The sequence below is a fragment of the Oncorhynchus nerka genome, linkage group LG15 (assembly GCF_034236695.1).
Source record: "Oncorhynchus nerka isolate Pitt River linkage group LG15, Oner_Uvic_2.0, whole genome shotgun sequence".
Lineage (NCBI taxonomy): Eukaryota > Metazoa > Chordata > Actinopteri > Salmoniformes > Salmonidae > Oncorhynchus > Oncorhynchus nerka.
In genome coordinates this window covers 22,076,048-22,148,136 of record NC_088410.1, presented here as the reverse complement: position 1 = coordinate 22,148,136, position 72,089 = coordinate 22,076,048, and the positions used below count along the sequence as shown (strand labels likewise).

General features: G+C 42.3%; 2 protein-coding genes and 3 pseudogenes across 4 annotated transcripts; 3 read left to right on the top strand and 2 right to left on the bottom strand.

Moving 5' to 3' along the window:
- Positions 1-10,866: 10,866 nt before the first annotated feature.
- On the bottom strand, positions 10,867-12,332 carry LOC135559806 (zinc finger protein 239-like; annotated as a pseudogene).
- A 12,616-nt stretch (positions 12,333-24,948) lies between these two features.
- On the bottom strand, positions 24,949-29,432 carry LOC115114954 (zinc finger protein 3-like). Of its 3 annotated transcripts, none has more exons than XR_010458713.1 (3): positions 29,342-29,432; positions 27,410-27,566; positions 24,949-26,114 (listed from the first exon to the last, which is right to left on the bottom strand). XR_010458713.1 is itself a non-coding variant. In XM_029643410.2 (3 exons), exons 1-3 carry the CDS (start codon positions 29,019-29,021, stop codon positions 25,381-25,383), a joined length of 912 nt encoding a protein of 303 aa, XP_029499270.2. In that variant the 5' UTR covers positions 29,022-29,335; the 3' UTR covers positions 24,949-25,380. The 3 variants fall into 3 exon arrangements, 1 of the variants encoding a protein (XP_029499270.2); XR_010458712.1 differs by lacking the exon at positions 29,342-29,432 and adding an exon at positions 29,013-29,332; XM_029643410.2 differs by lacking the exon at positions 29,342-29,432 and adding an exon at positions 29,013-29,335 and having other exon boundaries at positions 27,398-27,566.
- A 12,508-nt stretch (positions 29,433-41,940) lies between these two features.
- LOC135560134 (gastrula zinc finger protein XlCGF7.1-like) lies at positions 41,941-48,403 on the top strand (annotated as a pseudogene).
- Positions 48,404-63,401: 14,998 nt separating this feature from the next.
- LOC135560128 (zinc finger protein 883-like) lies at positions 63,402-70,616 on the top strand. Its single transcript, XM_065001278.1, is given in 4 exon segments — positions 63,402-63,470; positions 65,086-65,239; positions 67,448-67,786; positions 67,789-70,616. Coding segments are annotated over 4 exon segments (1,662 nt in total). The 5' UTR covers positions 63,402-63,461; the 3' UTR covers positions 68,949-70,616.
- Positions 70,617-71,428: 812 nt separating this feature from the next.
- Positions 71,429-72,089, top strand: part of LOC135559805 (zinc finger protein 271-like) — a 6,467-nt pseudogene continuing 5,806 nt past the window's right edge.

Below are 72,089 nucleotides of genomic sequence, written 5' to 3'. Positions count from 1 at the left end.
TTCCTGTTCCTGGATCTCATACAGGTGTCTTCCCTTTCCCTCCCTGTTCCTGGATCTCATACAGGTGTCTTCCCTTTCTCTCCCTGTTCCTGGATCTCATCCAGGTGTCTTCCCTTTCTCTCACTGTTCCTGGATCTCATACAGGTGTCTTCCCTTTCTCTCCCTGTTCCTGGATCTCATCCAGGTGTCTTCCCTTTCTCTCCCTGTTCCTGGATCTCATCCAGGTGTCTTCCCTTTCTCTCCCTGTTCCTGGATCTCATACAGGTGTCTTCCCTTTCTCTCCCTGTTCCTGGATCTCATCCAGGTGTCTTCCCTTTCTCTCCCTGTTCCTGGATCTCATCCAGGTGTCTTCCCTTTCTCTCCCTGTTCCTGGATCTCATACAGGTGTCTTCCCTTTCCCTCCTTGTTCCACAACTCTTGCCATTTGTTTTTAACCAAATCAAATCAAATCAAATCCAATTTTATTTGTCACATACACATGGTTAGCAGATGTTCATGCGAGTGTAGCGAAATGCTTGTGCTTCTAGTTCCGACAATGCAGTGATAACCAACAAGTAATCTAACTAACAATTCCAAAACTACTGTCTTATACACAGTGTAAGGGGATAAGGAATATGTACATAAGGATATATGAATGAGTGATGGTACAGAGCAGCATACAGTAGATGGTATCGAGTACAGTATATACATATGAGATGAGTATGTAGACAAAGTAAACAAAGTGGCATAGTTAAAGTGGCTAGTGACATAAGAATGCAGTCGATGATCTAGAGTACAGTATATACATATGCATATGAGATGAATAATGTAGGGTAAGTAACATTATATAAGGTAGCATTGTTTAAAGTGGCTAGTGATATATTTACATCATTTCCCATTATTAAAGTGGCTGGAGTTGGGTCAGTGTCAATGACAGTGTGTTGGCAGCAGCCACTCAATGTTAGTGGTGGCTGTTTAACAGTCTGATGGCCTTGAGATAGAAGCTGTTTTTCAGTCTCTCGGTCCCAGCTTTGATGCACCTGTACTGACCTCGCCTTCTGGATGATAGCGGGGTGAACAGGCAGTGGTTCGGGTGGTTGATGTCCTTGATGATCTTTATGGCCTTCCTGTAACATCGGGTGGTGTAGAAGAAGAACCACTGTTCTTATTAACCCTTTGGCTTCTGCTTTAAGGATTGACAATTCCATCTCAACATTACACACATGCTGATTGCCTAGTCACTTTTACCCCTACCTACATGTACATACTACCACAATTACCTAAACGACCTTGTACTCCTTCACATTGACTTGGTACCGGTACTCCTTGTATATAGCTTCGTTATTATTATTTAGTGTTACTATTTTCCAAAGCATAAAAAAAAAAAACTTTTTAACTCTGCATTGTTGAGAAAGGGCTCGGCAGTTACCTGTATGTGCTTGTGATAAAATGTAAACTTAATCCACAGTTATTTTTTGAAACTATTGATCCTCTGTGGCTAAATGATGCTCTCTGGTGTATTTTGAAAATTGAGAGTGAGCTCCTGTGGTTGGATACAAAAATTAAAAAACAGAAAAACCTTTGTTATTATATTGTCATGAGCCTCGATCCATTTCAACTTTTGTGCACGTCTATGGCACCGACAGCAGGGGGAGGCTTGGAGAACATTCATAACAATGACATGTTGCTACCCACTGATTGAGGTGCAACCTATGAATTAGCAACATTTGTTTTACATTTGTCTATTTTCCCAGCTCTCAGACTCTGTGTGTGTTTCTCTGTCTGTCTGTCTTGTACTTCCAGATGTGGCTGGAGGAGTGGTGGCCACTGGAAGGCAACTTTAATACTGGAGAAAATGTAAGAGCTCATCATCATAAAATGTGTGTATATATAACAGCTGGTACAAGTATTCTACATGTATTAGGTACTACTACAGTGGTAGCAGGTGAGCCCTCATTTATTAAGCATATTTCATGAATGTACAGGGTCCATTTTGACACAAGACAACAATCCAGACCAAGAATTTACCAAAGGTCAGATACTAATGAATACAAGTGTTTATATGGACAGAGTCGACCTGATCCCAGATCAGCACTCCTACTCTGATGGCGAATTCTCTCTCCCTGATCATCCTTTCCATCATTTTACAACGTCATCAGGTGGAGGTGTAACCAGGGTGTAGTAAGTTAATGTCACTAGATGTGGAGGTGTAACCAGGGTGTAGTGATGTAGTAATTTAATATCACCAGGTGTGGAGGTGTAACCAGGGTGTAGTGGTGTAGTATATTAATGTCACCAGGTGTGGAGGTGTAACCAGGGTGTAGTGATGTAGTATAGTAATGTCACCAGGTGTGGAGGTGTAATCAGGGTGTAGTGGTGTAGTAATTTAATGTCACCAGGTGTGGAGGTGTAACCAGGGTGTAGTGATGTAGTAAATTAATGTCACCAGGTGTGGAGGTGTAACCAGGGTGTAGTTATGTAGTATATTAATGTCACCAGGTGTGGAGGTGTAACCAGGGTGTAGTGATGTAGTAAATTAATGTCACCAGGTGTGGAGGTGTAACCAGGGTGTAGTGATGTAGTAATTTAATATCACCAGGTGTGGAGGTGTAACCAGGGTGTAGTGATGTAGTAAATTAATGTCACCAGGTGTGGAGGTGTAACCAGGGTGTAGTTATGTAGTATATTAATGTCACCAGGTGTGGAGGTGTAACCCGGGTGTAGTTATGTAGTATATTAATGTCACCAGGTGTGGAGGTGTAACCAGGGTGTAGTTATGTAGTATATTAATGTCACCAGGTGTGGAGGTGTAACCAGGGTGTAGTGATGTAGTAAATTAATGTCACCAGGTGTGGAGGTGTAACCAGGGTGTAGTGATGTAGTAAATTAATGTCACCAGGTGTGGAGGTGTAACCCGGGTGTAGTGATGTAGTAAATTAATGTCACCAGGTGTGGAGGTGTAACCAGGGTGTAGTGATGTAGTATATTAATATCACCAGGTGTGGAGGTGTAACCAGGGTGTAGTGGTGTAGTAAATTAATGTCACCAGGTGTGGAGGTGTAACCAGGGTGTAGTGATGTAGTATATTAATATCACCAGGTGTGGAGGTGTAACCAGGGTGTAGTGGTGTAGTAAATTAATGTCACCAGGTGTGGAGGTGTAACCAGGGTGTAGTGATGTAGTAATTTAATATCACCAGGTGTCGAGGTGTAACCAGGGTGTAGTGATGTAGTATATTAATATCACCAGGTGTGGAGGTGTAACCAGGGTGTAGTGGTGTAGTAAATTAATGTCACCAGGTGTGGAGGTGTAACCAGGGTGTAGTGATGTAGTATATTAATATCACCAGGTGTGGAGGTGTAACCAGGGTGTAGTGGTGTAGTAAATTAATGTCACCAGGTGTGGAGGTGTAACCAGGGTGTAGTGCTGCTGGAGCTTTAATTAATTAAATACTTTGTGATCTTAATTCACCTGTCCGTCGTCTGCTGTGTCCCTTATGTCAGAGTTGGATTTGGAGGCCTTCTTTCTGTTTTATACGTGAATGAATAAAGAATCAAGTTATTAAATCAAAATGATAACGTGAAGTGAAAGTCTTAGATTCTCACCTGAACCACATGATTCCAGAGAGATGGAGAATGAGATTCTGTGATTCCTACAGCTGAACACTTCTACACTTCACATAACTGAGGTCTGTTTCCCTAAAGGTTCAACAACAAGGTGGAGGATATGAATACATGTTATTATATAGCGCATCTTGAAATGAAATAGCACCATTCTCAGGTTTCACACCAGACCATCTATAGGACCACGATGCTTTTATGACTGTATGACCTCTGGGATATGTGTAAGTGCAGGATAGATCCACTGTTGACCCCTTCACGGTAAAGATACTCTGAGTAGTGTAAGTCACACTCCAGCCATTCTGACCCAGTACCACCGAAACACAATCGCTCAAAATAAGGACATTAAATTAAGCACAAACCTGTTGGCTCATACTGACAGTAGAGTTTGTCCACACTTGTTTACCGTAGTTGCAGAGTTGAGTGAGAATAGCAACCTCAGACAAGCATCCCTCTGATCCCTCTGACTCAGTTAGTTTCACATCTGCTGAGAGAGTTATAGAAACCACTAGTGCATCTGTGAAGAACAGCTCCTAAATATGAACAATGCATGCCAGAAAAACATCGAGGAACAACTTTTCTTTATTAAAAATGTCTATAGATTGAATTGCAAAGCATAGGAGAAAAATGGTTACTGAAATATTATGAATGAGGCCAAACCTGTCACAGAACAGAGAAAGACCAACACACTTCCTGCTGTTCTCGAGGCCGTTGTTGCATCTCCCTCCCTGCAGTCTTAGAAACATGAAGATAAACAACTAAAACATACTTTATAACTGGTAAACAACTAATCCTGATACTGAAAAATCTGTTATTATAACAGATGTGTAGCACTGTAAGACACGTGTTTCTCTGTTGATTGTTTAAAACCTGTTTTATTCTCAGGACCAGGACTATAACACTGAGTACTGCCCTAACACTGCCCTAACCCACCTGGACAAGAGGAATACCTATGTGAGAATGCTGTTCATCGACTACAGCTCGGCATTCAACACCATAGTACCCTCCAAGCTCGTCATCAAGCTCGAGACCCTGGGTCTCGACCCCGCCCTGTGCAACTGGGTACTGGACTTCCTGACGGGCCGCCCCCAGGTGGTGAGGGTAGGCAACAACATCTCCTCCCCGCTGATCCTCAACACGGGGGCCCCACAAGGGTGCGTTCTCAGCCTTCTCCTGTACTCCCTGTTCACCCACGACTGCGTGGCCACGCACGCCTCCAACTCAATCATCAAGTTTGCGGACGACACAACAGTGGTAGGCTTGATTACCAACAACGACGAGACGGCCTACAGGGAGGAGGTGAGGGCCCTCGGAGTGTGGTGTCAGGAAAATAACCTCACACTCAACGTCAACAAAACTAAGGAGATGATTGTGGACTTCAGGAAACAGCAGAGGGAACACCCCCCTATCCACATCGATGGAACAGTAGTGGAGAGGGTAGCAAGTTTTAAGTTCCTCGGCATACACATCACAGACAAACTGAATTGGTCCACTCACACTGACAGCGTCGTGAAGAAGGCGCAGCAGCGCCTCTTCAACCTCAGGAGGCTGAAGAAATTCGGCTTGTCACCAAAAGCACTCACAAACTTCTACAGATGCACAATCGAGAGCATCCTGGCGGGCTGTATCACCGCCTGGTACGGCAACTGCTCCGCCCTCAACCGTAAGGCTCTCCAGAGGGTAGTGAGGTCTGCACAACGCATCACCGGGGCAAACTACCTGCCCTCCAGGACACCTACACCACCCGATGTTACAGGAAGGCCATAAAGATCATCAAGGACATCAACCACCCGAACCACTGCCTGTTCACCCCGCTATCATCCAGAAGGCGAGGTCAGTACAGGTGCATCAAAGCTGGGACTGAGAGACTGAAAAACAGCTTCTATCTCAAGGCTATCAGACTGTTAAACAGCCACCATTGAGTGGCTGCTGCCAACACACTGTCATTGACACTGACCCAACTCCAGCCACTTTAATAATGGGATTGATGGGAAATGATGTAAATATATCACTAGCCACTTTAAACAATGCTACCTTATATAATGTTACTTACCCTACATTATTCATCTCATATGCATACGTATATACTGTACTCTACATCATCGACTGCATCCTTATGTAATACATGTATTACTAGCCACTTTAACTATGCCACTTTGTTTACTTTGTCTACATACTCATCTCATATGTATATACTGTACTCGATACCATCTACTGTATGCTGCTCTGTACCATCACTCATTCATATATCCTTATGTACATATTCCTTATCCCCTTACACTGTGTATAAGACAGTAGTTTTAGAATTGTTAGTTAGATTACTTGTTGGTTATCACTGCATTGTCGGAACTAGAAGCACAAGCATTTCGCTACACTCGCATTAACATCTGCTAACCATGTGTATGTGACAAATAAAATTTGATTTGATTTGATTTGAGTATTGGGACCCAGGACAACAACATATCCTGGTCTCTATTATCAGGACCAGGACTATAACACTGAGTATTGGGACCCAGGCCAACAACATATCCTGGTCTCTATTCTCAGGACCAGGACTAGAACACTGAGTATTGGGACCCAGGCTAACAACATATCCTGGTCTCTATTCTCAGGACCATCACTATAACACTGAGTATTGGGACCCAGGCTAACAACATATCCTGGTCTCTATTGTCAGTACCATGACTATAACACTGAGTATTGGGGCCCAGGCCAACAACATATCCTGGTCTCTATTCTCAGGACCAGGACCAGGACTATAACACTGAGAATTGGGACCCAGGACAACATTCTCTATTCTCAGGACCAGGACTATAACACTGAGTATTGGGGCCCAGGACAACAACATATCCTGGTCTCTATTCTCAGGACCAGGACTATAACACTGAGTATTGGGACACAGGCCAACAACATATCCTGGTCTCTATTCTCAGGACCAGGACTATAACACTGAGTATTGGGACCCAGGCTAACAACATATCCTGGTCTCTATTATCAGGACCAGGACTATATCACTGAGTATTGGGACCCAGGACAACAACATATCCTGGTCTCTATTCTCAGGACCAGGATTATAACACTGAGTATTGGGACCCAGGCTAACAACATATCCTGGTCTCTATTCTCAGGACCAGGACTATAACACTGAGTATTGGGACCCAGGCCAACAACATATCCTGGTCTCTATTCTCAGGACCAGGACTATAACACTGAGTATTGGGACCCAGGACAACAATATATCCTGGTCTCTATTCTCAGGACCAGGACTATAACACTGAGTATTGGGACCCAGGCCAACAACATATCCTGGTCTTTATTCTCAGGACCAGGACTATAACACTGAGTATTGGGAAACAGGCCAACAACATATCCTGGTCTCTATTCTCAGGATCATGACTATAACACGGAGTATTGGGACACAGGCCAACAACATATCCTGGTCTCTATTCTCAGGACCATGACTATAACATTGGGTATTGGGACCCAGGCCAACAACATATCCTGGTCTCTATTCTCAGGACCAGGACTATAACACTGAGTATTGGGACCCAGGACAAAAATATTTCCTGGTCTCTATTCTCAGGACCAGGACTATAACACTGAGTATTGGGAACCAGGCCAACAACATATCCTGGTCTCTATTCTCAGGACCAGGACTATAACACTGAGTATTGGGACACATGCCAACAACATATCCTGGTCTCTATTCTCAGGACCAGGACTATAACACTGAGTATTGGGACCCAGGACAACAATATTTCCTGGTCTCTCTTATCAGGACCAGGACTATAACACTGAGTATTGGGACCCAGGACAGCAACATATCCTGGTCTCTATTCTCAGGACCAGGACAATAACACTGAGTATTGGGACACAGGCCAACAACATATCCTGGTCTCTATTCTCAGGACCAGGACTATAACACTGAGTATTGGGACACATGCCAACAACATATCCTGGTCTCTATTCTCAGGACCAGGACTATAACACTGAGTATTGGGACCCAGGACAACAATATTTCCTGGTCTCTCTTATCAGGACCAGGACTATAACACTGAGTATTGGGACCCAGGACAGCAACATATCCTGGTCTCTATTCTCAGGACCAGGACTATAACACTGAGTATTGGGACACAGGCCAACAACATATCCTGGTCTCTATTCTCAGGACCAGGACTATAACACTGAGTATTGGGACACAGGCCAACAACATATCCTGGTCTCTATTCTCAGGACCATGACTATAACATTGGGTATTGGGACACAGGCCAACAACATATCCTGGTTTCTATTCTCAGGACCATGACTATAACACTGAGTATTGGGACACAGGTCAACAACATATCCTGGTCTCTATTCTCAGGACCATGACTATAACATTGGGTATTGGGACCCAGGCCAACAACATATCCTGGTCTCTATTCTCAGGACCAGGACTATAACACTGAGTATTGGGACCCAGGACAACAACATATCCTGGTCTCCTCTACATACTCAACTAGTCTTTCTTTTAAACCGTCTTTGTAAGTCGCTCTGGATAAGAGCGTCTGCTAAATGACTTAAATGTAAATGTAAATGTCTTTAAAGACATGACCTTGTATGATCTGAGTCTTGAATGTGAACCAGTGCTCAGCTGAGTCTCTCTCTCTCAGGTCTGTGATTCTCAGGGTGCAGTTACTCACTCTGTCCCCATAGTACTCCACACGATAATCATTCTGAGGTTTCACACCAGACTATCTATAGAACCATGATGTCTCTGTGACTGTATGACCTCTGGGATATGTGTAAGAGCAGGACAGATCCACTGTTGACCTCTTCAAGGCACAAATACTCTGAGGGGTGTAAGTCACACTCCAACCATCCTGCCCCAGTATCACTGCAACACAATCACACATCAAAAGGATATTAAATTAGGCACAGACCTATTAGCTCACACAGACAGTTTGTCAACACTTTGTTGCCGTAGTTGCTGCGTTCAGTGTGAATAACAACCATGGAGAAGCATCACGAGATGTATTGTTGTCTCTACCTTCTTGCCCTTTGTGCTTTTGTCTGTGCCCATTAATATTTGTACCATGTTTTGTGTTGCTACCATGCTGTGTTGTCTTGTGTTGCTGCCTTGTTATGTTGTTGTCTTAGGTCTCTCTTTATGTAGTTGTGACTCTCTTGTCGTGATGTGTGTTGGAGTGGTTGGATGGTTGGAGTGTGATATATATAAATCCCAGCCCCAGTCCCCGCAAGAGGCCTTTTGCCTTTTGGTCATTGACTTTCCTAGTTATATAAAGTTTAAATACATTTTTAAAATCCCTCTGAAGCAGTTTGTTACACAGTTGCTGAGAGATGTGTGTAAACTACAGGCCTGTGTATCTATTCCTGCTGTTCCAAAGCCAGTTTCTGCGTCTCCCTCCCTTCAGCCATAGAAACATAAAGACAACAAACACACTTTATAACTGGTGAATAACTACACCTGACAGTCTAATTAAGCAGGAAAAATAACTTCTCATAACAGATGTGAGGAACGGTAAGTAAAGTGTTTCTTTGTCGATTGTTTTGAACCTGTTTTATTCTCATGACTATAACGCTGATGGAACTTCACATGACCTGCATACTCTGGGTCCTGGATTAGATCTGCAGTAACTCCAGTCACCCATTTGTTGAACCAGGATACTTCTGATGTTATGTCAGCTGAGATGTCTATACATTCAGGTAATGTCCACTGTTGAGACTTTTTTCACATTTTGTTACGTTACAGCCTTAATCTAAAATGGAATAACAAGATAACATACCATCAGCCTTTGTCTACCTTTTCTATTATACTGTATAGTTCCTACTAGTGTTACTATCCAAGAGTGCACCAATTTGTCTGTTTTCCCCACATGTTCTACTATTGGTCCACAGGCCTTAATGATTGATACTTAAGATGATTATTATAGGTGAGTTCAGACTCACACAATGTAGGAGTGAGAAAATCCTCATGGTCTTTTACAGCACAGGAGTAACTGTCTGCAGAGTAACACCCGACCACTAGAGTATTACAGGAGTATTGTTGGGAAGTAGGGTCATGGAGATGTTGTCCGTTCTTGTACCAGATGTAGGTGAGGTTGGGGTTGTCAGTCAGAAGACAGGTGGTGCTACAGGTCAGTGTTCTCTTCTTTTCCTCTGTGGAGGAAGACACCTTCACCTGCAGCTCTGAATGATTCTAATGAATTATTAGAATTAGATATTATATATTACCTATGTTAGTAGTTATAGTTGTAGAAGTAGTAGATATGATATATTAACTGTATTAGTAGTTATAATAGAAGTAGTAGATATTATAAATGACCTGTGTTAGTAGTTATAGTTGTAGAAGTAGTAGATATTATATATTAACTGTATTAGTAGTTATAGTAGAAGTAGTAGATATTATAAATGACCTGTGTTAGTAGTTATAGTAGTAGAAATGATATATTACCTGTGTTAGTAGTAGATATTATATATTACCTGTGTTAGTAGTTATAGTAGTAGATATTATATATTACCTGTGTTAGTAGTTATAGTAGTAGATATTATATATTACCTGTGACAATCAGAGTTGTTCCAGAGAAGCTGTACCCCCATTCTGCATACTGTGTTTTAAATCTGAACTTGTACTCATCTGAATCTCTCTCTCTCTCAGGTCTGTGATTCTCAGGTTGCAGTCTTTCTCTTTAGTTCCAAGGTACTCAGCACGACCTGCATACTCTGGACCGAGTTCAGGATTTTAGGTGCCTCATTACATTTCTCTTGGATATACCAGTTTGGTTCTGAGACTACATGATAACTTGGATGTTGATATGTGCAGGGCAGTTCCACTGTTGAGCCCTTCACAGCACAGATAATCTGACAGGTTTAAGTCACGTTGACAGTTCTGACCCACAACACCTAAAACAGTAGTAGGCCCATTCATTATTCAATTAGTTAGTTCTATAATTATTTCACTCAACAAAACATTAATGCAAAATGCAACAATTTGTATGATTTTACTGGTTTACAGTACATATAAAAAAAATGTCAATTGAAAAAAATGAATGAGGCCCTAATCTATGGATTTCACATGACTGGGAATACAGATATACATCTGTTGGCCACAGATACCTTAAAAAAAAGGTAGACAGTATCTGGTGTGACCACCATTTGCCTCATGCAGTGCGACACATCTCTTTCACATAAAATAATGGATTACATTTATTGATGTATTGAATACGTCATGGAAATTACCACCAAGGACACAAAGTCAAACTTAAATGAATCATTCTTTACTTTCAGCAAGTTGGAGGTTGCAACAAACTTAATGCACCATAGTACATGTCGGTCAGGAGCTCTTTCGGGGCAGTCCTGTTAGTTCTCTTATATACTGCTTACACAGACAAGTTATATTTGCATGACTTATTTTATTCATCCCTAATGTTTGATTCCTGCATGTAACTTAAAGAACATATTCTGGGCATTCTGCCAAAAACGTCTGACTGTCTCCCCATCACATCTCTACCCAGCACCTACAGGAACAAATGATTGTATGAGGCAAGATGTACAATTCAAGGCGCTCTCTTCAGACAACATTTCCCCCACACATGAATATACACCAACTATTGGTGAAACATGATTTGATGGATAATATGACTTAATAAAATAAGATACAGCTCTGAACACCCCCACCCCACCACACACACACACACACAGCACTCCTACTCCAAGACACTTGATACATATGGATCCAGAGCTGCATATTATGCTACACAGGTTACCATGGTAATCAGACTTAAACTGTTAGAGAATGGGAGACAACTCTTTACAATATGTTTTCTATTGAAATGTTATTTATGCTTTCTGGTGTTTTTTCAGTGACCCTGAATGAGCAAAGCTCTTTCCACAATGATCACAACTATAAGGCTTCTCTCCTGTGTGTATGCGTTGGTGTTTGCGCAGGGTTCCTGAATGATTGAAGCTCTTCCCACACTGATCACAGCTATAAGGCTTCTCTCCTGTGTGTATGCGTTGGTGTAGAATCATGGATCCCGAGTCACTGAAACTCTTCCCACACTGATCACAGCTATAAGGCTTCTCTCCTGTGTGTATGCGTTGGTGTTTAGTCAGGTGTCCTGACTCATTGAAGTTCTTTCCACACTGATCACAGCTTTAAGGCTTCTCTCCTGTGTGTATGAGTTTGTGTTTAGTCAGGTGTCCTGACTCATTGAAGCTCTTCCTACACTGATCACAGCTATAAGGCTTCTCTCCTGTGTGTATGCGTTGGTGTCTAGTCAGGTTTCCTGAGTGATTGAAGCTCTTCCCACACTGATCACAGCTATAAGGCTTCTCTCCTGTGTGTTTGTGTTTAGTCTGGGATCCTGACTGATTTAAGTATTTCCCACAATCAAAGCAGGTATAAGGTCCCTCCCCTGAATGAATTCTCTGATGAGATTTTAAGGTATTAGATGCATGCTCTAGAGTGTGAATTTGCTCATGAATTGTCAAGTGTTGTTTAGCAAAACTCTTCCCACAGACAGAGCAGTGGTGAGGTTTCTTCCCTGTACCTCTATGCTGGTGTTTGAGGTGTTCTGATCTGGAGAGACTATTCTTTTTCTTGTCAGTATCATGATGTTGTTGAGGCTCCCCAGACGATAAGCCCCTCCCACTGAGAGAGCAACGATTACAGATGTCCCCTGTGAAACAAAGACATTGAATAGTTAGGTTTTGCAAATATGGGTCCGTAAACAGATGGGTCGTTCCATGAAATTAAGGCCTTTTGGGTCCCTTTCATATTTTCCAGTAGAAATTGTACATCAGTATTACATTTTTAAATCTGTTTTTAAAAAATATGAATAAAGACTTGATAAAGTGACAATTCCAAATTTGAAAAGTCCCTCCATCAACCCTGTGTCACATGAGAAAGATTTTAACCCAACCAATATAATATTTTCTCAAAGTTTTACCATCATTGAGTAAAGTTACAAGTGCAGAATAATATGATTATTGTGAAGTCAATTAGTATAAGAGTTTGATTTAAACGTTGACATGCTTTGAATGAACAATTTCCCTAATGAACCTGTTTACATGGACACATCTGAAATCAGGCTGTTCTGATGGGACTTTTACAGCGATTATCAATCAAAAGAACCGTTCTTCCACAGCGACTACGTTATTTTATATAACGTTTGTATGTGAAAACTATTTCTAAACTGTATACTTTGTTTTTCCTGAACTCAGTCAAAAGAAGTTAGCTGGCGCTGCTTGTGTTAGCACATACACAGATTAAATACACCTCTATAACTCTGATTAAAGTGTTTACATGTCCTAATCATTCTAAAGAATTCTCAGAAAACCAGGTGTTTTTAAAGGTGTATCCTTACTTCGGTTATGACCTTACACCAATTAAGATCAGCAGAGTAAGATGTTTACATGACTAATGACAAACCCAGCCTACTGCCATAATCAGTTTAATAGGAAATTATGAGTGTGCATGTAAAGCCCTAGTTATTTGGTTACTTTAACAGTCATTTCTGAACATTATTTACTTCATGCGATTAGTGATTCATTTGCATCTCTCCCTCATTTTAAGGTCAACTTACATGAACTGCTAAGGTCTGTTACATGAACTGAACTCTTGTTTTAATATGGTGAAACTGTTCGTTACATTTTTGGGGGAAAAGAAACATTGAATGTCAAATCATAGAGTAAAAGCAGGTTTGCTGGTTCTAGTCTTTTTATAGATTCTCTGGTGTTTTTTGTAGAAAACTGAGCAAGTGAACAATTTTACCGATAAATTAATATGGTAGAACTATTTTTTTGTGAAGCTTTCAATTTTCACTCCCCGTGGAACAAAACTAGCTTCCATTACCCCTGTCATAAGCACATTTGTGGCTGATTTTACTACTTTACCATTGTAAACTAGTGGTTGTTGATTTCAGTTGTCCCATGATACTTTATTTAGCACATTGGCACTTAGTACAGTATGTATTTTCATATAACCTCTTGGGAAAACATGTTTTTATGAAGTTGAACATGTGCTCTTCATGAAAGAATGTTAAAATGAGGTGAAATCAAAAGTGTTTTGGGGGGGACCAAGTTACACTTCTCAAAATTGGGTGGAACTGTCACGCCCTGGTCTAAGTATTTTGTGTTTTTCTTCATGTATTGGGTCAGGCCAGGGTGTGGCATGGAGTTTTTGTATTGTGGTGTGTTTTGTCTTGGGGTTTTGGTGTGTATGTTAGTGGGATTGTAGCTTAGTGGGGTGTTCTAGGAAAGTCTATGGCTGTCTGAAGTGGTTCTCAATCAGAGGCAGGTGTTTATCGTTGTCTCTGATTGGGAACCATATTTAGGCAGCCATATTCTTTGGTTGTATTGTGGGTGATTGTCCTGAGTGTCTTGATGTCCTTGTTTGATGTTAGTTGACACAAGTATAGGCTGTTTTCGGTTTTCGTTTCGTTTATTGTTTTGTAGTGTTCGTGTTTAGTCGTGTTTTCGTTTGTTTAATAAATATGGATCGCAAACGACACGCTGCAGTTTGGTCCGACTCTCCATCACCATTAGAAAGCAGTTACAGAATCACCCACCACCAACGGACCAAGCAGCGTGTCAACAGGCAGGAGCAGCCCAAAGAGGAGAAGCGCTATAAGGATTTCTGGACATGGGAGGAAATCCGAAACGGAGAAGGACCCTGGGCTCAGCCTGGAGAATATCGTCGCCCCAAGGAAGAACTGGAGGCGGCGAGAGCTGAGAGGCGCAAATATGAGGAGGCAGCACGGCGTAGCGGATGGAAGCCTGAGAATCAGTCCCAAAAATTTCTTGCGGGGGGGCTCAGGGAGAGTGTGGCAGAGTCAGGAGTCAGACCTGAGCCAACTCTCCCTGTTTATCGTGAGGAGCCAAGGAGGAGACCAGAACCAGAGCCGGTGTTGGAGACTGTGAAGGAGTTAATGGGGAAATTGGAGGAGAGAGAAATGAGGGAGTTGCTGTGTTGGTGCTTTTTGCATGGAATTCGACCGACGGAACGTGTCGGGGATTTGATGGCACCTGGGTTAGCGCTCCATACTCGTCCTGAGGTGCGTGTTAGTCGGCTGGTGAAGTTGGTGCCAGCCTCACGCACCAGGCCTCATGTGCACATCCCTAGCCTTGCACGTCCTGTGCCAACACTGCTCTCAAGATCTCCAGTACGCCTTCACGGTCTAGCCCATCCTGTGCCACCTCCACACTCTAGTCCTCCGGTAGCAGCTCCCCGCACCAGGCTTCCTGTGCGTGTCCTCGATCCAGTACCACTAGTTCCAGCACCACGCACCAGGCCTTCAGTGCGCCTCGCCTGTTCAGCGCAGCCAGCGTTTTTCTCCTCTCCTGCGCTGCTGGAGTCTCCCGCCTGTTTAGCGCAGCCAGAGCCTTTCTCCTCTACAGCGCTGCCGGAGCCTCCCGCCTGTTTAGCGCAGCCAGAGCCTTTCTCCTCTACAGCGCTGCCGGAGTCTCCCGCCTGTTCAGCGCAGCCAGAGCTGCCAGCCTGCATGGAGAAGCCAGAGCTGCCAGCCTGCATGGAGAAGCCAGAGCTGCCAGCCTGCATGGAGAAGCCAGAGCTGCCAGTCTGCATGGAGAAGCCAGAGCTGCCAGCCTGCATGGAGCAGCCAGTCTGCATGAAGCAGCCAGTGCTGTCAGTCTGCATGAAGCAGCCAGAGCTGTCAGTCTGCAGGAAGCAGCCAGAGATGTCAGTCTGCATGGAGCAGCCAGAGCTGCCAGTCTGCATGAAGCAGCCAGTCTGCATGGAGCAGCCAGAGCTGTCAGTCTATATGGAGCAGCCAGAGCTGTCAGTCTGCAAGGAGCTGCCAGTCTGCATGGAGCTGCCAGTCTGCAAGGAGCAGCCAGAGCTGTCAGTCTACATGAAGCAGACAGAGCTGTCAGTCTGCAAGGAGCTGCCAGTCTGCAAGGAGCCGCCAGTCTGTCCAGCACCGCCAGTCTGCCCAGCGCCGCCAGTGCCGCCAGTCTGCTCAGCGCCGCCAGTCTGCCGAGCGCCGCCAGTGCCCCCAGTCTGCCCAGCGCCGCCAGTGCTCCCAGTCTGCCCAGCGCCGCCAGTCTGCCCAGCGCTGCCAGTCTGCCCAGCGTCGCCAGTCTGCCCAGCGTCGCCAGACTGTCAGGATCAGTTAGATCCACCAGTCAGCCAGGACCTACCAGTCAGCCAGGATCTACCAGTCAGCCAGGATCTACCAGTCAGCCAGGATCTGCCAGATCTGCTAGTCAGCCAGGATCCGCCAGTCAGCCAGGATATGCCGGAACCGCCAGTCAGCAAGGAGCAGTCAGAGCCGCCAGTCAGCATGGGTCAGACAGATTCTGCCAGTCAACCAGATTCTTCCAGATCTGCCAGTCAACCAGGCTCTTCCAGATCTGCCAGTCAACCAGGCTCTTCCAGATCTGTCAGTCAACCAGGCTCTTCCAGATCTGTCAGTCAACCAGGCTGTCAGGACCCGGTTACGAACCCGGGTCTCCGGAGTGAGAAACAGTCACTTAACCAACTGAGCCACGAATAGTTGGCAGAACCCAGAAGATGAGGCAGACACAGCAGTACTTGAGACGGTGTATTTAATGAAGTAAAAAGTGAAGTTCTTCAGGAAAACATGTAACTCCACAACCTCAAAAGGAATTCCACAAGAACAAAGGTAATCCTCCAAGACAAAAAGGTAAATCCACAAGGTGGAAGGTATAGCACAAAAAGCCTCAAAAAAATACTCAAAAACAAACAAACAAGAACAAAAAACAGAATTCCACAAGAGAGTCCACCGGGATCAACAAGAGTTCACAGAGTACTAGGGCTGGGTGCTAACATACAAACACAGAGCAAAGGACTGAGGAAAACAAAGGGTTTAAATACAATCAGGGGAAACGAGGCACAGGTGCAAATAATAATGGGGATCAAGGGAAAACAAAAGGTCAAAAGGCACAATGGGGGCATCTAGTGACCAAAAACCGGAACAACCCTGGCCAAATCCTGACAGAATCCCCCCCCTAGGAACGGCTCCTGATGTTCCTACCAGCTCTCTCAGGGTGGAGAGCCCTGAACTGACGAATGAGGTCAGGGTCCAGTATGTCTTTGGCAGGAACCCAGGAGCGCTCCTCGGGACCGTAGCCTTCCCAGTCCACCAGATACTGCCAGGACCGCTGCACCCGGCGGGAATCCAGTATCCGATGGACGGTATAAGCCGGCTGGCCTCCAATGACACGAGGCGGAGGGGGAGGTCTGTCTGCCGGGACAAGGGGAGAAAAAACAACAGGTTTTAATAAGGAAATGTGAAATGTGGGATTAATCTTAAGGGATCTGGGTAAGTGTAGGCGATAAGAAACTGGGTTAACTCTCCTGGCAAACTTAAAGGGACCGATGTATTTTTGGGACAGCTTGCGAGACTCCACCCGTAGTGGTAAGTCTCTTGTGGAGAGCCAGACTCTCTGGCCGGGCGCAGGGTAGGCCCGGGACGGCGACGTCTGTTGGCTTGTTGTTGGTACCTCTGTGAGGAACGCATAAGATTAAGACGGGTCTTCCTCCACATAAGCCGACAGCGTCTGACGAACTTCAAGGCTGAAGGCACTCTGACTTCTGCCTCCTGGTCCGGGAACAATGGAGGGGCATAGCCAAACTGACACTCGTGCGGGGACATACCAGTGGAGGAGGAGCGCAAGGTGTTGTGCGCGTATTCGGCCCAAACAATGAAGGACGACCATGTGGACGGGTTGTTACGAGTCATACATCGGAGGGTGGCTTCCAGCTCTTGATTCATCCTCTCTGTTTGGCCGTTGGACTCCGGATGGTACCCTGAAGATAGACTGGCAGAAGCACCCATGAGTTGGCAGAAGGCCTTCCAAAACCTTGAGGCGAACTGGGGACCTCTGTCAGAAACCATATCTTGAGGAATGCCGAAGACTCGGAACACATGATTAATTACCAACTCAGCCGTCTCCTTGGCAGAAGGTAACTTAGTCAGAGGGACGAACCTGGCCGCCTTTGAAAACCTGTCGATTATGACTAGGATAGTAGTATTGCCATGGGATGGAGGAAGGCCAGTAATAAAGTCCAACGAGATATGGGACCAGGGTCTGTGGGGAATAGGTAAAGGGTGAAGGAAGACTATTACAAAGCCAAGCTGGTCCAAGGATCATCTGACTTCGCCAGTCTCAGCACACTCCTTTTATACAGTTTCATCCTTCCATAACATACAGTCACTCCTCTTTATGCAAAACACCCTTTGACATTTCGCCACCATTATCGTTTTGTCTCACTTCTAACTTATTTACACCCATCTTAGATTATACTGGTGGCGTCACCATATTACTAATACAAAAATATATGTATTTCTTAACTAGGCAGGTCATTTAAGAACAAATTCTTATTTAAAATGACAGCCTAGGAGCAGTGAATGAACGGTCATGTTCAGGACAACAGATTTGCACCTTGTCAGCTCGGGGATTCGGTTACTGGCCCAATGCTCTAACCACTAGGCTACCTGATACATACATTACATTACATTACATTACATTACATACATACATACATACATACATACAATAGTACTTAATTAATACAAACATACAGTTGAAGTCGGAAGTTTACATACACTTAGGTTAGAGTCATTGAAACTCATTTTTCAACCACTCCACAAATTTCTTGTTAAACAGAATTTTTACTAGGATTAAATGTCAGGAATTGGGAAAAACTGAGTTTAAATGTATTTGGCTACGGTGTATGTAAACTTCCAACTTCAACTGTACCTTCCTAATACAGGTACATGTCTAGTGGTTCCTATAAATGATGAACTAATGTGCATGTCCAATAGCCTTCACAGGACCAGGCTAATGGCGCCTATAAATGATTAACTAATGTGCATGTCCAATAGCCTTCACAAGACCAGGCTAATGGCGCCTATAAATGATGATTAACTAATAATGATGTCCAATAGTCCAATATCCTTCACAAGACCAGGCTAATGGCGCCTATAAATGATTAACTAATGTGCATGTCCAATAGCCTTCACAAGACCAGGCTAATGGCGCCTATAAATGATGATTAACTAATGTGCATGTCCAATAGCTTTCACAAGACCAGGCTAATGGCGCCTATAAATGATTAACTAATGTGCATGTCCAATAGCCTTCACAAGACCAGGCTAATGGCGCCTATAAATGATTAACTAATGTGCATGTCCAATAGCCTTCACAAGACCGGGCTAATGGTGCCTATAAATTATTAACTAATGTGCATGTCCAATAGCCTTCACAGGACCAGGCTAATGGCGCCTATAAATGATTAACTAATGTGCATGTCCAATAGCCTTCACAAGACCAGGCTAATGGCGCCTATAAATGATGATTAACTAATGTGCATGTCCAATAGCTTTCACAAGACCAGGCTAATGGCGCCTATAAATGATTAACTAATGTGCATGTCCAATAGCCTTCACAAGACCAGGCTAATGGCGCCTATAAATGATTAACTGATGTGCATGTCCAATAGCCATCACAAGACCAGGCATGACCCAGAATGGTTAAGCCTGTATTGACTCAGCTTGAACATAAACATTGGTTCTGCTTACACATATACTAATGGTTAACCCTATATCGATTCTGCTTACTACTTCTAAGAAAACAGTATAGGTACTGGAAAATCCCCAACACGAGCACTCCTGTCAGCTAGCTAGCTACAGTTACCCATAGCTGGCTAGCTACAGTTACCCATAGCTAGCTACAGTTACCCATAGCTGGCTAGCTAGTTTTATAATTTATTCCAAAACATTTCAGAATTGCACCCCTCACTACAAAACTAAGGCAATTTGCCAACACTAAGAAATATTTTTATAATTGCAAGCTAGCATCATATGTTTTTTTACTGACATACCGAAATGCTCGTTGTTGATTAAATTTGACACTTAGCGGCCACCTGAGTTTGACAATGTGACTACAGTTTGTATTGAATTGTGGGTCATATCAACTCCGCAAGTGACCAAAGTTGTTCACGCTAAATCGAGGGCCAACGTTGGGATTTGGACCTCCCTTAAAATGGCAATCAAACTGCATCCGGTTATGACGGGGGTACAACAGAGGGAAAAACAACGTGTTTGGACTGCAGCCATTTATTTTCTTTGTTAGAACGGCCACTTGAATATCTGGTCAAATAATGGCTCATGGTGTAAGAAATCAGTGAAGGAATGGGAATATGTGAACACTTCGGGAGGAAGGAGAGAATTAGGTCAGTCACAGATTCCTAAACATAAGTGTCAATGCAACAGTTTCCTAATGTGACGGGTAGCATCTGGTCTGTAGAAAGAGTTCTACATGGAACCCTAAAGAGTTCTAGCTGGAACCAAAGAGGTTCTACCTGAAACTCAAAAGGGTTCTCCTATGGGAACAGCTGAAGGAACCTTTAAGGTTCTAAATAGCACCTTTTTCCCAAAGTGTGTAGTGTTGTTACGCCCACTCCTCTACAACACTTCAACCGTCCAAATAAATGTCATGGAGCATCACCATGGCGATGATGATTTGTGAGACGTCATTGGGTCGACAATCCACAATAGCGACTTAATGACATTTGGAGTCCCTGACATCATTTGTTTGGCTTCTAACTGTTAGAGAGGATGGCTGCATCTGGAATGTCACCAGACAGTATATAGGTAATAGGATGCCATTTCAGACAGACTATGTGTAGGTCTGTTCTAGTCTGGTGGATGGATGGTGTAATAGATTGGTCCTGAAGGTCTGTTCTAGTCTGGTGGATGGATGGTGTAATAGAGTAGCGTTCTAAAGTACAGCATCTCAGTGCAAGAGTCATCACTGATGGAAGACAAGACTAAATGAAAAGTGGATCGGCGATGGCTAGAAGGTCGGTGCCAGAGTCATCACTGTCGTCCCTGGTTTGAATCCAGCCGGCCGAGTCCCATAGAGTGGCACACAATTGGCCCAGCATCGTCCAGGTTTTGACTTGCCTAGTTAAATACAGGTTAAAAATATATATTTTTGAACATCGTAATCTGCCTAGATACAATTATCGCTTACCTGATTGGTTATGTTACCCTTTCTATGAGCTTATAATATAAACAGTGAAGTTGTAAGAAAAATAAAGGTTAAGGAAAAAAATTCAACAAATAATGAAGGAGTAGCAGTAAAATAGCATTAGTGAGGGTATATACAGGGGGTACCGGTACAGAGAATAAATCTGCGGGGGCACCGGTTAGTCGAGGTTATTGAGGTAATATGTACATGTAGGTAGAGGTAAAGTGACTATGCATAGATAATAAACAGAGTAGCAGCAGTGTAAAGGGGGTCAATAGTCTGGGTAGCCTTTTGATTAGCTGTTCACGAGTCTTGTGGCTTGGGGGTAGAAGCTGTTAAAAAGCCTTTTGGACCTAGACTTGGCGCTCCGGTACCGCTTGCCGTGCGGTAGCAGAGAAAACAGTCTAAGACTAGGGTAGCTGGAGTCTTTGACCATTTTTAGGGCCTTCCTCTGACACCACCTGGTATAGAGGTCCTGGATGGCAGGAAGCTTGGACCCAGTGACTGGACTGTACGCACTACCCTCTGTAGGGCCTTGAGGTCGGAGGCCGATGGTGCAGCTATAGAACATTTTGAGGTTCAGAGGACCCATGCCGAATCTTTTCAGTCTGCTGAGGGGGAATAAGATTTAAAGATGTTTGAAGTGTATACAGTTTACACAACTTCCAATTGGAAAAAGGGCGTTACAATGAATGTCATATTGGATGGAAAGGATTTGGACATGCAATTAGACACAGAGGCCGCTGTCTCTCTGGTCTTGGAAATGTGTTACCATGATGCTCTGAGTCACCTGCCATTAAGGACAACGCAGTGAGACAATTCCTTTGCTAGGTGAGAACGTTCCTTTGTGAGGTGAGAACATTCCTTTGTGAGGTGAGAACATTCCTTTGTGAGGTGAGAACATTCCTTTGTGAGGTGAGAACATTCCTTTGTGAGGTGAGAACATTCCTTTACGAAGTGATAATCGACAGCCATTCAAAGTGGTTGGAAGTTTTTCACATAACTTCAATGACATCAACAAACTTCATCAAAAACCTTTGAAGGCTGTTTGCAGTCTATGGATTGTGCAAATAAATTGTCTCTGATAATGGACTCCAGTTGGTCTCTTCTGATTTCAAACAATTCCTACAAAACAACAGAATCAAACAGACCCTTGTTCCTGCTTTACCATCCTGACTCGAATGGCGCAGCAGAAAGGTCAGTCGAGATCCTCAAGCGAGCTCTGAAAAAAAACGTATTGGAGGACAACAGACAATCTACTGTCTTTCTCAAGCATCGCTGAGCCAATGTTCCGCAGGACCCCCCACAGAGTCACATGTCAGACCCCTGCATATATTTTTGTTTAAAAAGGGATGATTTAACTCAAAATAAATTATATTGATTTTACTAAAAACCGAAACAATTACAATGTTAATTGCATGATGTGTATGAAGGGCCCGATTTAGACTTGAGATATGTTGACGTAACATGGAGTTTAGTCAATAAAACATGGACATTATGCAATATTTTGGGACCTAATGACACCCCATCCCGTGAACGGGACCGTTGTCATCATCTGACACTAATTAGCATAACGCAACGGACATAAATCTTCCTAGAAAATATTCCTATTCATGAAAATCACAAGTGAAATATATTGGAACACAGCTTAGCCTTTTGTTAATCACCCTGTCATCTCAGCTTTTCAATGCTTTACAGCCAAAGCTAGCAAGCATTTGTGTAAGTTTATCGATAGCCTAGCATAGCATTATGCCTTGCTAGCAGCAGGCAACCTTGTCACGAAAATCAGAAAAGCAATCAAATTAAATAATTTACCTTTGATGAACTTCGGATGTTTTCATTCACGAGACTCCCAGGTAGATAGCCAAAGTTCATTTTTTTTGTAGGCGAAATAGCTCCGTTTGTTCTTCACGTTTGGCTGAGAAATCGACCGGAAATTGCAGTCATGACAACCCTGAAAAATATTCCAAATTAGCTCCATAATATCGACAGAAACATGGCAAACGTTGTTTAGAATCAATCCTCAAGGTGTTTTTCAAATATCTATTCGATAATATATCCACCGGGACAATTGGTTTCTCAGTAGAAGCGATTGGAATACTGGCTACCTCTGTACTTTACGCAAGATTTTCTGCGGGAGCATCATGTGACCACTTGCACAATGTAGCCCCCTACCAGTATTCCTCAACATAAATCCCTAAAAACTACGTCACAATGCTGTAGACACCTTGGGGAATATGTAGAAAGTGTAAGCCGTTTCAAAATATGGGGCACTCCGGATTGGATTTTTCTCAGGCTTTCGCCTGCAACATCAGTTCTGTAATACTCACAGACAATATCTTTACAGTTTTGGAAAGGTTAGAGTGTTTTCTATCCAAAGCGCTCAATTATATGCATATTTGAGCATCTTGTCCTGACAAAATATCCCGTTTAAAACGGGAACGTTTTTTTCTTCCAAAAATGAAAATACTGCCCTTAGAGTCTCAACAGGTTTTAAGTCGATGTTAAGTTCTCAAGTCTGAATAGGGTCCGAAGTGTGGGTGTATAGTCTTGTACATTAATGAAGTTACAGAAATTATTTCCCAGTTTGTTGTGCCATGACCCATGACACTTTACTACATTATGGGCAGCAGTTTCCTCTCGCTAAAACACACACAAAGAGCTAAAATAATACCTGTGTAATGACGAGTTTGGTATTTTATCTTGTTCCCTTTCAGATATACCAAGCAAAGCTTTTAGCCACAGCTCAGTCTCAAGCCATGAGCCTGCGACCCATGTAGAAATTGTCCAAGACCTTTATTATATATACTATATATATTATATCAAACCCTATAGTCGCCTCTATAGTATATTAAACCCTATAGTATACTATATTAAACCCTACAGTAGACCCTATAGTAAATGCTATGGAGGTTGGCTTAAGTGTTATTAACATTAAAATGTAAGTGCAGTATGCCCGTCTATAATGCAACTTTGACTGAATCTTTTTGTGTTCAGAGTGCATCCAAAATGGCACCTATTCCCCACATCGTGCACTAGAGGGAACAAGGTACCATTTGGAACATTTCTACATCTGGTGAAATGTCTAATTGTTCTGTTGTAGTATCACAGACAGATATTTCACCGGATGTAGAAATGTGAAGCATCCGCTTGGCGTTTCCAAATATGGTAGTGAGAGGAAGCCCATCCTGAATTTAGGTCTTGTTGTGTTCAGGTCTGTTGATTGTGGTCTTTTTGGTTCTGGGTTTGTTGATTGTGGTATATAGTACAGAGGGGTCCTCCCAAGCTTCTTGTGCCGGAGGTCTGTTATTTATTTTTATTGAACCTTTATTTAACTAGGCAAGTCAGTTAAGAACAAATTCTTATTTACAATGACGGCCTACCCCGGACGACACTGGGCAATTGTGCGCCGCTCTATGGGACTCCCAATGACGGCCGGATGTGATAGCCTGGAAGAAAGGAGATGCAACATGTCATCATCAATCTTCACTTCTGGGGTCTCATTTTAAGTAATCATGTAGATGTTAATACATTTAAACAAACAACTGATTGTCTGCATAACATAGAAGTGTTGTATGCATTCCTACCTGTCAAGCAAAAGTACCATCTAATTAAAAGATTATCTGAGATGTAATGGATTGACTTGTTCACCAGGTGGCAGCACTGGGGCGGTTGATTTCACATCATACTGGACATTGTCATCCTCTTTCTTGGGTTGGTGCAGTTGGACAGGGGAGTAGAGGCACTTCCTGGTTATTAAGAGAGGTGGACATTGGTGTAGTGAACGTCATCCTGCTCATCTGTGCTGCAGTAGGGGCCATGGCCATGCCTGAGACGTTGTCATAAACTGGACTGAGTCTCCCTGGAGGAGAAAAGACAGATCAACATACCTTGGGACTATTCCATTGGTTCCACTGTGCCAGGCAAGATTAATCAAGCACCGATAAAAACAAATCTGAAAGAAAATAAATACATTTGGACTTCAACTCACCTGTCCATTCCCTGCTGTGCCCCGTGTCAGATTGAGGCTTTCTTCATGTTTTTTACACAAATTAATGAATCAGTCATTGAATAACAATCAAGATGATAAAGTGAAAGATAAGTCTTTAGAAAAATAGTCACCTGAACCACATGAAGCCAGAGAGACAGAGGATGAGAACAACATTTCCTAGAGCTGCATTCTTCAGTATGGCCCATCAGCTGCACTAAAACATGGGTAATGGTTTGACAATAAATGTCTAGATCTTTTTGGAGCAAACTTATTCCAGAATAAGTACCTCTGGTACATATAAAAAAAACACACAAAAAATTAAGTGAAAAGCAGATGTTGTTGAGCAGATAATGGATTTAATATATTGATCTACTGAATACACACCTAGTATTGTTGAAACATTATATATTAAACAATTATTTAATGGATAATATGAGTTATTTAAATAAGATACACCTCTGAACACCCCAACCCACCTCAACATCCCCCTCTACACACAACCGGTTCCCTATGACATTGTCCATGATGACATTAAGCCATTTAGATCAAAATGAGAATACATGGACAGGGGACCTGATCCTAGATCAGCACTCCTACTCCAACACACTTGATACATATGGATCCAGAGCTGCATATTATACTATACATGTTACCATGGTATTCAGACTTAGTAACTGTTAGAGAATGGGAGTTGGATGATTATTTACAAGATGTTTTCTATGTAAACTTTATTTAGGGATCTGGAACCGGTGCCGGAGAGGAGGGAGATTAAAGAAAACATGTTTGTGCTTTGTGGTGGTTTTTCAGTGATGCTGAATGAGCAAAGCTCTTTCCACATAGACAGGAGTAAGGTTTCTCTCCAGTGTGTATTCGCTGGTGTGTTGCCAGATTGAAATCTAGAGCAAAACTCTTTCCACACTGATCACAGCTATAAGGCTTCTCTCCTGTGTGTATTCGTTGGTGTCTAGTCAGGTGTACTGATTGATTGAAGAGCTTCCCACACTGATCACAGCTATAAGGCTTCTCTCCCGTGTGTATGCGTTGGTGTGTAGTCAGATGGTCTGATTTCCTGAAGCGCATCCCACATTGATCACAGCTATAAGATTTCTCTCGAGTGTGTATGCATTGGTGTGTAGTCTGGGCTCCTAATTGATTGAAGTATTTCCCACAATCATAGCAGGGATAAGGGCTCTCCCCTGTATGAATTATCTGATGAGATTTTAAGGTTTTAGATGCAGCGAAACTCTTCCCACGCTGAGAGCAGTGGTACGGTTTCACACCGGTGTGAATCCGCTGGTGAAATATCAATTCCTTCTGTTTAGCAGAACTCTTCCCACAGTCAGAGCAGCAGTTGTGAGGTTTCTTCCCTGTACCTCTATGCTGGTGCTTCTTGAGGTGTTCTGGTCTGGAGAGACTCTTCTCTTTCTTGTCAGCATCATGATGTTGAGGCTCCCCAGATGATAAGCCCCTCTCACTGAGAGAGCAACGATTAGAGATGTCACCTGTGAAACAAAGACATTGAATAGTTAGGTTTTGTAAATATGGGTCCATTAACAGATGAGTCGTTCCATGAAATGAATGCCCTTTGCATTTCTCTGATCTTTTTCAAGAGAAATTGTGCACCAATATTGATTTTTAAATCTCTGTTATATTAAATAGAGCCCTTTAATACTGAACACATGGAGAATTTGACTAATCAGATTTTTATTATGAATAAAGACTTTCTAAAGTGACAAGTTTCTGCATTTTGACAAGTTCCTCCATCAACCCTGTGTCACCTCAACCCTGTGTCACCTCAATCCTGTGTCACCTCAACCCTGTGTCACCTCAACCCTGTGTCACCTCAACCCTGTGTCACCTCAACCCTATTTAACTTCTTAATATTTTAACCCAACTAATACAATAATTTCTCCAAGTTTTACCATCATTGAGTAAAGTTACAATTGCAGAATAATATGATTATTGTGAAGTCAATTAGTATAAGAGTTTGATTTGAACGTTGACATGCTTTGAAAGAACAATTTCCCAAATAATCCTGTTTACATGGACACATCTGAAATCAGGCTGCTCTGATGGGACTTTGCTGAAAATGGCCAATCAAAATAAATGTTCTACCACAGCATGTTATTTTTTTGAAGCATATTTAATTCTGAGTTATGACAAATTCAGTTTGTATGTGAAAACTATGTCTAAGATGCATACTTTGTTTTTCCTGAACTCACTGCACTCGGTCAAAAGAAGTTAGCTTGCGCTGCTTGTGTTAGCACATACACAGATTAAATACACCTCTATAACTCTGATTAAAGTGTTTACATGTCCTAATCAGTCTAAAGATGAAAAACACCTGGTTTTCAAAGGCGTATCCTTACTTCGGTTATGACCTTACACCAATTAAGATCAGCAGAGTAAGATGTTTACATGACTAATGTCATACTCGGTCTACTGCCAGTTTAATAGGAAATTATTAGTGTGCATGTAAAGCCCTAGTTATTTGGTTACTTTAACAGTCATTTCTGAACATGATTTATTTCATGTGATTAGTGAGTCTGTCCCTCATTTTAAAGTCTACCCTGTTACATGAACTGAACTCTTGTTTTAATATGGTGAAACTGTTCCTACATTTTTGTCGTAAAATGCTTTATGAAGTTGAACATGTGCTCTTTATGACAGAATGTTAAAATTAGTTTAAAAAAATGTTAACTTCTCAAAATTGGGTGGAACGACCATACTTTAATCAATATATAATTCATTGTTACAGAAGCAGACTGTAGTCTCATCCACACACCATGGTTCTTACTTAATGAAATCATATCTCCATGTTCTTCTTCTCCTCTCTCAGTTCCATTCTGCCCCGGTGTTTTCCTGCAATCAACCAGACCCAGCAGTAAAGCGGTCCCGGGAGACGTTTGACCTGGGGACTCCGGGAGTGTAGAGGGGAACGGAATAGTTTTGGCCTGTTGGACGCAATAAACATTTAACATAATTTATCAATAAACCAAATGTTGTATTAATTTAGTCTGAACCTCTGATTGATTTGGGTTAGGGTTAGAATAGAATATCTCCTTTTTCCTCAAATTTCCAATCGTTCACAACTTCCCACTAATCTAATAGTATTGGGTTGGTGGAGGAATGGGCTAGTTTCCACCATATATCTCATACCAGTCATTTCCTATCAAACAGCGAGGAAGAGGCAAAGAGAGAGGGGTAACTGGGCCCAAAATCTGGCTTCTGCCTTATTTGATCGAATGTCAATTTCTTAACGATTAGGTTGTTAGGAGTGTATTGATAAAAGTAAGACACTTTATATGGGAGTAGCGCCCGGTCGTCACTAGTAACCGCAAACAGTCAAACCACGCCCATTCTACCATTGATCTTATTAACAACACTTCTAACTTTATGCCTAATAATGGTCCCACCTGATCTTATTGTGAATTTTCCAGTACTTATGTGGCTATGATATATTTCAGAAGGAGCCAGCAAAACTAGTGCACTCTATATGTGCTCTGGGTCATTAGACATGCACCTGTCTGGGGGTTTGACACAGCTGGTTATTCCTGTAACTGTTATGACCAACCATGTACTGTTGCTATGGTTAAACCTCTTGGGTATTTTCCAGAATAGGGGTGTCCCTTTCAGAGGAGTTAGCAGGATTACATGTATGGTTATTCCTGTAGAGTGTAAGAGCGTCTGCTAAATGACTTAAATGTAAATGTAAATGGTCTGTTACTATGGTCCTACATGCATGAACCTGGCTTAAGGCGAGTGAAGGTCTATTTTTGTCTATTTCTGTGGCTCTACGTGTTCCATGCCCTAATATGAAGGCTATATGATAACAGTGGCTAAATGCCAGAGGGGATGAGCCATTAAGAGGAGTTACTGTGAGTGTGACCTGAGGACAAATATATAAAACGTATGTGCCAAGACTGGAAGACAGTTGAATTCATGAACCAACTCGGCTTTTATTATGAAGTAATAAGAAGTCTATTTGAACTCCCATGCTCCGGTATTTGTAAAATATGATTTACCGAATATTCCCACGACTATCTTGCCTCTCTTTCGATTGCCTTCCATATTTGAAGACTTTATTTTCTTAGAGCAGTCACTTGAGTATCTGGTCAAGTAATGGATAATGTGTTCGAAATCATTGAAGGAATGTGAACATGTGCACACTGGGAGGAAGGATAAATAATTCGGTCATAGTCACAGATTCCTAAACATTATATAGCAATAGGCTACTTGGTTGAAGAAAAAACAAATCCCAACAAGTTTTACCGTCATGTTTTTTTTTGTCCAGCAAGTTTTAAACCAAACACAGGAATGTGGAGTATCAAAGATGATGAAAACTAGGCCTAGACATTTTATACAACACAGTAGGCATATAATGTTAAAACCAGACTTACCCAATCCATCGTGGAAGCTATTGTTTCTTTGTATGATATGAAATGTTGTAGGCTACAGTACAGTTAGACTACGTTGTTGTAGTGTTCAGATAACGACTAAGGAGTTTCCGAGAGAAAATTCGATTCTCAAGGCTGCAAGTTATGCGCCCCTGGACCAGAGCAATCAAACATCTATTTAAATATCGTAATTAAAGTTAATAAAAATAAACGTCTCACGTAGCCTAATATTACTTCAGAAAGTTCTTATAAATGTCAAGTAATGTCAAGAAAACGTCCAACAACACCCCCTTTCACTAAGAATCCTGTTGTCTGCTATCGTTTACTTTTACCTGGCAGCCACTTGGAACACATGCGCAAGAGGGAGGATCTCAACAGGCCTCTCTCTCGTGAGGGAGTGTCTGGGAATTAAATGTTCCGGTCTTTCGCTGCTGCTGTAATGGCAGCTGCTGTTCACTACCAGCACTGATAGGACAAGGAGCTGTTTATGCAAGTCTTTGCAATGGATGCATCAAACCTAATTCACAAGTAATTATCCGGTCAAAAATAAACGTAAGTCCAGTGGTGGAAAAAGTACCCAATTGTCATACTTGACTAAAGTAAAGATACCATAATAGAAAATTAAGTGAAAGTCACCCAATAAAATTATACTTGAGTAAAAGTCTAAAAGTATTTGGTTTTAAATATACTTAAGTAACAAAAGTAAACATAATTACTCAAATATACTTTAGAATTAAAAGTAAAAGTAGGAATGATTAAAATGTCTTTAAACAAAGCAAACCAGGCGGCACAATTTTCTAGTTTTTTTAAAATTTAAGGACAGCCAGAGGAACACTCAGACATCATTTACAAACAAAGCATTTGTGTTTAATGAGTCCGCTAGATCAGAGGCAGTAAGGATGTCCAGGGATGTTCTCTTGATAAGTGTGTGAATTGAACCATTTTCGGTCCTACTAAGCATTCAACATGTGACAAGTACTTTTGTGATTCAGGGAAAATGTATGGAGTAAAAAGTACATCATTTTCTTTAGGAATTTAGTGGAGTAAAAGTAAAAGTTGTCAAATATAGTCAGCACTCGAATGCTAGCTAACGAACGGTCTGTGTGCTGACTACAGGTTTAACTAACATTAGTGTATTGTAACATTGACACTGTGTGCTGACTGCAGGTTTGGAGGCCACTCTACAAATGAACTCTATCCTGACACCTCTGGAGCAGTGCTGCTGGTATATCATGGTACATGATTAAACATTAAGGTGCAATAAGTTGTGTTATGAATACATATACTCATTTTCTTTACTCAATTACTTTCATTTTCTCGGCGGACGTCCATATGGTTTGAGATACAAACTTTCTGAAGTTCGCTTGGTAAGTCACTGGTAAGCATAATATCCTGCGTGGAAGTGTACTCACTCTCTGCGCGCAGTTGATCTGTATCTTCCGCCCCTGGTTTGTCTTGCTGACACAAACGTTATTTACTTTACACAACCTGCCCACTGGCTTGTACTACGTGTGTGTTGTGAATTGCTTTAACATGCTGCTCCCTGCGCCATGGCCTTGCTGGTTTGGCTGATCTTATGGCTTCCATTTGTGACAGGTGTGATAGTGGCATCCCCCTGGCGATCTGAATACCTCGTATGCGCTACCTGGGTTTCAGCCACGCGGAGAGGGCGGTGGAGCACCCTACTGGATGCCTGTTTTGTGTGGTGTTCTCAGCAATCACACCAGGCGCAGGCGTTGAGGCCATGCGCGAGTTGGTCGGCCAGGCTCGGGCTCAGGCTGGGGACGAGCTCCCTCCCTCAGGAGTGGTGTGCCAGTGAGCTGTTAGTCCCTCTACTGGGTCCAGTACCCCTCCCAGGAAGTGTGGCCAGAGCCACCGTAGGCAGTGCCCATCTGCTGCCAGGCCTGGACGGGGGCAGGAGTCGGACCGATGTTGCCACCTTGAGAGGGGGCATGCCCTGCGTCAGGAGGATGATTGTGTCGATGGCAACGACAGCTTTTACCTTTTGGCCAGTGATAGGCTGTTCCTGGAGGACGATGCTGGTACTCCTAACCACAGTGGGCAGAGCTACCAGGCTGACAGGCCATCAGAAGCCTTCAGCAGGGCTTCATCACGAAGCCTATTCACTCAGGTAGCCACTGCACTGGACATCAAACTGGTGGCCAGTGATGACTTTCCATCTGTACCCATCTCTACTGGTGGCCAGTGATGACTTTCCATCTGTCCCCATCTCTGCTGAGTTCTGCAAGGCCTTGCAGGAGAGTTGGGTCTCTGCCAGAGGTTTCTCTGACTCACAGCAGAGACTGGACCATGGAGTTATGTTGCGGGCGTGGTGTCACTCGGCCTCCGGGATTATCCGACCATGGACACCATGATAGCTGCCATGGTCCTCCCTGACCAGGAGATTATCGAGCGGAACCTGCGACTGAAGCCGGGACCCCCAGGGTCTTTGATGCGGACTTGTAAGCCACATATGGGTCCCTCTGCCGTCTTGGCCGCCTTACCAACGCGGCTATGCTACTGAGGTCATGCGGGGTGCAGTATGTCCTCCAATACCTGCAGTCTCGCGGGGAGGCTTGGCAGCCTCTGCACTGAGGGTATTTGGCCTTTATATCTGCCTGCCATGTGGGGTGGATAGACAGGCCAGTGGGCGCCATCCCTTGGTCTCCAGGTTTATGAAGGGGGTTCGTCGCCTCAATGGCGAGCTGGGATCTGGATGTGGTCTTGGCAGCTTTGGCAAAGTCGTCTTTCGAACCATTGGAGTCTGCCTCCCTGGAACACCTCTCTATGAAGGTGGCTTTCAATTAAGCAACTTCCATGAAGAGGGTGGGTGAGCTCCATGAAGAGGGTGGGTGAGCTCCATGAAGAGGGTGGGTGAGCTCCATGAAGAGGGTGGGTGAGCTCCATGAAGAGGGTGGGTGAGCTCCATGAAGAGGGTGGATGAGCTCCATGAAGAGGGTGGGTGAGCTCCATGAAGAGGGTGGGTGAGCTCCATGAAGAGGGTGGGTGAGCTCCATGAAGAGGGTGGGTGAGCTCCATGGAGACGGTGGGTGAGCTCCATGAAGAGGGTGGGTGAGCTCCATGTAGAGGGTGGGTGTGAGCTCCATGAAGAGGGTGGGTGAGCTCCATGAAGAGGGTGGGTGGCTCCATGAAGAGGGTGAGCTCCATGAAGAGGGTGGGTGAGCTCCATGAAAGAGGGTGGGTGAGCTCCATGAGGGTGGGTGAGCTCCATGAAGAGGGTGGGTGAGCTCCATGAAGAGGGTGGGTGAGCTCCATGAAGAGGGTGGGTGAGCTCCATGAAGAGGGTGGGTGAGCTCCATGAAGAGGGTGGGTGAGCTCCATGAAGAGGGTGGGTGAGCTCCATGAAGAGGGTGGGTGAGCTCCATGAAGAGGGTGGGTGAGCTCCATGAAGAGGGTGGGTGAGCTCCATGAAGAGGGTGGGTGAGCTCCATGAAGAGGGTGGGTGAGCTCCATGTAGAGGGTGGGTGAGCTCCATGAAGAGGGTGGGTGCTCCATGAAGAGGGTGGTGAGCTCCATGAAGAGGGTGGGTGAGCTCCATGTAGAGGGTGGGTGAGCTCCATGAAGAGGGTGGGTGAGCTCCATGAAGAGGGTGGGTGAGCTCCATGAAGAGGGTGGGTGAGCTCCATGTAGAGGGTGGGTGAGCTCCATGCTCTTTCAGTATGTTCTGAGTGCTACCGGATGGACCCCGGTGGGAGGAGTATATCTCTTCCCAACTCTTCATTCCTCCCGAAAGTTCTGTCAGACCGGCATGTGAGCATCCCTTTTATCCTGTCTGCTTACGACCCCCCGGGAGTGGCGGAAGAGTCTAGGAAAGTAAATGCACAAAGTAGATGTCCTAACCGACTTTCCAAAACTATAGTTTGTTAACAAGAAATTTGTGGAGTGGTTGAAAAACGATTTTATGTATATTTTCGACTTCAACTGTACTTTGTGCATGACACAAGTAATTTCAATTGTTTACAGACAAATTATTTCACTCATAATTCACTATATCACAATGCCAGTGGGTCAGAAGTTTACATACACTAAGTTGACTGTGCCTTTAAACAGCTTGGAAAATTCCAGAAAATTATGTCATGGCTTTAGAAGCTTCTGATAGGTTACTTGACATCATTTGAGTCAATTGGAGGTGTACCTGTGGATGTACCTTCAAACTCAGTGCCTCTTTGCTTGACATCATGGAAAAATCTAAAGAAATCAGCCAAGACCTCAGGAAAAAAAATTGTATACCTCCACAAGTCTGGTTCATCCTTGGGAGCAATTTCCAAACGCCTGAAGGTACCACGTTCATCTGTACCAACAATAGTACGCAACTATAAACTTGGGACCGCGCAGCTGTCATACCGTTCAGGAAGGAGACGCGCTCTGTCTCCTAGCAATGAACATACTGTGGTGCGAAAAGTGCAAATCAATCCCAGAACAACAGCAAAGAACCTTGTGAAGATGCTGGAGGAAACATGTACAAAAGTATCTATATCCACAGTAAAACGAGTCCTATATCGACATAACCTGAAAGGTCACTCAGCAAGGAAGAAGCCACTGCTCCAAAACCGCCATAAAAAAACAGACTACGGTTCAAAACTGCACATGGGGACAAAAATCATACTTTTTTGAGAATGTCCTCTGGTCTGATGAAACAAAAATAGAACTGTCGGCCATAATGACCATCGTTTTGTTTTGAGGAAAAAGGGGGAAGCTTGCAAGCCGAAGAACACCATCCCAAACTGTGAAGCACATGGGAGGCAGCATCATGTTGTGGGGGTGCTTTGCTGCAGGAGGGACTGGTGCACTTCACAAAATAGCTTACATCATGAGGAGGAAAATTATGTGGATATATTGAAGCAACATCTCAAAACACCAGTCAGGAAGTTAAAGCTTGGTTGCATATGGGTCTTTCAAATGAACAATGACCCCACGCATACTTTCAAAGTCGTGGCAAAATGGCTTACGGACAACAAAGTCAAGGTATTGGAGTGGCCATTACAAAGCCCTGAACTGAAATGAAAAAGCGTGTGTGAGCAAGGAGGCCTACAAACCTGACTCAGTTACACCAGCTCTGTCAGGAGGAATGGGAGAGAATTCACCCAACTTATTGTGGGAAGCTTGTGGAATGCTAGCGGGACACCTACGACAACATCCAGTGAAACTACAGTGTCAAATTTAAAATACAAAAGTCGTAATATTATACATTCATGAAAATACAAGTGTGTTACACCATTCTTTAGCTTAGAATCTTGGTAATCGAACTGCGTTGTCCTATTTACAATAGGCTTTAAGGCGAAAGCATAGCATTCGATTATCTGAGGACAGCGACCATGTTTTTCAAACCAGCACAGGCGTCACAAAATCACAAATAGCGATAAAATATATCACTTACCTTTGAAGATCTTCCTCTGTTTGCAATCCCAAGGATCCCAACTACACAATGAATGGTCGTTTTGTTCGATAAAGTCCTTCTTTATATCCCAAAAAGTCTGTTTAGTTGGCACCATTGATTTCAGTAATCCACTCGTTCAACATGCAGACAAAGGAATCCAAAAAGTTATCGGTAAACTTCATCCAAACAAGTTAAGCGTTTCTATTCAAACCCGAGGTACCATAATATGTAAATAAACGATCATATTTAAGACAGAAAGTAGTATGTTCAATATGGAAGATAAATAACAAAGAGCACGCCCTCATTCGTGCGCGCCACAAGCCTACTTTCTTAATGAGGAAAACATTGGATTTTTTATTTATTTAACTCGCCAAGTCAGTTAAGAACCTGTTGAGGTTCAGTGTTCCTATTTTGGAACTCCCCCTCCCACGTTCAGCTGGAATGTGGCGCATGGAACGCAAAAAATATTCTTAAAAATATTTAACCTCCACACATTAACAAGTCCAATAGCTCAAATGAAAGATAAACACCTTGTTTATCTACCCAGCAAGTCAGATTTCTAAAATGTTTTACGGCGAAAACATAGCACATATTTATGTCAAACCACCACCGAAGACACAGCTAATTTGCATAGCCAAGTTGAACAAAATATGCAATCAACAAACGCAGGATTAAAAGAAAAATAATTTCACTAACCTTTTGAAATCTTCATCAGATGACAGTAATATAACATGTTACACAGTACATTTATGTTTTTTTCAATAATATGCTATATATATCCATAAATCTCTGTTTACAATGACGCATTGTTCAAAAAATGCTACTCAAATGTCCTGAGAAATGACGATAGCTCCGGCAGATAACGTCAGCTAACAAGCAATACACATCATAAACTTTGACTAAATATGCATGTTCTACATATGTATAGGAAGATACACTTCTTCTAAATGCAATCGCTGTGTTACATTTATTTTTAACGTTACAGAATTCGTTCAATGGGCTATAATATGACTCTATCTTGGAGTCCACAGAAACCCAAATTTACCACATAAATATTCCCTTACCTTTGATGTTCTTCCATCAGAAGACCTGGAAGGAATTATACTTACCAAAAATAGCGTTTAGTTTTGAAGTCTGTGTCTTTCGGTTATCAAACACGACATATTTCGGTTGAAATGCAGCCAAAAGTCAAGTGGATGCGCACCAAAACGTCAAAATTACATATTATATGTCGACTAAACTTGTCAAACTATGTTCAGAATCAAGCTTTAGCATGTTATAAAGGTGCACAACAATCCTGAGGACGAACAGAAACACACGCATAATTTAACCTCTTCAGTCGACCCTCTACTTTTTTGAACATTTTGTTAAAAATCGCGCAACATTTCAGCGCCCTGCTACTCATGCCAGGAATATAGTATATGCATTTGCTTAGTCTGTGTGGATAGAAAACACTCAGACATTTAAAAAACTGGTTAAATCACTGCTGTGGCTTTACCAGAACGGCATTTACATCGAAAAGCACAGGAAAAACTGATCACTGAAAATGGGGAAAATATATCCATGCGCTACTTGAACCCATTGATAAACGTGAACCACAATTAATTGACTGAGGTTGCAGTACCTACAGCTTCCACAGGGTGTCTAGAGTCTTGTCATTTCCCTTCGAGTTTTTTCTTGGTCAAACACATACAGGACACCGTATCTAATCCGGTCTAGGACCGGATATTTTCGTTGAGTTTCTAGCCGGACATTTTTCCAGACGGACAGCTAATGATCTTTACATCGCCTCCTGATGAATTTTATCGCTTATTAACGTTTACTAATACCTAAAGTTGCATTACAAACGTATTTCGAAGTGTTTTGTGAAAGTTTATCGTCGACTTTTTGAATTTTAAAAAATGACGTTACGTTTTGAAACAATGTTTTTTTCGTTTATCACACAGTCTACATATAACGATATCTAGGCTTTATATGGACCGATTTAATCGAAATAAAGACCCAAATAGTGTTTATGGGACATCTAGGAGTGCCAACAAAGAAGATGGTGAAAGGTAATGAATGTTTTCTATTTTATTGTGCGGTTTGTGTAACGCCGAAATGCTAATTATTTTGTTTACGTCCCCTGTGGGTCTTTTGGGGTGTTGCATGCTATCAGATAATAGCTTCTCATGCTTTCGCCGAAAAGCATTTTAAAAATCTGACTTGTTGCCTGGATTCACAACGAGTGTAGCTTTAATTCGATACCCTGCATGTGTATTTTAATGAACTTTTGAGTTTTAACTAATACTATTAGCATTTAGCGTAGCGCATTTGCATTTCCAGAGCTCTAGTTGGGACGCAAGCGTCTGTTCGGACTGTTCCCAGATCCGTAGCTGGTTGGGAAGGGTGGGGGCGATGACGTCAAAGTTGGGCCAACTTTTATGATGACAAGAGAGAGTTTGGGAGAATGGCTGCCCTGAGAGTTCTGCTTTACATACAGACATAATTTAAACGGTTTTAGAAGCTTTAGAGTGTTTTCTATTCAATAATTATTATTATATGCATATATTAGCAATTTTGGACAGATTTTTTTTCTGTTTACTATGGGCACGCAATTCCTCCAAAGGGGGCAGTAGTCAGCCCTATCTTTAACAGGTTTTCAGAACAAATTCTTATTTTCAATGATGGCCTAGGAACAGTGGGTTAACTGCCTGTTCAGGGGCAGAACAACAGATTTGTACCTTGTCAGCTCAGGGGTTTGAACTTGCAACCTTCCGGTTACTAGTCCAACGCTCTAACCACTAGACTACGCTACTTTTTTTGTTTTTCATAAAACAAGCCTGAAACTAAAGACTGTTGACATCTTGTGGAAACCATAAGTACTTTTTTTTGTATAGTCAATAGCCTAACATTGGAATGGCCTATGAGCTCCAAAAAAACACACATTTCCTCTGGTTTTTGCCTACCATATCAGTTATGTTATTCTTGCAGACATTATTTTAACAGTTTTAGAAACTAGGGTAGCTAGTGGTTAGAGCGTTGGACTAGTAACCGAAAGGTTGCAAGTTCGAATCCCTGAGCTGACAAGGTACAAATCTGTCGTTCTGCCCCTGAACAGGCAGTTAACCCACTGTTCCTAGGCCGTAATTGAAAATAATTATGTGTTCTTAACTGACTTGCCTAGTAAAATAAAGGTCAAATAAAAAATAAAATAAATAAATAAAAATACAACCAATTATATGCATATCCTAGCTTCTGGGCCTGAGTAACAGGCAGTTTACTTTGGGATCATCAGCCAGGCAGAAATTCAGGATAGCGCCCCTTAGCCTGAAGAGGTTAATTAAGTACAACAAAGTCAAGGTATTGGAGTGGCCATCACAAAGCCGTGACCTCAATCCTATACAAAATTTGTTGGCAGAAATGAAAAAGTGTGTGCGAGCAAGGAGGCCTACAAACCTGACTCAGTTACACCAGCACTGTCAAGAGGAATGGGACAAAATTCAGCCATCTTATTGTGGGAAGCTTGTGGAAGGCTACCCGAAACGTTTGACCCAAGTTAAACAATTTAAAGGCAATGGTACCAAATACTAATTGAGTGTATGTAAACTTCTGACCCACTGGGAATGTGATGAAAGAAATAAAAGCTGAAATAAATCACTCTACTATTATTCTGATATTTCACATTCTTTAAAACAAAGTGGTGATCCTAACTGAGAAGACAGTGAATATTTACTAGGATTAAATGTCAGGAATTGTGAAAAACTGAGTTTAAATGTAGTTGGCTAAGGTGTATGTAAACTTCCAACTTCAACTGTACCAACCGGAAGCCAAGGATTACAGGCAACATCCGCATCGAGCTAAAGGCTAGAGCTGCAGCTTTCAAGGAGCGGGACTCTAATCCGGACGCTTATAAGAAATCCCGCTATGCCCTCAGACGAACCATCAAACATGCACAGTGTCAATACAGTTACAACCACATTATGGTATCTTTGTTTGTATACACTTCTCAATTATGAGGTTTGCATCTGAATGTTGTATAAAATAAATTATAAAGTATAACAATAATTTTGAGAAGACGTAATGTGATGTTAGCCTTCTAAACGAGAGGATTGTTTTCATATGAAGGCTTAACCAAGTCATTGGACACGCCCTCGTGAGCACAGACATTATACCCAAACATCATGGAACGCATTTTCCCGTGGTGCCCTGACTTCCTAGTTAATTACTGTTTACGTGATTAGTTTAATCAGGTAATACTTGCACATGGAGAAATTATTTGATATAACAGTCTTCACATTAATGAAAGATAGTTATGTCGTAACTTTGGCTGACTATCATGGTCCAAACACACCAAGACAGTCGTGAAGAGGACCCGACAAAACCTTTTCCCTCCCAGGAGACTGAAAAGATTTGGCATGGGTCCCCAGATCCTCAAAAAGTTCTGCAGCTACACCATGGAAAGCATCCTGACCAGTTGCATCACCGCCTGGTATGGCAACTGCTCTGCATCTGACCGTAAGGCGCTACAGAGGGTAGTGCGTACAGCCCAGTACATCACTGGGGCCAAGCTTCCTGCCATCCAGGACCTACAGTGGGGAGAACAAGTATTTGATACACTGCCGATTTTGCAGGTTTTCCTACTTACAAAGCATGTAGAGGTCTGTAATTTGTATCATAGGTACACTTCAACAGTGAGAGACAGAATCTAAAACAAAAATCCAGAAAATCACATTGTATGATTTGTAAGTAATTCATTTGCATTTTATTGCATGACATAAGTATTTGATACATCAGAAAAGCAGAACTTAATATTTGGTACAGAAACCTTTGTTTGCAATTACAGAGCTCATACGTTTCCTGTAGTTCTTGACCAGGTTTTCACACACTGCAGCAGAGATTTTTTTGCCCACTCCTCCATACAGACCTTCTCCAGATCCTTCAGGTTTCGGGGCTGTCGCTGGGCAATACGGACTTTCAGCTCCCTCCAAAGATTTTCTATTGGGTTCAGGTCTGGAGACTGGCTAGGCCACTCCAGGACCTTGAGATGCTTCTTACGGAGCCACTCCTTAGTTGCCCTGGCCGTGTGTTTCGGGTCGTTGTCATGCTGGAAGACCCAGCCACGACCCATCTTCAATGCTCTTACTGAGGGAAGGAGATTGTTGGCCAAGATCTTGCGATACATGACCCCATCCATCCACCCCTCAATACAGTGCAGTCGTCCCCTTTGCAGAAAAGCATCCTTAAAGAATGATGTTTCCACATGATAACACAACTTATTGCGCCTTAATGTTTAATCATGTACCATGTTATACCGGCAGCACTGCTCCAGTGGTGTCAGGATAGACGCATCACCGAGGGCAAACTACTTGCCCTCCAGGACACCTACACCACCCGATGTCACAGGAAGGCCATAAAGATCATCAAGGACAACAACCACCCGAGCCACTGCCTGTTCACCCCGCTATCATCCAGAGGGCGAGGTCAGTACAGGTGCATCAAAGCAGGGACCGAGAGACTGAAAAACAGCTACTATCTCAAGGCCGTCAGACTGTTAAACAGCCACCACTAACATTGAGTGGCTGCTGCCAACACACTGACTCAACTCCAGCCACTTTAATAATGGGAATTGATGGAAATTGATGTAAAATATATCACTAGCCACTTTAAACAATGCTACTTAATATAATGTTTACATTCCCTACATTATTCATCTCATATGTATATGTATATACTGTACTCTATATCATCTACTGCATCTTTATGTAATGCATGTATCACTAGCCACTTTAAACTATGCCACTTTGTTTACATACCCTACATTACTCATCTCATATGTATATACTGTACTCGATACCATCTACTGCATCTTGCCTATGCCGTTCTGTACCATCACTCATTCATATATCTTTATGTACATATTCTTTATCCCTTTACACTTGTGTGTATAAGGTAGTAGTTTTGGAATTGTTAGGTTAGATTACTCATTGGTTATTACTGCACTGTCGGAACTAGAAGCACAAGCATTTCGCTACACTCGCATTAACATCTGCTAACCATGTGTATGTGACAAATAAATTTGATTTGATTTAGAGGGTTCATCTGTGGAGTGGCCTCCAAACCTGTAGTCCACACACAGTGTCAATGTTACAATAAACTAACGTTTGTTAAACCTGTAGTCAGCACACAGACAATGTTAATGTTACAATCAAATAATGTTAGTTAAACCTGTAGTCAGCACACAGACCGTTCGTTAGCTAGCATTCGAGGTCTGACTGTTCTCAAATATTTTTGCAGTGTAAAAATAAAATGTTGTTAATTCGTGTAGTCTGACTACTGCAGCAGGCTACTGCTTGTCCATTTGCTTGCTAACAACATGTTATGGGATTTTCATGAATAATGACTAAATTATGTATACATTTAGCTTAGAATTATAACTAAACAGAGTACTACTCTGTTAATGTATGAATCTTATTATAATCATAATACTGAATATTAGGTGTGTAGTTTTAGTCAAGAATTAGAACAAGGACTTTCTGTTCCTTGTTAGAAACGAGCAGAGCTATCGTCAGACCGGCTGGAATACTGTGTTCCTTACTGGACATTCTGTCCCTACCCAGGGAGAGAGCTTGGGCTTGTAGTAGATTGTCTGCCACCTTTTAAACAATGTGAGAAGGCTTGTGAACTATATTGCCATTGTATCTGAGAGGAGGAGGGACATTTATGATGAAATGTGAGGTATATAAACCAATGTACATGGTATTATGACCAGAGCTCTCGGGAATAAACGCTACTGATTAATTTTGAGGCTGATCTTTGTCTATTTTATGCAAATAAGAACCTTACAAATTCTTAGAAACAGACAAAGTGTTTTGCTTTGTTACAATTTAATTGGTTAATGAACATATAGGAATTCAATTCCTCTAACACAACAAGAAACCCAGATGAGGGCAACGTGAAAGCATCCAGGCAGCAGCGATGAGATTGTCATTAGTTCTCCAACGTCAGCTTTATTGTAGCGATAAAGCATTATGTTTATTGTTATGTTTTATTGTATACAAGTTATATACATAGACAGAAGGGAGTTAGTTATAAATACAATACATTTGGCTGTAATTTAGTTTAGAAGAAAGACTTACGCAGTGGTGTAAAATACTTAAGCAGTACTTTAAAGTATTTTTACTTACGTTGTTTTTTGGTGGGAATCTGTACTTTACTTGAGTATTTAAATATTTGACAACTTTTACTTCACTACATTCCCAAAGAAAAGTATATACCTTTTACTCCATACATTTTCCCTGACACTCAAAAGTACTCGTTACATTTTGAATGTTTAGCAGGACCGAAAATGGTTCAATTCACACACTTATCAAGAGAACATCCCTGGTCATCCCTACTTCCTCTGATCTGGCTGACTCACTAAACAAGGATCCCATTGCAAAGACTTGCAAAAACAGCTCTTTGTCCTGTCTGTGCTGGTCGTGTCCAGCAGCTGCCATTATATCAGCAGCCAAAGACCGGAAATAGTCATTCTCAGACACCTCCTCACGAGAGGCCTATTCAGATACTCACTCTTTGCTCATGTGTTCCAAGTTACTGCCAGGCAAGGGTAGACGATAACAAACAACAAGATTCTTAACGTTTTCTTGACTTTACTCGACTTTTATAGATCCCCTATAATGTTATCCAGGAACTTTCTGAAGAAATATTAGGATACATGAGACGTTTATTTGTTTGAACTTAATTCCGTGTTGATATTGAAGTAGATGTTTGATTGCTCTGGTCTAGGAACGCATCATTTGCAGCCTTGGGAATCTAATTTTCTCTCCGCAACTCCCAAGTCATTATCTCTACACTACAACAAAGTAGTCTAACTGTACTGTAGCCAACAATATTTAATTCCATACAAATAAATAATAGCTTCCACAATGGATCGGGTAAGTCTGGCTTTAACAGTATAGGCCTGCTGTTTTGTGCAAAATGTTTCATCCTCGTTTTAATCGTCTTTGATCCTCCACATTCCTGTGTTGGGTTTAAACGTTTCGACGAAAAAAAGCATGACGGTAAAACTTGTTGGGATTTTTTTTCTTCTTCAAAGTAGCCTGCTACTATATCATGTTTAGGAATCTGTGATTATCATTCACTGATTTCGAACACACTGTCCATTATTTGACCAGATACTCAAGTGTCCGTTCAAACAAAGAAAATAAATGTCTTCAAAAATGGAAGGCAATCGGCAAAGAGGCAAGATCAGGTGGGAACATTATAGCCAATGAGAGGGCAGACATGCGTGTTTCCACTAGTTTCCACAGCCACAAATGTCTATATCGTATTTTTATTTATTTAAGGTTAGACATAAAGCTAGAAGTGGTGTTAAGGTTAGGGTTAAAAAATAAATCATTTAAATCATTGCCACATAAGTACTGGAAAATTCACAATAAGATCAGGTGGGACCATTATTAGGCATAAAGTTAGAAGTTTTGTTAATAAGATCAATGGTAGAAATGGGCGTGGTTTATGGCTTTGTTTGCGGTAACGAGTGACGACCATATAAAGTTTCCTATTTTTATCAATACACTCCTAACAACCTAATCGTTACGAAATGTATATTCGATCAAAAAAGGCAGAAGCTAGATTTTGGGCCCAGTTATCCCTCTTGCTTCACCTCTTCATCGCTGTTTGAAAGGAAATGACTGGTATGAGATATGGTGGAAACTAGCCCATTCCTCCACCAATCTAATGCTCTTAGATTTGTGGGAAGTAGTGTACAATTGAACATTTGAGGAAAAAGGAGATGTTCGAGGGATGCACCCAAATCAGAGGTTTAGACTAAATTAATACAATATTTGGTTTAATGTTAATCTATGTTGAATACTTCCAACAGGACAAATCTAGGCCGTTCCCCTCCACCCTCCCAGAGTCCCCAGGTCGATCGCCTCCCTGTACTTTACTGCTGGGTCTGGTTGAATGCAGGAAAACACCGGGGCAGAGTGGAACTGAGAGAGGAGAAGAGGAATATGGAGATGTGATTTCATTAAGTAAGAACCATGGCGTGTGGATGAGACTACATTCTGCTTCTGTAACAATTAATGAATGATTTATATATTGATGAAAATATCTGGTCGTTCCACCCAATTTTAAGAAGTGTACCAAAAAAAAGTTTGATTTCACATTTTAACATTCTGTCATAAAAAGCACATGTTCAACTTAATAAAATACATGTTTTGCCATCTCAAGGTTTAATGAAATATAAATACTATAGTCAGAGCCAATGTACCAAATAAAGTAACAGGGTTGACCATAACAGGGGACTTCTGAAAACAACAAAAACACTACATTGGTAAAATAGTCCTTTAAATCAGCCATGAATCTGCTTGTGACGGGGGAATGGAAGCTAGTATTGTGCAACAGGAAGTAGTAATTGAATGCAGTCTTAACATAAAAAGTTATTGTTAAAACATCTATATCATGTCTGTGTCTGGATAGAAGGGTTGAGATGCTCAGTTTCCCACCACAAAACAGAATTTACAAAAATAGTAGAACCATCATCTGCTTTTACTCTATGATGTGACTATTATATGTTCAATGTTTCTTATGCAAAAAAATATTTATTTTCAAAAAATATTTTTTGAAAGAATAGTTTCACCATATTAAAACAAGAGTTCAGTTCATGTAACAGGGTTGACCTTAAAATGAGGGACAGACGTAAATGAATCACTAATCACACAAAATAAATCATGTTCAGAAATGACTGTTAAAGTAACCAAATAACTAGGGCTTTACATGCACACTAATCATTTCCTATTAAACTGATTATGGCAGTAGGCCGAGTATGTCATTAGTCATGTAAACACCTTACTCTGTAATGGGAAGTAAGGATATGCCTTTAAAAACACCTGGTTTTCTGAACAATCTTTAGAATGATTAGGACATGTAAACACTTTAATCAGAGTTATAGAGGTGTATTTAATCTGTGTATGTTCTAACACAAGCAGCGCCAGCTAACATCTTTTGACCGAGGGCAGTGAGTTCAGGAAAAACTAAAAGTATGCTGCTTAGAAATAGTTTTCACATACAAACTACATTTTTAATAACTCAGAATTAAATATGCTTCAAAAAAATAACATGATCGCTTTTACAGAACCTTTATTTTGATTGGCCATTTTCAGCAAAGTCCCATCAGAGCAGCCTGATTTTAGATGTGTCCATGTAAACAGGTTTGAGGGAAATTGTTCTACTTTCCAAGCATGTCAACGTTTAAATTAAACTCCTATACTAATTGACTTCACAATAATCATATTATTCTGCGCTTGTAACTTTACTCAATGATGGTAAAAATTGGAGTAATTATTGTATTAGATGGGTTAAAATCTTTCTAGAAGTTACACAGGGTTGACAGAGGGACCTGTCAAAATGCTGATTTGTGTCACTTTAGTTCCCCCCCCCCAAAAAAATCAGATTAATTAAATTCTCCATGTGTTCTGTATTAAATGGTACTTTATTGAATATTACAGTTTTAAAATGCAATATTAGCATGCAATTATTACAGGAAAAATGTCAAGGGGACCCAAAAGGCAGTCTTTCATAGACATCCGTTTATGGATCCATATTTGCAAAACGTAGTTATTCAATGTCTTTTTTTCACAGGGGACAGCCCTAATCGTTGCTCTCTCAGTGGGAGGGGCTTATCATCTGGGGAGCCTCAACAACATCATGATGCTGACAAGAAAGAGAAGAGTCTCTCCAGATCAGAACACCTCCACCAGCATAGAGGTATAGGGAAGAAACCTCACCACTGCTGCTTTGACTGTGGGAAGAGTTTTGCTAAACAGAAGGAATTGATGATTCATGAGCATATTCACAATGGAGAGAACCCATACCACTGCTCTCAGAGTGGTAAGAGTTTTGCTGCATTTAAAATCTTAAAATCTAATCAGAGAATTCATACAAGGGAGAAGACTTACACCTGCTTTGATTGTGGGAAGAGTTTCAATCATTCAGGATCCCTGACTACACACCAACGCATACACACATGGGAGAAGCCTTATAGCTGTGATCAATGTGGGAAGAGCTTTGCTCTATCCAGAAACCTGACTACACACCAACGCATACACACAGGAGAGAAGCCTTATAGCTGTGATCAATGTGGGAAGAGCTTCAATCAATCAGGAGCACTGACTACACACCAACGCATACACACAGGAGAGAAGCCTAATAGCTGTGATCAGTGTGGGAAGAGGTTCAGTCGAACTGGAGACCTGACTTCACATCAACGCAGACACACAGGAGAGAAGCCTTATAGCTGTGATCAGTGTGGAAAGAGTTTTGCTCTAGATTTCAATCTGACTGACAACACACCAGCGAATACACACTGGAGAGAAACCTTACTCCTGTCTATGTGGAAAGAGCTTTGCTCATTCAGGTCACTGAAAAACCACCAGAAAACACAAACATGTCATCTTTCATCTCCGGCACCAGTTCCAGATCCCTAAATAAAGTTTACATAGAAAACATCTTGTAAAGAGTCATCCATCTCCCATTCTCTAACAGTTTACTAAGTCTGATTACCATGGTAACCTGTGTAGCATAATATGCATCTCTGGATCCATGTGTATCAAGTGGCTTGGAGTAGGAGTGTTCAGAGCTGTATCTTATTTCTATATCTCCTATTATCCATTAAATAACTTTAATGTAGAATGTTTCAACAATACAAGGTGTGTATTCATTTATTCAATAGAAAAATAAATTACATCCATTATCTGCTCAACAATGTCTGCTTATCACATTAATATGTTTTTAAAATCTATAATAATTTTTAATGAGGATCATTGGCCTCTTGTATAAATAATTTGGTCCTAAAAGATGTTCTGCCAATTGGTCTGAGGGGGACAGTTACCTGCATGAACCAAAACCGAGTGAGAAAAGAGCGAGCACTCTCTTCAGAAATACAATTCCAGCACAATGTCCTATACATTACCATTCTACTTCTTTTTGGCGAGTTGTTACGTGGAACAAATGCCTGTATTGTCAGGACCCGGTTACGAACCCGGGTCTCCGGAGTGAGAAACAGTCACTTAACTGAGCCACGAATAGTCGGCAGAACCCAGAAGATGAGGCAGACACAGCAGTACTTGAGACAGTGTATTTAATAAAGTAAAAAAGGAAAGTCCTTCAGGCAAACATATAACTCCACAACGTCAAAAGGAATTCCACGAGAACATAGGTAATCCTCCAAGACAAAAAGGTAAATCCACAAGGTGGTAGGTATAGCATGAAAAAGCCTCAAAAGATACTCAAAAATAATTAAACAAGAACAAAAACAGAATTCCACAAGAGAGTCCAACGGCAGCAACAAAAGTTCACAGCATACTAGGGCTGGGTGCTAACATACAAACACGGAGCAAAGAACTGAGGAAAACTAAGGGTTTAAATACAATCAGGGGAAACGAGGCACAGGTGCAAATAATAACCGGGAACAAGGGAAAACAAAAGGTCAAAAAGCACAATGGGGGAATCTAGTGACCAAAAACCGGAACAACCCTGGCCAAATCCTGACATGTATGAAAATATTGTAAAACATTACCTGGAATGTGGTTTCATGTTTTCTTGTTTTGTTTTACATTGCTGATTGCATATTCATTGTTTAAATATTCTGTAGAAGAGACCAGGATATGTTGTTGGCCTGGGTCCCAATTCTCAGTGTTATAGTCATGGTACTGACAATAGAGACCAGGAATTGTTAGCCTGGGTCCCAATACTCAGTGTTATAGTCTTGGTACTGAGAATAGAGACCAGGATATGTTGTTGTCCTGGGTCCCAATACTCAGTGTTATAGTCCTGGTCCTGAGAATAGAGACCAGGATATGTTGTTGTCCTGGGTCCCAATACTCAATGTTGTAGTCCTGGTCCTGAGAATAGAGACCAGGATATGTTGTTGTCCTGGGTCCCAATACTCAGTGTTATAGTCCTGGTCCTGAGAATAAAACAGGTTTAAAACAACAGAAACACGTGTCTTACAGTGCTACACATCTGTTATAATAACTGATTTTTCCTGCTTAATTGAAGTATCAGGTGTAGTTTTTCACCAGTTATAAAGTGTGTTTGTTGTCTCTCTTTATGTTTCTATGGCTGCAGGGAGGGAGATGCAACAACAGCCTTGAGAACATCTGGACTCAAATTGAACTCTTTCCCAAGTTGCTGTCAGGTAAAAGTAGACGAAAGCAGACTTACAGGATTATTGTTGTTGAAAGTTCCCTTTGCAGAAAACAGCCCCAAAGCATGATGTTTCCACCCCCATGCTTCACAGTAGGTATGGTGTTCTTTGGATGCAACTCAGCATGCTTTGTCCTCCAAACACGACGAGTTGAGTTTTTACCAAAAAGTTATATTTTTGTTTCATCTGACCATATGACATTCTCCCAATCTTCTTCTGGATCATCCAAATACTCTCTAGCAAACTTCAGACAGGTCTGGACATGTACTGGCTTAAGCAGGGGGACACGTCTGGCACTGCAGGATTTGAGTCCCTGGCGGCGTAGTGTGTTACTGATGGTAGGCTTTGTTACTTTGGTCCCAGCTCTCTGCAGGTCATTCACTAGGTCTCCCCGTGAGGTTCTGGGATTTTTGCTCACCGTTCTTATGATCAGTTTGACCCCACAGGGTGAGATCTTGCGTGGAGCCCCAGATCGAGGGAGATTATCAGTGGTCTTGTATGTCTTCCATTTCCTAATAATTGCTCCCACAGTTGATTTCTTCAAACCAAGCTGTTTACCTATTGCAGATTCAGTCTTCCCAGCCTGGTGCAGGTCTATAATTTTGTTTTTTGTGTCCTTTGACAGCTCTTGGGTCTTGGCCATAGTGGAGTTTGGAGTGTGACTGTTTGAGGTTGTGGACAGGTGTCTATTATACTGAAAACAAGTTCAAACAGGTGCCATTAATACAGGTAACGAGTGGAGGACAGAGGAGCCTCTTAAAGAAGAAGTTACAGGTCTGTGAGAGCCAGAAATCTTGCTTGTTTGTAGGTGACCAAATACTATTTTCCACCATAATTTGCAAATAAATTCATTAAAAATCCTACAATGTGATTTTCTGTATTTACTTTTCTCATTTTGTCCGTAATAGTTGAAATGTACCTATGATGAAAATTACAGGCCTCTCTCATTTTTTAAAGTGGGAGAACTTGCACAATTGGTGGCTGACTAAATACTTTTTTGCCCCACTGTACACCCACACTTCGAACCCTATTCAGACTTGAGAACCTAACATCGACGAGAGTCCAAAAATATTGCCTAATGTCCACATTTTATTGACTTAAGTCCATGTTACGTCAACATATCTCAAGATTGAATCGGGCCCTTCATACACATCATGCAATATACATTGTAATTGTTGTAGTTTTTAGTCAAATGTTTTGTAAAATGCAGTATAATTTTTCATGAAAATGATTTGGGGTTAAACCATCTCTCAGTATTTGCTGGACTTGATTTCACTTAGTACGCTCCATGTATTAAATAACACAATATAATCAGCTTTATTTAATGAGGCCTAACAATAAATCTACACAGTGATTTAAATGTTTTCTCTTTCCGTCCTGAATGAGGTAAGTCACAGGTCCCAGTTTCCAGATTACTGTCGCCTGAATCCATTTCCCTGTCACACTTGTTGTTCCTCCTGGAAAACTCGAAGGTGTAGTCTACCATGGTCATGGTGTTTCTTTTGTTTGGCATGTTTTTCTTCCACTGTTTTAGCTAAGTCAGGTCGGAGTAGTTTGAAGCGTGTTCGGATCTGGCGCTTCAGGAAGAGCTCAGCAGGGGTCTGACATGTGACTCTGTGGGGGGTCCTGCGGAACATTGGCTCAGCGATGCTTGAGAAAGACAGTAGATTGTCTGTTGTCCTCAAACTATTTTATCAGAGCTCGCTTGAGTATCTGGACTGACCTTTCTGCTGCACCATTCGAGGCAGGATGGTAAGCAGGAAGGGTCTGCTTGATTCCGTAGTTTTTTAGGAATTGTTTGAAAGCAGAAGAGACCAGCTGTGGTCCATTATCAGAGACAATTCCATTGCACAATCCATAGGCTGCAAACAGCATTCGTAGGTTTTTGATGAAGTTCATAATGTCTTTGAAGTTTTGTGAAAAACTTCCAACCACTTTGAATCACTATCGATTATCACCTAACAAAGGAATGTTCTCACCCAGCAAAGGAATGTTCTCACCCAGCAAAGGAATGTTCTCACCTTGTAAAGGAATGTTCTCACCTCTGTCGTGGAAATTTTCTCTATTTACCAAATCATGGGAGCAAACCACACACACAAGTCAGAGTTAGTTATCAAAGTCCATCTTTAATTATATGAGCTCTATCACAAACCCTGTGACTCTCAGATCAATTCAGTGTCTATCAATGAATTCTCTGAGAGTCCCTTCCACATTGCAATAGCATTTTGACTTTCAACAGTTCAGTATATCTAATGAAAAGTTGAGAGTCCCAACATAATGGCAAATGGGATCCTTTATAGCGAAGATCCACCCCCCCTAGACGACATGACAATCCACAGGTCCCAGGAACTTACACAAAGAAAGACTTTACTTCAGAGAAGAGTATCCCCTAGCCAGACAGAGTTGGCTATAAATTATCGTTCAGTTTGGTCTCCTAAACAAAGCTCTTATTTTGTCCTTGGTACAAAATGGTACCAAGACATTACCCCCACCCTATGATATATAACAAATTGTCATTTAGATACAACCAATTCTAAATACAACCAATCCTGGACAAGCTCACGGAGAGGAGAGTGAGGCTATAGGTTAAGATAGAGGGAGCATAGAATGATTCCAGACACTGCCATCCTCCTCTCCCCGATGGGAAAAGTAGGGAGTGACTGGCACACAGACACAGTGGAGCAAAAGATATGTTTACACATGATGACACCTTGACCTCTCCCCTCTCTACGGCCCAAGCAACTTAGTCCTGACAGAGAACAGAGAACTGCCAATGGCCACCACTATAGTACAACAAAATACATTCTTATGAGAAATAACTCATAAGCATATCATGACAATAAAACATCCTATCTATGTTACCCAACTAATTCTGATTATTCCCCAACACCTCGCAAAGGAATGTTCTCACCCAGCAAAGGAATGTTCTTACCCAGCAAAGGAATGTTCTTACCCAGCAAAGGAATGTTCTCCCCCAGCAAAGGAATGTTCTCCCCCAGCAAAGGAATGTTCTCCCCCAGCAAAGGAATGTTCTCCCCCAGCAAAGGAATCGTCTCACCCAGCAAAGGAATCGTCTCACCAAGCAAAGGAATGGTCTCACCTTGCAAAGGAATGTTCTCACCCAGCAAAGGAATGTTCTCACCCAGCAAAGGAATAGTCTCACCCAGCAAAGGAATGGTCTCACCCAGCAAAGGAATGGTCTCACCCAGCAAAGGAATGTTCTCACCCAGCAAAGGAATGGTCTCACCCAGCAAAGGAATGGTCTCACCCAGCAAAGGAATGGTCTCACCCAGCAAAGGAATCGTCTCACCCAGCAAAGGACTCGTCTCACCCAGCAAAGGAATCGTCTCACCCAGCAAAGGAATCGTCTCACCAAGCAAAGGAATTTTCTCACTGTGTTTTCTTTAACGGCAGGTGAGTCAGAGCATCATGGAAACACAGTTCCGAGACCAGAGAGACAGCGGCCTCTGTGTCTAACTGCATGTCCAAATCCTTTCCATCCAATGTGACATTCATTGTCACACCCTTTTCCCATTGGAGGAAGTGTAAACTGTATACACCCCAAAAAACTGAATCATCCTCCTTACTCTTGCCATGGCTCTGAGCAGTATCAACATAGTGTGTCTGTCCTGCTCTGCTGTTCCTACATGCAGAGGCAATGTGTCCAACTTTAAAACAGACATGTATTTCTCATTTTTGAATCTGCAACCACGAGCAGAATGTTTTCCTCTGCACCTGTAGCATGGTTGCTGACCAGAATTCTGTTGCCTTGTGTTATCTTTTTATACTGTTTCTCTACATTGTCATTTCTGCCATTGAACTGTCCGTTTCCTGTCCTGGGAAATGTTTTAGCATTTTTATTCACTGCATTTACTGCTTGAGCCTCTTTTGTTACTCTGTAATATCCCTGGTGTACTTGCTGGGCTTACCTCCGCCATACCCGCACCCCACCATACCCCTGTCTGCGCATTATGCCCTGAATATATTCTACCATGCCCAGAAACCTGCTCCTCTTATTCTCTGCCCCCAACGCTCTAGGCGACCAGTTTTGATAGCCTTTAGCCGCACCCTCATACTACTCCTTCTCTGTTCTGCGGGTGATGTGGAGGTAAACCCAGGCCCTGCATGTCCCCAGGCATCCTCATTTGTTGACTTCTGTGATCGAAAAAGCCTTGGTTTCATGCATGTCAACATCAGAAGCCTCCTCCCTAAGTTTGTTTTACTCACTGCTTTAGCACACTCTGCTAACCCTGATGTCCTTGCCGTGTCTGAATCCTGGCTCAGGAAGGCCACCAAAAATTCAGAGATTTCCATACCCAACTATAACATCTTCCGTCAAGATAGAACTGCCAAAGGGGGAGGAGTTGCAGTCTACTGCAGAGATAGCCTGCAAAGTAATGTCATACTTTCCAGGTCCATACCCAAACAGTTCGAACTACTAATTCTGAAAATTACTCTCTCCAGAAATAAGTCTCTCACTGTTGCCGCCTGCTACCGACCCCCCTCAGCTCCCAGCTGTGCCCTGGACACCATTTGTGAATTGATTGCCCCCCATCTAGCTTCAGAGTTTGTTCTGTTAGGTGACCTAAACTGGGATATGCTTAACACCCCGGCAGTCCTACAATCTAAGCTAGATGCCCTCAATCTCACACAAATCATCAAGGAACCCACCAGGTACAACCCTAACTCTGTAAACAAGGGCACCCTCATAGACGTCATCCTGACCAACTGGCCCTCCAAATACACCTCCGCTGTCTTCAACCAGGATCTCAGTGACCACTGCCTCATTGCCTGTATCCGCTACGGTGCCGCAGTCAAACGACCACCCCTCATCACTGTCAAACGTTCCCTAAAACACTTCTGTGAGCAGGCCTTTCTAATCGACCTGGCCCGGGTATCCTGGAAGGACATTGACCTCATCCCGTCAGTTGAGGATGCCTGGTCATTCTTTAAGAGTAACTTCCTCACCATTTTAGATAAGCATGCAGAACTAAGAACAGATACATCCCTTGGTTCACTCCAGACCTGACTGCCCTCGACCAGCACAAAAACATCCTGTGGCGGACTGCAATAGCATCGAACAGTCCCCGCGATATGCAACTGTTCAGGGAAGTCAGGAACCAATACACGCAGTCAGTCAGGAAAGCTAAGGCCAGCTTCTTCAGGCAGAAGTTTGCATCCTGTAGCTCCAACTCCAAAAAGTTCTGGGACACTGTGAAGTCCATGGAGAACAAGAGCACCTCCTCCCAGCTGCCCACTGCACTGAGGCTAGGGAACACGGTCACCACCGACAAATCCATGATTATCGAAAACTTCAACAAGCATTTCTCAACGGCTGGCCATGCCTTCCGCCTGGCCACTCCTACCTCGGCCAACAGCTCCGGCCCCCCCGCAGCTCCTCGCCCAAGCCTCTCCAGGTTCTCCTTTACCCAAATCCAGATAACAGATGTTCTGAAAGAGCTGCAAAACCTGGACCCGTATAAATCAGCTGGGCTTGACAATCTGGACCCTCTATTTCTGAAACTATCCGCCGCCATTGTCGCAACCCCTATTACCAGCCTGTTCAACCTCTCTTTCTTATCGTCTGAGATCCCCAAGGATTGGAAAGCTGCTGCAGTCATCCCCCTCTTCAAAGGGGGAGACACCCTGGACCCAAACTGTTACAGACCTATATCCATTCTGCCCTGCCTATCTAAGGTCTTCGAAAGCCAAGTCAACAAACAGGTCACTGACCATCTCGAATCCCACCGTACCTTCTCCGCTATGCAATCTGGTTTCCGAGCCAGTCACGGGTGCACCTCAGCCACACTCAAGGTACTAAACGACATCATAACCGCCATCGATAAAAGACAGTACTGTGCAGCCGTCTTCATCGACCTTGCCAAGGCTTTCGACTCTGTCAATCACCAGATTCTTATCGGCAGACTCAGTAGCCTCGGTTTTTCGGATGACTGCCTTGCCTGGTTCACCAATTACTTTGCAGACAGAGTTCAGTGTGTCAAATCGGAGGGCATGCTGTCCGGTCCTCTGGCAGTCTCTATGGGGGTGCCACAGGGTTCAATTCTTGGGCCGACTCTTTTCTCTGTATATATCAATGATGTTGGTCTTGCTGCGGGCGATTCCCTGATCCACCTCTACGCAGACGACACCATTCTATATACTTTCGGCCCGTCATTGGACACTGTGCTATCTAACCTCCAAACGAGCTTCAATGCCATACAACACTCCTTCCGTGGCCTCCAACTGCTCTTAAACGCTAGTAAAACCAAATGCATGCTTTTCAACCGATCGCTGCCAGCACCCGCATGCCCGACTAGCATCACCACACTGGATGGTTCCGACCTTGAATATGTGGACACCTATAAGTACCTAGGTGTCTGGCTAGACTGCAAACTCTCCTTCCAGACCCATATCAAACATCTCCAATCGAAAATCAAATCAAGAGTTGGCTTTCTATTCCGCAACAAAGCCTCCTTCACTCACGCTGCCAAGCTTACCCTAGTAAAACTGACTATCCTACCGATCCTCGACTTCAGCGATGTCATCTACAAAATCGCTTCCAACACTCTACTCAGCAAACTGGATGCAGTTTATCACAGTGCCATCCGTTTTGTCACTAAAGCACCTTATACTACCCACCACTGCGACTTGTATGCTCTAGTCGGCTGGCCCTCGCTACATATTCGTCGCCAGACCCACTGGCTCCAGGTCATCTACAAGGCCATGCTAGGTAAAGCTCCGCCTTATCTCAGTTCACTGGTCACGATGGCAACACCCATCCGTAGCACGCGCTCCAGCAGGTGTATCTCACTGATCATCCCTAAAGCCAACACCTCATTCGGCCGCCTTTCGTTCCAGTACTCTGCTGCCTGTGACTGGAACGAATTGCAAAAATCGCTGAAGTTGGAGACTTTTATCTCCCTCACCAACTTCAAACATCAGCTATCTGAGCAGCTAACCGATCGCTGCAGCTGTACATAATCTATTGGTAAATAGCCCACCCATTTTCACCTACCTCACCCCCACAGTTTTTATTTATTTACTTTTCTGCTCTTTTGCACACCAATATCTCTACCTGTACATGATCATCTGATCATTTATCACTCCAGTGTTAATCTACAAAATTGTAATTATTCCCCTACCTCCTCATGCCTTTTGCACACATTGTATATAGACTCCCCTTTTTTTCTACTGTGTTATTGACTTGTTAATTGTTTACTCCATGTGTAACTCTGTGTTGTCTGTTCACACTGCTATGCTTTATCTTGGCCAGGTCGCAGTTGCAAATGAGAACTTGTTCTCAACTAGCCTACCTGGTTAAATAAAGGTGAAATAAAAAATAAAAAAATGAAAATGCCATCTCACATGCCTTTCTGAATGTTAGATCCTTCTCTGCTAGCATCTTGTGCTGCAAAGCTTCAGAGCACAGTCCACTAACAAACTGATCACTCAATGCTTTTCCTAGATATGGCCAAAAACACAGCTACCTGATAACTATCGCAAAGCCAGCGCATAATCAGACACATACTCTCCTTCCTTCTGGTTATGTTTTTTTCAAATGAAATTGCTCCGCAATCACCAGAGGTTCTGGTTTGTAGTGAGCTAGCAACACTAGCTTCAGTTCCTCATACTTGAAAGTACTTGTATCAGGTGTGATCAGTCTCTTTAATAGTCCATATGTCTCTGCACCGATCACAGAAAGAAACACTGACATTCTTGTCGTCTTTAAGTCTTTAATGTCATTTGCAAACATCCATAGCTCCAAAAGCACAAGATAGCTTTCAAAATCCTCCCGCAATTCTTTGTACTCGTCCACTTGTCGGCCTTGTATAGTAGCCATTTTCCATCGCTAATGTTCTCTGGGCTAATATCTCTGCAATAGTTCTGTATATTCTTCCTGACAGATGCATGGCTGCTCCATTTACAATCCTCACGTTTGTTCTTTTGAATCCATTTGTCGTATTTTAGGTTTTATCACCTATAGAACAACTAATAATAACAACTGGACAGGAGAGAGGAGCTCATCTGGGAAACTTTACTAATTCAAAAAATGATAGTACAACACCCGCAAGTTTGAGGCAGCACGTTCTGCTGGGGCTGGTCGACTGTAGGAAAACACCGGGGCAGAGTGGAACTGAGAGACGAGAAGAGGAAGATGGAGATTTGATTTCATTAAGAACCATGTGGATTAGATTACAGTCTGCTTCTGTAACAATTAATTGGTTAATTATATATTGGATGAAAATATCTGGTAGTTACACCCAATTGAGAAGTGTAACTTGGTGCCCACAAGATTTCACCTAATTTTAACATTCTGTCATGAAGTGCACATGTTCAACTTCATAAAAACATGTTTTCCCATCTCGAGGTTATATGAAAATAAATACTGTACTAAGTGCCAATGTGCTAAATACAGTAACATGGGACAACTGAAAACAACAAAACCACTATTTCACATTGGTAAATAGTCCTTTAAATCAGCCACATATTTTCTTATGACAGGTGTCGTGTCTTTACTATCATTAAATTGAAGACATAGTTTTATCAAAGATTCCCTGTAATTAGTATAACGCGATCAAAGTAATTAATCCTGTAACTGTAATTAACTAGAAAGTCGGGGCACCAAGGAAAGTATTCAGATTACAAAGTTAAAATTTCCCAATATAACCTTTCAGATATTTTCATATCTGATCAATAGTCTTCCGATTAATTAATTATTTATTTTACTTCACGTTAGTCTCATTCCAAACGTCGTAAATTGTTGATCTGCACGAATCCAGTCTTGACTATGAGTCATCCATACATCAATTGTCTTAAATAATTTATTTATTACTAAGTAATTCACATAAATGCATAAACAAACAGTAAATATGGTTACATGAAATGATAGAATGTGTCCTAGTGGGCTGACCCGGCATCGCGGCTTGTTTGACAAAAGGGGAGTGGGGGGGTCGACTGAGATGTCACAACAGAGTTAATAATTTTACAATTGAAATGCTATTCCTTACACATGAACGCTCACTCAGTCGGGAACAATTGCAATCAATATATATATTTACGCTCAGTATGTCGTCTTGATCGCTGGTGAAAAGTTCATTTATTTTGCAGAATTGTCCTTCTCTCATCCTCTCTCTCTCTCGGTTGGGGATAGAGGGGTTATTCAGAGTGACATTCGTTATAGAATGGATGTTTCGGCAGTTGTCGTTCTTCGCGTTCAATGATGCCGAATTCCTAACTGCAGTCTCTCCATCAGGGAGACTTTGTAGTCCCATGTATGACAACATCTCAGGCTCTGCAGCACAGAGAGCAGACAGAGGAGAGCAGGATGACAGTCACTACACCAGCGTCCACTTCTCTTGGTCCAATAACCAGGAAGTGCCTCTGCATTCCACTGTTCAACTGCCTCAACCCCAGAAAGAGGATGAGGATGTCCAGCGTGATGCTGTGAAATTCTACCATCCCAGTGCTGCCACCCGGTGAGCAAGGCCAGATATTACAACATCTCAGAAAAAAATATAAAATAAATGGTTCATGTGCTTGACAGTTAGGAATGCATAAGACTTGTATGTTAAGCAGATCAGCAGTTGTCGGGGCATGAGGTCTAACACCAACGGGCCAGAGAGATCTACAAGCCATCAGACTGCTTAACACTTGAACTGGACTGACCACCTGCAATGTTTCCTCGCACCTTAGCACACACACACACACACACACACACACACACACACACACACACACACACACACACACACACAATCATGCACAAACACAGCTTAGCCTTTTGTTAATCACCCTGTCATCTCAGATTTTGAAATTATGCTTTACATCGAAAGCAATACAAGCGTTTGTGTAAGTTTATCGATGGCCTAGCATAGCATTATGTACACTTAGCATCAGGAAGCTTGGTCACGAAAATCAGAAAAGCAATCAAATTAATAATTTACCTTTGATGAGCTTTGGATGTTCTCACTCACGAGACTCCCAGTTAGACAGCAAATGTTCCTTTTGTTCCATAAAGATATTTTTTATATCCAAATACCTCTGTTAGTTTGATGCGTTATGCCTAGGAATCCACCGGAAATAGCGGTCACGACAATTTAGACAAGAATTCCAAATTATATCCATAATATCGACAGAAACATGGCAAACGTTTTTTATAATCAATCCTCAAAGTGTTTTTCAAATATCTATTCGATAATATATCAACGGGACAGTTGGCTTTTCCCTAGGACCGGGAGGACAAATGGCGAACTTCTCTGTTTTGCGCAAAAATCACACTGAGAGCCAACAACAGACCACTTAAGCAATGTGGACGTTTACGCTCATTCTTCAAAATAAAGGCCTGAAACTATGTCTAAAGGCTTAGGGAAGCCACAGAAAACGGAATCTGGTTGATATCCCTTTCAATGGGCAATAGGGATGCATAGAAAGACAGGGGTTTCAAAATAAGAGTCACTTCCTGATTGGATTTTTCTCAGGATTTCGCCTGCAATAGCAGTTCTGTTATACTCACAGACAATATTTTTACAGTTTTGGAAACTTTAGAGTGTTTTCTATCCTAAGCTGTCAATTATATGCATATTCTAGCATCTGGTCCTGAGAAATAGGCAGTTTACTTTGGGGACGTTATTTTTCCAAAAATAAAAATAGTGCCCCCTAGCTTCAAGAGGTTTTAATAGACCAATCTATTACACCATCCATCCACCAGACTAGAATAGACCTACACATAGTCTGTGTCTGAAATGGCATCCTATTACCTATATACTGTCAGGTGACATTTCAGATGCAGCCATCCTCTCTAATAGTTAGAAGTCAAACAAATGATGTCAGGAACTCCAAATGTCAAGTCACTCTTGGGGATGGTCTTTGCAATGACGTCTCACAAATCATCAACGCCATGGTGATGCTCCATGACAATTTATTTGGATGGTTGAAGTGTTGAAGAGGAGTTGGAGTAACAACACTACACCCTTTGGGAAAACCTTAAAGAGTTGGAGAGTTAGAGAACCATTTGAAGAACCTTTTTTGGTTGCAGGTAGAACCTCTTTGGTTCCATGTAGAACTCTTTAGGGTTCCATGTAGAACCCTTTCAACAGACCAGATGTTTTTTAAATTTCTGTGGAGAAACCATGCCAGTCACATTAGGAAACTGTTGCATTGAACACATGAGTATGGTGGGCTGAATTGTCTGGACAATCCTACCTTAAATAATACTTTTAATTAAGATCAATTTGATAAAACACTTCCTAAGAAGACCTACTTCTAAGTGAAACCTTATTCCTCATCATGCCTTTTCTACTTTTGGTGGCCTTAACTTCATGTTGGTTTGCTATTGACAAAGTTCAAGTGAAACTCTGCTTTTCATCAACAGGTTTTCTAGTCATGATCCTTCATTTAGAAGCATCATTTCTCTCCACACATATTATATTTGTAATAATCAGCACATATTGTATAACAATTCATCTTTTGTTTTTAAAATATTGGTTCAGAAATAATATCCTATTGGTGAGACAACCTGTAAATGCAGATAGTCGTTAACTTCATTATGACTCCGGCACCGACAGAGATGGCCGCCTCGCTTCGCGTTCCTAGGAAACTATGCAGTTTTTTGTTTTTTTTACGTGTTATTTCTTACATTAGTACCCCAGGTCATCTTAGGTTTCATTACATACAGTCGAGAAGAACTACTGAATATAAGATCAGCGTCAACACACCATCAGTACGACCAAGAATATGTTTTCCGCGACGCGGATCCTGTGTTCTGCCTTACAAACAGGTCAACGGAATTGATTCCATGCAGCGACCCCAAAAAACGACTTCGTAAAAGAGGGAAACGTAGCGGTCTTCTGGTCAGACTCCGGACAAGGGCACATCGCGCACCACTCCCTAGCATTCTTCTTGCCAATGTCCAGTCTCTTGACAACAAGGTTGATGAAATCCGAGCAAGGGTAGCATTCCAGAGGGACATCAGAGACTGTAACGTTCTCTGCTTCACAGAAACATGGCTCACTGGAGAGACGCTATCCGGGGCGGTGCAGCCAACGGGTTTCTCCACGCATCGCGCCGACAGAAACAAACATCTTTCTGGTAAGAAGAGTGGCGGGGGCGTATGCCTCATGACTAACGAGACATGGTGTGATGAAAGAAACATACAGGAACTCAAATCCTTCTGTTCACCTGATTTAGAATTCCTCACAATCAAATGTAGACCGCATTATCTACCAAGAGAATTCTCTTCGATTATAATCACAGCCGTATATATCCCCCCCAAGCAGACACATCGATGGCTCTGAACAAACTTTATTTAACTCTTTGCAAACTGTAAACCATTTATCCGGAAGCTGCATTCATTGTAGCTGGGGATTTTAACAAAGCTAATCTGAAAACAAGACTCCCTAAATTTGATCAGCATATCGATTGCGCAACCAGGGGTGGTAAAACCTTGGATCATTGTTACTCTAACTTCCGCGACGCATATAAGGCCCTGCCCCGCCCCCCTTTCGGAAAAGCTGACCACGACTCCATTTTGTTGATCCCTGCCTACAGACAGAAACTTAAACGAGGCTCCCACGCTGAGGTCTGTCCAACGCTGGTCCGACCAAGCTGACTCCACACTCCAAGACTGCTTCCATCACGTGGACTGGGACATGTTACGTATTGCGTCAGATAAAAATATTGACGAATACGCTGATTCGGAAAAACATTCCCTAACCAGAAACCGTGGATTGATGGCAGCATTCGTGTGAAACTGAAAGCGCGAACCACTGCTTTTAATCAGGGCAAGGTGTCTGGTAACATGACCGAATACAAACAGTGCAGCTATTCCCTCCGCAAGGCTATTAAACAAGCTAAGCGTCAGTACAGAGACAAAGTAGAATCTCAATTCAACGGCTCAGACACAAGAGGCATGTGGCAGGGTCTACAGTCAATCAAGGACTACAAGAAGAAACCCAGCCCAGTCACGGACCAGGATGTCTTGCTCCCAGGCAGACTAAATAACTTTTTTGCCCGCTTTGAGGACAATACAGTGCCACTGACACGGCCTGCAACGAAAACATGCGGTCTCTCCTTCACTGCAGCTGAGGTGAGTAAGACATTTAAACGTGTTAACCCTCGCAAGGCTGCAGGCCCAGACGGCATCCCCAGCCGCGCCCTCAGAGCATGCGCAGACCAGCTGGCCGGTGTGTTTACGGACATATTCAATCAATCCCTATACCAGTCTGCTGTTCCCACATGCTTCAAGAGGGCCACCATTGTTCCTGTTCCCAAGAAAGCTAAGGTAACTGAGCTAAACGACTACCGCCCCGTAGCACTCACTTCCGTCATCATGAAGTGCTTTGAGAGACTAGTCAAGGACCATATCACCTCCACCCTACCTGACACCCTAGACCCACTCCAATTTGCTTACCGCCCAAATAGGTCCACAGACGATGCAATCTCAACCACACTGCACACTGCCCTAACCCACCTGGACAAGAGGAATACCTATGTGAGAATGCTGTTCATCGACTACAGCTCGGCATTCAACACCATGGTACCCTCCAAGCTCGTCATCAAGCTCGAGACCGTGGGTCTCGACCCCGCCCTCTGCAACTGGGTACTGGACTTCCTGACGGGCCGCCCCCAGGTGGTGAGGGTAGGCAACAACATCTCCTCCCCGCTGATCCTCAACACTGGGGCCCCACAAGGGTGCGTTCTGAGCCCTCTCCTGTACTCCCTGTTCACCCACGACTGCGTGGCCACGCACGCCTCCAACTCAATCATCAAGTTTGCGGACGACACAACAGTGGTAGGCTTGATTACCAACAACGACGAGACGGCCTACAGGGAGGAGGTGAGGGCCCTCGGAGTGTGGTGTCAGGAAAATAACCTCACACTCAACGTCAACAAAACTAAGGAGATGATTGTGGACTTCAGGAAACAGCAGAGGGAACACCCCCTATCCACATCGATGGAACAGTAGTGGAGAGGGTAGCAAGTTTTAAGTTCCTCGGCATACACATCACAGACAAACTGAATTGGTCCACTCACACTGACAGCGTCGTGAAGAAGGCGCAGCAGCGCCTCTTCAACCTCAGGAGGCTGAAGAAATTCGGCTTGTCACCAAAAGCACTCACAAACTTCTACAGATGCACAATCGAGAGCATCCTGGCGGGCTGTATCACCGCCTGGTACGGCAACTGCTCCGCCCTCAACCGTAAGGCTCTCCAGAGGGTAGTGAGGTCTGCACAACGCATCACCAGGGGCAAACTACCTGCCCTCCAGGACACCTACACCACCCGATGTTACAGGAAGGCCATAAAGATCATCAAGGACATCAACCACCCGAGCCACTGCCTGTTCACCCCGCTATCATCCAGAAGGCGAGGTCAGTACAGGTGCATCAAAGCTGGGACCGAGAGACTGAAAAACAGCTTCTATCTCAAGGCCATCAGACTGTTAAACAGCCACCACTAACATTGAGTGGCTGCTGCCAACACACTGACATTGACCCAACTCCAGCCACTTTAATAATGGGAAATGATGTAAATATATCACTAGCCACTTTAAACAATGCTACCTTATATAATGTTACTTTCCCTACATTATTCATCTCATATGCATACGTATATACTGTACTCTATATCATCGACTGCATCCTTATGTAATACATGTATCACTAGCCACTTTAACTATGCCACTTTGTTTACTTTGTCTACATACTCATCTCATGTGTATATACTGTACTCGATACCATCTACTGTATGCTGCCCTGTACCATCACTCATTCATATATCCTTATGTACATATTCTTTATCCCCTTACACTGTGTATAAGACAGTAGTTTTGGAATTGTTAGTTAGATTACTTGTTGGTTATCACTGCATTGTCGAAACTAGAAGCACAAGCATTTCGCTACACTCGCATTAACATCTGCTAACCATGTGTATGTGACAAATAAAATTTGATTTGATTCATTCTTATCACTTTACAAGATTCCTTTAACACCTAAAGAGTTTACAATTATTTTTGTCTCCATTCCCTCAAGTGTTGCTTTATTTTTTATTTACTTATTTAACTAGGCAAGTCAGATAAGAACAAATTCTTGTTTTCAATGACAGCAGATGAATAACTGCTTTGTTCAGGGGCAGAACAACAGACTTCTCCCTTGTCAGCTCGGGGACTCAATCTCACAACCTTCCGGTTACTAGTCCAATGCTTTAACCACTAGGCTACCTGCCGCCCCATTATTCAGGAGCATGTTAAGACCCTCAGAACCTACCTTCGATTACCCCTGTTGACTCAATAGTAGTAAAGATTTGGTTTTGTTTTAGTCCATTCAACAACAGAGCGATACTTGCCTTGTATCAACAGGATTTTGTATCCATCTATACACCTTATGTAATTCCTTATTGGAATCGTTTTATTGATAATATCTGTTGTCTCATACATACGTACTTTCTAACACAATTAAGGAAGGTTATTATAAAATTATTCATTAATATTACCCTGCCAACCACTAAATTAAGATTTAAAAATAGATACATTCAAATGGTACCTTTTGCAACAGTTTTGCTTCTTTGAATGGTATTAATGTAAAGAATCTTTGGCAAGACATCAGTAGATTTATAATGGAAAATCTGCATTTAGATTTGACACTATTATGGAGAGACGTATTACATTAATTCTTTACCGACGATAGAAATAATTTGGATGGACATTTATATTATTCATTCACTCGCCGTACAGTAGGTGGCGGCAATACGGCAATAGGTGTAGTCTGCCATAAAACCTTAAAGAAGAACAAGACAACAGGAAATTGTTGAAGAGAACAGCTCGGGTGGAACAGTTCATATCTTACAAAGGAACAGTAGTTTCCACAATGGATCGGGTAAGTCTGGTTATAACATTATATGCCCGCTGTGTTGTATAAAATGTCTAGGCTTCAGTTTATCATATTTGAACCTCTACATTGCTGTGTTCTGTTTGGAGCGGCGGGTAGCCTAGTGGTTAGAGCGTTGGGTCAGTAACCGAATCCCCGAGCTGACAAGGTAAACATATGTAGTTCTGTTCCTGAACAAGGCAGTGGCAGTTGACCCATTGTTGATGGTCAGTCATTGTAAATACGAATTTGTTCAAAACTGACTTGCCTAGTTATTAATTTATATATTTTTAAAAAGCCTATAACTGTATAATTTGAATCTATTATGGATACTCTTCCTGGGGTCCAGCAAAATTAAGACTCTGTGACTATGACCTAATTCTCTCCTTCCGCCCAGTGTGCACATGTTCACATTCCTTCACTGATTTCTTACACATTAGCCATTATTTGACCAGATATTCAAGTGGCCGTTCGAACAAAAGAAAAGAAATGGCTGCAGTCCAAACACGTTTTTCCCTCGTGGTATCCCCTTCGAAACCGGATGCAGTTTGATTGCCATCTCAATAAGGGAGGTCTAATTCCCTAAAGTTGGCCCTCGATTTAGCTTGAAGGAGCGATTGAACAACTTTGGTCACTTGCGAGGATGATATGATCTCAAGAATATGAATCGAGCGGTCTAAAACAATCTATTGATTTTAGCTTTGGAAAATTGGCTCAGTTTCGTAGTGATGAGTGCAATTCAGAAATGTATTGGAATAAATTGCCAAACTATGGGTAACTGCAGCTAGCTACCTGACAGGAGTGCTAGCTAGACACGTTAGCTTACTCGGTTCATTAATAGCTTTAGGTTGGTTGTTTTTAAGTTAAACTTCAAGATTTCCACCAAGGACGTTGCCTCTCTCATAATCATTATCCCTCGCTTGGGCAAGGGACATTTTAAGGTACACTCGGATGTAAAACGTTATTCAAGGGCTGAGGGTTTAGAGCCGAGGGCTGTTGAATTTGAAATGTTGCTGGAAGGCAATCAGAAGATGCAAGATCAGGTGGGACCATTATAGTCAATGAGAGGGCAGATATGCGTGTTTCCACTAGTTACACAGCCACAGAGTCAAACGCCTATAACGTATTTTTTATTCATTTAGGGTTATGCATAAAGTTAGTGTTTGCTAGGTTAGGGTTAAAATCACATTTAAAAAGACCAGTTGTATAAATGGGCGTGGGTTGTGGTAACTACTGATGACCAGGCACTACTTTCATACAAAGTGTTTTTTTTTCTTTCTCAAAGTTGCCTGGATGTGATGTGTCCTACTTTTACCAATACACTCCTAACAACCTACTTGTTTTTAAAATGTATATATGATCAAATAAGCCAGACTTTGGGCACAGTTATCCCTCTTGTTTGTTCTCTTCTGCGCTGTTCGATAGGAAATGACTGGTATAAGAAATACGGTGGAAACTAGCCCATGCCTCCACCAATCCAACGCTCTTATATTTGTGGGTTGCAGTGAACGATTGAACATTTCAGATTAAAGGAGATATGAGGGATGCACCCAAATCGGAGGTTTAGACTGAATTAATACAATATTTGGTTTAATGATCAACTGTAATACGTCTTGTCGAACAGCAAAAGGCTAGCCTGTCCCCCTCCACCCTCCAGGAGTCCCCAGGTCAATCTCCTCTCTGTACTTTACTGCTGGTTCTGGTCGACTGCTTGAAAACACCGGGGCAGACTGGAACTGAGAGACTAGAAGAGGAACATGGAGATATGATTTCATTAAGTAAGAACCATGTGGATTAGATTCGTCTGCTTCTGTAACAATGAATTGTTTCATTATGTATTGATGAAAATATCTAGTCGTTCCACCTAATTTTGAGAAGTGTAACTTGCTCCCCCCAAATGTTTGATTTCACCTCATTGTAACATTCTTTCATGAAGAGCACATGTTCAACTTCATAAAAACATGTTTTCCCAAGAGGTTGTATGAAAATACATACTGTACTAAGTGCCAATGTGCTAAATAAAGTAACAGGGGACAACTGAAAACAACAAAATCACTAGTTTACATTGGTAAAATAGTCCTTTTAAATCAGCCACAAATGTGCTTATGACAGGGGTAATGGAAGCTAGTTTTGTCCAACAGGTGGTGAAAATTGAATGCAAGCTTCACAAAAAAATATATTCTACCATATCAATTTATGGGTAAAGTGGTTCACTTGCTCAGTTTTCTACAAAAAACACCAGATAATTGATAAAAAGACTAGAACCAGCTTACCTGCCTTTGCTCTATAATTGGACTATTTGATGTGCGATGTTTCTTTTGCCCAAAAATGTAAGGAACAGTTTCACCATATTACAACATGGGTTGACCTTAAAATGAGGGACAGACGTAAATTAATCACTAATTAAATGAAATAAATCATGTTCAGAAATGACTGTCAAAGTAACCAAATAACTAGGGCTTTATATGCACACTCATAATTTGCCATTAAACGCCTTTCACTGCTGATCTTAATTGGTGTGAGGTCATAACCGAAGTAAGGATACACCTTTAAAAACACCTGGTTTTCTGAGAATTCTTTAGACTGATTAGGACATGTAAACACTTTAATCAGAGTTATAGAGGTGTATTTAATCTGTGTATGTGCTAACACAAGCAGCGCCAGCTAACTTCTTTTGACCGAGGGCAGTGAACGTTTATTTTGATTGTCAATTTTTTTAGATATGTCCATGTTGTAATGGTTTTGACATGAGGTTATTATTTATAGGGGTGCCAGGTAGGTTGTGCCTACCAGAGAAAACATTGGTTTCTCCTTTTAGTTTGGGTGGGAATGAGTCCCATCTGGTCCGTCAAGTCTACACCAATACAAAGGACTTATGTAAAAGTCAGGATGGAAATAAACTTTTCATAAACCCTTAAAACATTGGAAAGAACTTCAAAAACAACTATTCTTTTGCGTGGGTTGTATTAACAACATCAATGATTACACACACATATATAATATCACAATGAGTTCTGGTTCCTCCAGAAATGTCCTGTACCTCAGGCCTAAAAAGAGTCCTGCACGGTAGAGTTCAGGGAACTCAAGTGACTTCTGTCACGCAATGTTTGTCCGTTCATTCAGTGTAGCGTAAACCCAGTATTAAACATACAATTATTTTACCACAGAACTTTAATAAAGTGTATCAACTCTTACTAAGTCCTCAACTACAACTAACTACATAAATCACAGTATACATCACATCAAAACAAATGAAATACCGTATACAAAAAGGTGGTGGTCAGTCAGACAATCCAATCCTCCAATAGATCTCCAGCGGAGAAAGGCCACGAAGAACGGAGAGGTGTAAGTCCACGGGCGCAAAGAGTGGATCCGATCCTGGGTAAACTCTATTAGGCAACAAAACACACGTTTAACGGCAACGGAATAGAGAAGCTTCGGGAACTGAGGGTTGAACACATCCTCAGTCACGTCTCCATCACAACCCCACTTTTGCGCAGCTGAAGCTGGCTATTTAATTGGGAATTAAAGGGAAAGCGCCCTATTGGAAGGAGCTGCACTGAGACGTTCAGAAAAATTCGGGGCCGTCGCAATGTAAACAGGATTATTAGGGAAATTGTTCATTCAAAGCATGTCAACATTCAAATCAAACTCTTATACTAATTGACTTCACAATAATCGTATTATTCTGCACTTGTAACTTTACTCAACGATGGTAAAACTTGGAGAAATGAATGTATTAGTTGGGTTAAAATCTTTCTAGAAGTGACACAGGGTTGATGGAGGAACTTTTCAAATTCAGAATTGTCACTTTAGCAAGTCTTTATTCATATTATTTAATAACAGATTAAAAATATAGTACTGATGCACAATATTCTACTGGAAAATATGGAAGGGACCCAAAAGGCCTTAATCTCATGGTAGGACCCATCTGTTTATGGACCCATATTTGCAAAACCTAACTATTCAATGTATTTGTTTCACAGGGGACATCTGTAATGGTTGCTCTCTAAGTGGGAGGGGCTTATCATCTGGGGAGCCTCAACAACATCATGATGCTGAGAAGAAAGAGAAGAGTCTCTCCAGATCGAAACACCGGCATAGAGGTATAGGGAAGAAACCTCACCGCTGCTCTGTCTGTGGGAAGAGTTTTGCTAAACAAGACTTGACTATTCATGAGCAAATTCACACCAGAGAGAAACTATTCCACTGCTCTAAGTACGGGAAGAGTTTCACTGCATCTAAAACTTTAAAATCTCATCAGAGAATTCATACAGGGGAGAGGCCTTACCCCTACTTTGGTTGTGAGAAATGCTTCAAACAATCAGGATTCCAGACTACACAAAACACACAGGACCGCCTTATAGCTGTGATCAGTGTGGGAAGAGCTTCAATCAATCAGGAAACCTGACTATACACCAACACATACACACAGGAGAGAAGCCTTATAGCTGTGATCAGTGTGGGAAGAGCTTCAGTCGATCAGGAGACCTGACTACACACCAACGCATACACACAGGAGAGAAGCCTTATAGCTGTGATCAGTGTGGGAAGAGCTTCAGTCGATCAGGAGACCTGACTAAACACAAACGCATACACACAGGAGAGAAGCCTTATAGCTGTGATCAGTGTGGGAAGAGCTTCAGTCGAACTGGAGACCTGACTAAACACCAACGCATACACACAGGAGAGAAGCCTTATTGCTGTGATCAGTGTGGGAAGAGCTTCAATCAATCAGGAAACCTGACTAAACACCAACGCATACATACAGGAGAGAAGCCTCATAGCTGTGATCAGTGTGAGAAGAGTTTCAGGACGTCAGATCACCTGACTATACACCAAACCATACACACAGGAGAGAAGCCTTATAGCTGTGATCAGTGTGGGAAGAGCTTCAATGAATCAGGAAACCTGACTAAACACCAACGCATACACACAGGAGAGAAGCCTTATAGCTGTGATCAGTGTGGGAAAAGCTTCAATCAATCAGGACACCTGACTAAACACCAACGCATACACACAGGAGAGAAGCCTTATAGCTGTGATCAGTGTGGGAAGAGCTTCAATGAATCAGGAAACCTGACTAAACACCAACGCATACACACAGGAGAGAAGCCTTATAGCTGTGATCATTGTGGGAAGAGCTTCAATCAGTCAGTAAAGCTGACTACACACCAACGCATACACACAGGAGAGAAGCCTTATAGCTGTGATCAGTGTGGGAAGAGCTTCAATGAATCAGGAAACCTGACTACACACCAACGCATACACACAGGAGAGAAGCCTTATAGCTGTGATCAGTGTGGAAAGAGTTTTGCTCTAGATTTCACCCTGACTACACACCAGCGAATACACACTGGAGAGAAACCTTATTCCTGTCTATGTGGAAAGATCTTTGCTCATTCAGGGTCACTGAAAAAACACCAGGATGCACAAATATGTTGTTTTTTATCTCCCTCCTCTCCGGCACCAGTTTCAGATCTCTAAAGGAAGTTTCAATAGAAAACATATTGTAAAGAGTCATCCATCTCCCATTCGCTAACAGTTTACTCAGTCTGATTACCAAGGTAACCTGTGTAGCATGATATGCAGCTCTGGATCCATATGTATCAAGCGTCTTGGAGTAGGAGTTCTGTATCTTATTTCATTAACTCCTATTGTCCATTAAATAATGTAGAATAATGTTTCAACAATTGTAGGCATTCAACACCATAGTACCCTCCAAGCTCGTCATCAAGCTCGAGACCCTGGGTCTCGACCCCGCCCTGTGCAACTGGGTACTGGACTTCCTGACGGGCCGCCCCCAGGTGGTGAGGGTAGGCAACAACATCTCCTCCCCGCTGATCCTCAACACTGGGGCCCCACAAGGGTGCGTTCTGAGCCCTCTCCTGTACTCCCTGTTCACCCACGACTGCTTGGCCACGCACGCCTCCAACTCAATCATCAAGTTTGCGGACGACACAACAGTGGTAGGCTTGATTACCAACAACGACGAGACGGCCTACAAGGAGGAGGTGAGGGCCCTCGGAGTGTGGTGTCAGGAAAATAACCTCACACTCAACGTCAACAAAACTAAGGAGATGATTGTGGACTTCAGGAAACAGCAGAGGGAACACCCCCCCTATCCACATCGATGGAACAGTAGTGGAGAGGGTAGCAAGTTTTAAGTTCCTCGGCATACACATCACAGACAAACTGAATTGGTCCACTCACACTGACAGCGTCGTGAAGAAGGCGCAGCAGCGCCTCTTCAACCTCAGGAGGCTGAAGAAATTCGGCTTGTCACCAAAAGCACTCACAAACTTCTACAGATGCACAATCGAGAGCATCCTGGCGGGCTGTATCACCGCCTGGTACGGCAACTGCTCCGCCCTCAACCGTAAGGCTCTCCAGAGGGTAGTGAGGTCTGCACAACGCATCACCAGGGGCAAACTACCTGCCCTCCAGGACACCTACACCACCCGATGTTACAGGAAGGCCATAAAGATCATCAAGGACATCAACCACCCGAGCCACTGCCTGTTCACCCCGCTATCATCCAGAAGGCGAGGTCAGTACAGGTGCATCAAAGCTGGGACCGAGAGACTGAAAAACAGCTTCTATCTCAAGGCCATCAGACTGTTAAACAGCCACCACTAACATTGAGTGGCTGCTGCCAACACACTGACATTGACCCAACTCCAGCCACTTTAATAATGGGAATTGATGGGAAATGATGTAAATATATCACTAGCCACTTTAAACAATGCTACCATATATAATGTTACTTACCCTACATTATTCATCTCATATGCATACGTATATACTGTACTCTATATCATTGACTGCATCCTTATGTAATACATGTATCACTAGCCACTTTAACTATGCCACTTTGTTTACTTTGTCTACATACTCATCTCATGTGTATATACTGTACTCGATACCATCTACTGTATGCTGCCCTGTACCATCACTCATTCATATATCCTTATGTACATATTCTTTATCCCCTTACACTGTGTATAAGACAGTAGTTTTGGAATTGTTAGTTAGATTACTTGTTGGTTATCACTGCATTGTCGAAACTAGAAGCACAAGCATTTCGCTACACTCGCATTAACATCTGCTAACCATGTGTATGTGACAAATAAAATTTGATTTGATTCATTCTTATCACTTTACAAGATCCCTTTAACACCTAAAGAGTTTACAATTATTTTTGTCTCCATTCCCTCAAGTGTTGCTTTATTTTTTATTTACTTATTTAACTAGGCAAGTCAGATAAGAACAAATTCTTGTTTTCAATGACAGCAGATGAATAACTGCTTTGTTCAGGGGCAGAACAACAGACTTCTCCCTTGTCAGCTCGGGGACTCAATCTCACAACCTTCCGGTTACTAGTCCAATGCTTTAACCACTAGGCTACCTGCCGCCCCATTATTCAGGAGCATGTTAAGACCCTCAGAACCTACCTTCTATTACCCCTGTTGACTCAATAGTAGTAAAGATTTGTTTTTGTTTTAGTCCATTCAACAACAGAGCGATACTTGCCTTGTATCAACAGGATTTTGTATCTATCTATACACCTTATGTAATTCCTTATTGGAATTGTTTTATTGATAATATCTGTTGTCTCATACATATGTACTTTCTAACACAATTATAGAAGTTTATTATAAAATGATTCATGAATATTACCCTGCCAACCACGAAATGAAGATTTAAAAATAGATACATTCAAATTGTACATTTTGCAACAGTTTTGCATCTTTGAATGGTATTAATGTAAAGAATTTTTGGCAAGACATCAGTAGATTTATAATGGAAAATCTGCATTTAGATTTGACACTATTATGGAGAGACGTATTACATTCATTCTTTACCGACGATAGAAATAATTTGGATGGACATTTTTATTATTCATTCACTCGCCGTACAGTAGGTGGCGGCAATACGGCAATAGGTGTAGTCTGCCATAAAACCTTAAAGAAGAACAAGACAACAGGAAATTGTTGACGAGAACAGCTAGGGTCAGACAGTTCATATCATACAAAGGAACAGTAGCTTCCACAATGGATCGGGTAAGTATGGTTATAACATTATATGCCCGCTGTGTTGTATAAAATGTCTAGGCTTCAGTTTATCATATTTGAACCTCTACATTGCTGTGTTCTGTTTGGAGCGGCAGGTAGCCTAGTGGTTAGAGCGTTGGTTCAGTAACCGAATCCCCGAGCTGACAAGGTAAACATATGTCGTTCTGGTCCTGAACAAGGCAGTTGACCCACTGTTGATTGTCAGTCATTGTAAATAAGAATTTATTTACTTGCCTAAACAAATGTGACTTGCATAGTTATTCATTTCTATTTGTTTAAATAGCCTACAACTATATAATTTGTATTTATTATGGATACTCTTCCTGGGGTCCAGCAAAATAAAGACAGTTCATATGTAACAGATGTGAAACGGCTAGCTTAGTTAGCGGTGCGCGCTAAATAGCGGTTCAATCGGTTAAGTCACTTGCTCTGAGACCTTGAAGTAGTAGTTCCCCTTGCTCTGCAAGGGCCGCGGCTTTTGTGGAGCGATGGGTAACGATGTTTCGAGGGTGACTGTTGTCGATGTGTGCAGAGGGTCCCTGGTTCGCGACCG

Bases quoted from the DNA above. Each gene is read 5' to 3' on its own strand.
- LOC115114954 (XM_029643410.2), bottom strand. The intron at 26,115-27,397 runs GTGTGTGGATGA...TTTGTTTCACAG, and splicing joins TTCATTAAGTAAGAACCATG to GTGACATCTCTAATCGTTGC.